Source organism: Telopea speciosissima, chromosome 10 (genome assembly GCF_018873765.1).
Source record: "Telopea speciosissima isolate NSW1024214 ecotype Mountain lineage chromosome 10, Tspe_v1, whole genome shotgun sequence".
Lineage (NCBI taxonomy): Eukaryota > Viridiplantae > Streptophyta > Magnoliopsida > Proteales > Proteaceae > Telopea > Telopea speciosissima.
In genome coordinates, this window is record NC_057925.1 from 22,544,337 (window position 1) to 22,616,425 (window position 72,089).

Below are 72,089 nucleotides of genomic sequence, written 5' to 3' on the forward strand. Positions count from 1 at the left end.
TTCAGCCACCCGCATTTTTTGAACTAAATTCTAAGGCAATGCAGCCAGAAAGGTGGATTAGCTCCTTAGAAAAGGCATTCGATGTACTTGAGTGTACGGATGCGCAAAAACTGATATGTGTTGGATATCAACTGTAAAACGAGGTGGAAGCATGGTGGAAGGCAACCAAGCCTAATTTAGAAGCAGTTCATTCTAATCCCACCTGGGAGCAATTCAAAGAAGTCTTCTTCAAGAATTATTTCCCTGAGAGCTTTAGAGACAAGAAGGAATCCGAGTTCTCTGCTCTCGTGCAAGGATCTAAGACCGTGCTAGATTACCAGCAGCAGTTTGAAGATTTATTCCATTTTGCCCCGGAACATATGAAGGGGGAAGCTAGTAAAACAAAGAAGTTTGAAAAAGGACTCAAACCAGAGATCGGGTCTATTCTATCGGTCCTAGACATCCAAGACTACGCTCAAATGGTCAACAAGGCAAAAACTATGGAGGACAGACTGAAAGAGAAAGAAAAGGCTACAGCGTCGCCCGGCTTGGGCAAGAGGCCAAGCACCTATCAAAATTTTGGATGGCCGAACAAGGTTTTCCGAGAGACTAGCTCGAGCCCCAGCCCGACTCAGTGTCGTCAGCCAGATGTGGGCCAAACCCCTTTTCGCCCCACATAGAACCAGCCTACCTAGCCCACTGCAAGCCAAGCGACAAGTGCAGCTCCACCAGTCTAACCTGCAATGAGCCAAGCGAGCCCGGCCTCTTCTCCAGCTGCGTTGTCCAACAAATGCTACATGTGCCACAAAGTAGGACACATGGCCAGGGAATGCATGCACCGCGGATACAACACATACCCACCAATTCAGCCCCACGCTTGACCCTTCAACCACGAGACAATCGGACGCGAGGAAAAGTGTTCGCATTGACCAATGAAGAAGCGGAGGCAAATCCCGAGGTGATGACGGGTAAGTCTGCCTAACACTGCTAAATCATAGGAATCAACCTATGGATGCAAGAAAACTTAATTGCATCCTTATTCTATACAAACCCTAGGTACCCTGATTGTCTCGTCTGCTCCTGTGCGAGTGTTATTCGACTTGGGTGCATCCCACTCTTTTGTTTCCAACACTTTTACGAGTAGGATGACCATCTAACCAAGGGACATTGGGCACGATTTAGTAGTTAGCATACCAACTGGCAGTGTCGTGAGCCTGAAGGAAGTGTACGACCCCTGTCTGGTGGAAATTTACGGGAAGAACTTAATTGCCCGTCTGATCATGTTCGACATGAAGGACTTTGACGTGATACTAGGAATGGATTGGCTATCCGCCTATGGAGCAAATGTCATGTGTGTGGAGAAGAAGATCATATTCAAGCTGGGTGACGGTTCGGTTTTCACTTACCAAAGTGAACCGATGAAAAAGTCCAAAAGGATAATTTTATCCGCCCTCCAAGCGCTAAAGTTTTTGAATGAAGGATGTCAGGGCTATTTGGCCACAGTAATGGACACCGAGGCAAGGATAAAACCTTTGGAAGAGCTTGATGTCATTAGAGAATTTCTTGACGTCTTCCCAGAAGTTCTGACCCAGCTACCGCTGGATTGTGAAATAGAGTTTGCAATCGATCTGATTCCTGGTGCTGCACCGGTATCCAAGGCACCATACCGAATGGTACCTATAGAGTTAAAATAATTGCAGGTCCAATTACAAGATTTATTGAAGAAGGGATTCATACGGCCAAGTGTGTCTCCCTGGGGAGCACCCGTGTTATTCGTGAAGAAGAAGGATGGTAGCATGCGACTATGCATCGATTATCGAGAACTGAATAAACTTACAATCAAGAATCGATACCCATTGCCACGCATCGATGACCTATTTGATCAATTGCAAGGAGCAAGAGTCTTCTCTAAGATCGATCTTAGGTCCGGATACCACCAATTGAAGATCAAGGGCAGCGACATTCATAAGACGGCGTTTAGAACTCGATACGGACATTATGAATTCGTAGTGCTGTCGTTCGGGTTAGCCAACGCCCCAGCTGCATTCATGGACATGATGAATAGGGTGTTCCACGACGTGTTGGTCAAGTTCGTCATTGTATTCATCGACGAGATTCTGTTTTATTCAAAAAGTGAAGAGGAGCATGCCCAACACCTTGAGTTCGTGTTGCAGCAATTGCGGGAGCGCTAGCTATTTGCCAAATTCAGCAAGTGTGAATTCTGGCTCCACCAGATAGGATTCTTGGGACATATCGTCACCAAGGATGGCATCATGGTAGACCCAAACAAGGTAAAGGCGGTTCTCGAGTGGGAGACCCCGAAGAATGCCACTGAGATCCGTAGCTTCTTGGGTTTAGCCGGGTATTACCACAGATTTATCAAAAATTTCTCGCGCATCTCAGCACCCATGACAAAGCTAACCAAAAAGAGTGCAAAGTTTGAGTGGACCGATGCCTGCGAGAAAAGCTTCCAAAAGCTAAGGAATCGATTGGTGATAACACCGGTACTGACCATTCCAGATGGCACCGGAGGCATGGTGGTATACACCGACGCATCCCGCACAGGATTGGGCGGTGTGTTAATGTAGAAAGGTAAAGTGGTCGCCTATGCCTCTAGGCAGTTGAAGGAACGCGAGAAGATCTACCCCACTCATGACCTAGAGTTGGCTGCGGTGGTTTTCGCGTTAAAGATTTGGCGACATTATCTCTACGGTGAAAAGAGAGAGATCTTCAGCGACCACAAGAGCCCGAAGTATTTCTTCACCCAAAAGGAGTTAAACATGAGACAGAGAAGGTGGTTAGAATTGGTAAAAGATTACGACTGTGAGATTCAATACCACCCTGGAAAGGCCAATGTAGTGGCAGATGCATTAAGCAGGAAATCCCAAACCGCATCCCTCGCTTCCTTGGTTGTTAGTGAACAGCTAATAGAAGAAGCTCAGAAATTTGATCGAGGGGACAGCTATGCAACTAGCAGCTATGGACATACAGCCATCGATCTGGGAAGAGATAATTAAGAAGCAGCCCAGAGACCCCGATCTAGCCAAGATAATCTAGGAAGTGAAGCATGGTGTTCACAGGGACCCAGACTTCTCGTTGGCCCACGACGGGGCATTGAAATTCAGAGATAGATTGTGTGTGCCTGGTGACTATGATGTGCAGGACCGAATTCTTAGAGAAGCACATAATTCACCGGATTAGAATGAAGCAGATCGTAGCACTATACGTGTTCGAATGCCTCACCTGTCAGCAAATAAAGGTGGAGAGACACAGACTGTTCAGATTGTTGCAACCACTCCCTATTCCCGAATGGAAATGGGAAAGAATCACCATGGATTTCGTGACCAATCTACCCAACACCAGGAAAGGGATGAATGCAATATGGGTGATAGTTGACGGACTGACAAAGGCGGCTCACTTTATCCCCATCAAGATAAACTACTCGATGGAAAGGCTCACCCAATTATACATTGAAAATTTAATCCGCCTGTATGGCATGTCCGTCAGCATCGTGTCCGACAGAGACCCTCGATTCACCTCAAGATTTTGGAAGAGTCTGCAACAGGCACTGGGATCCCAGCTAAATCTCAGCTCAACTTTCCATCCTCAGACGGACGGACAGTCCGAAAGAACTATTCAAACTCTAGAGGACATGCTCAGAGCCTATATATTAGAAATCAAAGGCAGTTGGGATGCCCACATACCCTTGGTGGAATTTGCATACAACAACAGCTACCACTCCACCATTGGCATGGCACCGTACGAAGCTTTATATGGACTGAAGTACCACACACCGTTTTATTGGGACAAAGTCGGAGAATGGAAGTATCTTGGGCTTGAAAGGATATAGGCAACTTGTGAGAAGGTGGATGTGATCAGAGAAAAGATTAAAGCGGCCCAATCCAGACAAAAGAGTTATGTCGACAATCGGAGGAAGAATATTGAATTTGGAGGCGGAGAGAAGGTATTTCTCCAAGTTTCTCCAACGAAGGGGTTGCTATGCTTTAGTAAAAAGGGCAGGCTGAGCCCAAGATATATTGGTCCATATGAAATCCTCAACAGAGTGGGACCCATAGCATATCGACTGGGACTACTACCATCATTTTAGGGCATCCATGATGTTTTTCATGTGTCGATGTTATGGAAGTACATCAACAATCCAGCACATGTGCTCTCAGTTGAACCCGAACAACTAGATGCGGATATGACCTACGAGGAGCAGCCAACGGAGATATTAGACAGAAAGGAACATAATCTTTGTAACCGCACGGTCGCATTCGTTAAGGTTCGGCGGGGAAACTGTCCCATGGAAGAAGCATCGTGGGAACTCGAAGAGGAAATGCGAGAGAAATATCCCCAACTCTTCGAACTACTAGGTAACTCAATTTTGAGGATGAAATTTTTGTAAGGTAGGGAGAAATGTCAAACCTGCCCCAGACTGACTTGGATTTTGAATGAAGGACAGGAACCTGTGACCAATCACTCAAACACTCTCTGGAGCATCACTCCTGTGGTTGAATTCAGTGAAGAACCCCCGAGGATGTCCTCCTATATGCCTGTTAGAAGATGGGTTGCAGACCCATGCAACTGTACTACTCACAGTCTAATGTACAACTCCAGCTCCAGGTACTCTCTCTTCTACCCAAATATGTGGCCCATACCTGTTCAAATGTGTGTCAGAACTTGGAAGGGGTGTTGGTGCAATGCCCAAGCCATAGGCCAAGCACCTGTGCAAGCCCAAGGCCAAAACAGTAAAGCTGTATTCTCTGGGCGATTGGCCTAAAGGCCCAGAGAATCGCCCAGAGTGGCTGAAACTACTTATTTGAACTCCATACACCAGGGGACCACCCATACAGACCATGAACACCCTCTAGGGTTAGATGGGAATTTTAAGAACCATTACCCACCCCAGGAGCCATGTGGACCCCACCAGTGCAGCCAGAATGGCTAAGAATGCACTTAAAAATGCATTCTTGAGGAATGGAACCTAAGGCCAAACAGGCCTTAGTCAGCCTAGCACTATAAATAGGAGGGGACAACTCCTATATTTCATTCCCTACTGTTGTAGCTGAAATAGAAAGAGAGAAAGAGAAGGAGAAGGAAGAAGAAGAGAAGGAATGGGAAGAGAAAAGAAGGAAGGACAAACCTATACTGTTCTTGGCACTGAACCAGCTTGCATACAAGCTCCAGGTAATAACCTCAACCATTGTATGTTGTTGTTCCCTATATTTGATCTCAGATCTCTGCTCTGATTGTAGTATCTCTGACATGTAATGCTCAGAACACCACTGGGATGTCTTGGGAAGCTCTAGATCTAGCATGCATAACCATTGCATGCAAGATCTGGTCATTAAATGATATGATATGTTGTTGTTTCTGCAACTGAGACTGAAGTCAGTCTCTGTGCTTGACTGCACTATATATTTGCACCCAGAACAGGCAGTCTGGTCTGGGATCTCTGCATGCAATGTGATCCTTGCATACCTTAGCATAGGATCAGTGATATATCATGTAAATACACGTAATATAAGCCCTGCATGTAGCCAAAGCTGGATCCATGAGCCTGAACTCAGCCTGGACAGTTGTTCTATGTGCTGTCAGAGCTCCCCCTACTTCCAAATGGGAAAACCAAACCCAAATCCAATTAGACCAATGAATTCTACCTTAACTATGGTCTATGAAGATCCCCTTATCATCCCTGCTGCAAAATCCAAGAAAATGAGCTCCAACCCATGTTAAACAGGCTCTGGGTGATGCACTGGGCAATTGCCCAAACGTCCAGTGAAACGCCCAGAGATATCAATTGGGCTCAGATTGTGTTCTACCTTTTTGGACCCTCACCAGTGGACCTAGGGCAGTGTGATGGGGTGGTAAATGACCAAAATACCTCTCTCCACTTATCCTTGCTGTCATCCATACCCTGGGTGCTCAAGTGGGCCCCACAGGGTCAGGTAACCATGCCCAGGATTGGTTTCAGCTGGGCTATTGACCTTGGCATTAGTTTGGGTGGTTGTTTGGGCCATGCATAGGCAGGTTATGCTATTAAAATACCAAGTTGGGTGAATCTCATATCTCTGGATGATGCACCAAGAGATAGACCCGAAGGCCCAGTGCAAGACCCAGAGAATTCTAAGTAACACCTGTGTAAATACAAAGTCAGTGTAGTTAAGCCTAGACCAACTCCAGGACATTAATGTAATTTTAAACATTATTTGACACACTTGTATGATCCAATAAATTAGGTTTTGATTCTGTACTCGAGGTGCACAGTCAAATACCAACCGGGACCGAGACGATAGCTGAACCAGTAGGACTAGAACAAGGTGAGTGAAATTACACCGTGTGTGTAAATGTAACATGGCTAACAAGTCAAGGAAATTACAATGATACTACTTACTATGTTTACTCATTTCAAATACTGCATATTCTGGTAAGGAATGTTTGACTGGTGAATACTGTGAATGAACAATGAATGCTTGTATGTGAATTGCTAGACTAGATGCCGTAGCCGGCTTGGAAATGAGGCATGTGGTAGCCCATAGAATAGGATGCGGTTGTGTCAAACCCGCCCCTGACTGGCTGGGGATTTGAATGAAGGACAGGAACCCCTAACATGGTATCCAAGCACACTGTGGAGTGTCACTCCAGTGATTGAATTTAATGGAGAAGCCCCGAGGATGTTCTCCTACATACCTGTCAAAAGATGGATTGTAGACCTTTGTAGTTGTATAGCCCACTACATAATGTACAGCCTGAGGAAGGTACCATCCCTTGATTCTAGGGCCCTTGGACTTAATCCTAGTTCTAGGCCAAACTAATGATGACCCTCATCACCATAAATGTTCTAGATAAAGCATTTTTAGACTCAAACATCAACTTACATGATTGAATTGATGATGAGAACCCAATTCCATGCATACATCTTAAATCCCAACATAAATGACAAATTCTGCTACTTTGTAGATTGACCTTCTCTTAGTTAAAATGATATAACTCCACCACCCAAATTCCATTTATGTTGGTTCCAATTTTTTTAGAACCTAGACTCATAGGGCTGCATTTTGTTAGAAGACACCATTACCTAGTTATGTCTCTAAGTTAGTTAAAAGTTCAGCTCAAGTTGCTGTCAAAATTGGATCCTGCTGTCTTGACAGGTTGACCTTTGCGTAATAAAAATAACATAACTTCATAATAAAATCTTCATTTCCTTTGATTCTAGTTTTTCTAGAAACTAGATTCATAGAGCTTCATTTTCTTAGAAGGAACCATGATCCAATTATATCTCTAAATGAACTGAAATTTCATTTCAATCCAAACAATTCTGCAAATGAAATCTCTGGGTGATAGAACTGGGCGATGCACACATCACCCAGAGACATTATCCAAAGTGGGAAAATGTAGTAACTTTATCTACAGATGTGCGGGGACCACCCATACCGGCCATGGACACCCTCCATAGGTTGAAGGGAGTCTGGGGAACCACCTTACACCCTTGGACCCCTGTGGACCCCACCAGAGTGCCCAGAATGACTGAGAATCAGTCTAAAAATGCATTTTGAAAAGAGACCTAAGTAGCCAAACAGGCCTCAATAGGGGGTTGTCCTATAAATAGACGACCCCAGCTTAGTTTTAGAACTCTAGTTGCTGCTGAAACCGTGGGAGAGAAAAGAAGAGAGAAAAGAGAGAAAGAGAAGGAAAGAGGGAAGAAAGGAAGGAGAAGAAGAAGAGAAGGAAGAGGAAGGAAGTAGGATCAGCTTGGCAGCCCTGATCCCAGTATACCCAAGCCATTCTCAGGTATAAATACTTACCCTAATATGCTGCTGCTGCTGTTCTCTGTTTCCTCATATGGATCAATGCTTTATGGAGGTAGATTTAGCCAAGGGAAGCCCAGAACAGCTGGGGACTGCCTTGTGCTGCCTCAAATCTAACATGCAAACCTATTGCATGTAAGATCTGAGCATTTTTCATGTAATAAACCTACTGCTACTGTTCATCTCCTTAGATCCATGTTGTTTGGATGATTTTTGGCCATGGGCAGCCCAGAACAGCTGGGGGCTGCCATGAGCTGCCTCAGATCCAACATGCAAACATGATGCATGGAGGATCTGAGGGTTATTTAAATGTTTTTACTGCTGTTTTGTTACTAAGACTGAAATCAGTCCCTGTGCCAGGCTGTACTATCTTATTTCACTTAGATCTGGCAGTTTGGGCTTAGATCTGTGCATACAGGCTAGCCTTTGCCTGGATATTGGTAGGGACAGCCTACTACCATGATTATACATGTAAATCTGCCCTTACATGCAGCCCAATCCACACCCAAAAGCTGGAACACAGCTGGGTTACTATTCACTGGGCTGTCTGGGCAGCTCCTGGCTACCAAGTGGTGGGCCCAGGCCAAGATCCGAGTGAACCAGTGTAAACCACTTCCCATGGGGTCCATAATGACCTAACATGCATGTAGGGTCGATCAAGGCACTGCCTATAGTGCAAAACCCAAGAAAATGAGCCTGTTCACGTTCTAAGCATTCACTGGGCGATGTACTGGGCGATGCACACATCACCCAGAGACATTATCCAGAGAATTAAAATGGCTATTTTTGCAGATCTGACTTTGGGGCTTCCATCAATGGACTATAAACAATGTAAGGAGGGGGAAAGTGACCAAAATACCCCTCCTCACATCTGTCCACAATTATGTATACCTTGGGTACCCAAGTGGGCCCCACAGGGGTTGAAAACCCTGCCTGTGTTGATCCTGCAGCACTGCTAAGTTGGGATCAGTGTTGTGAGGTTATTCGGACCTAGAACCATGTACTACTGTGGTAAATGACCATTCTGCCTCTAAGTCACAATCTCTGGATGATGCATCGGGACGTAGGCCTAAAGCCTAGTGCAAGGCCCAGAGAATTCCATGTGATCTTGGATTGAGCACCGAGTCAGACCAATGAGCCTAGACCAACACTAGGTTATCCAAAACAGTTTTGAATAATTAAAATAACACATTCTGATTTATTACTTTAGGATTTGATTTTCGTGCTCGAGGTGCACAGCCAGATACTGGCCGAAACTAAAAAAATAACTGAACCGGTAGGATCAAACCAAGGTGAGTAAAATTACACCATGAGTGTAGGTGTAACATGATTGATGGGTCATGACAGCAACAAAAATAATATTTACTGTCTTTTATTATTTTAAATTATTTTATATTCTCATTTAAATTCTGAATCTTATCTGATGGACATTGGAAATAGATGATAATGCTTATATGTGGAATTGCTAGATTAGATGTCGTAGCCGGCTTGGAAATGAGGCTTGTGGTAGCCTATAGAATGGGATGCGATTGACACCACCCGACTCATACGATGCCATATAGACGTGGGGTTAGAGTTTCATCACCCGTGCTATGCACCCTTGCCAACAGGGGTTAAGGTGTTGGATGCCTGTGAGGACTACCGTATAACCTCGGGCAAATACGTCGGGAAGCCTCGACAACATTGCTAGGATGCCTCGGCTACATTGCTGGGATGCCTCAAGCAATATGCTTGGGAAGCACCGAAAGGGTGAATTTCGGCTTTATGCCACAATATAATCTAAAAAACCACAAAAAGAAAATACAAGAAGAGGTTACCTCACAGGATTAATCACAGAGGGCCAGTCGGGCTGATCTTGGGAAGGGATGCTAGAGCCGGCTGGTTTTCTCTGACAACTCAATGGGTGTATCGCGGGAAGGGGTAACCAAGCCCGCACCAGGGATACATGTATTAGGGATTGTAGTAGCACTAACCTGCCTTAGTTGTGATGTTAGGTGGCTAATAAATAAAATGAACTGCACCTCATGTAGGACTCATTTGGTTGTGCATGCATGGTTTATATTTCATTCACGGGCTCAGTGGAGCTCACACTCTTGTATATTCTCTTTTAGTTGATTTTGCAGGTACGGGTTTGCCAATGGGCAAGGAAACTGTTGATGGAATCGTAGATCTTCCTCATCTCGTTGCTTAGCGACGATTTTGTTATCATTTAAGTTTCTTTCTTTCAAGAAGTGTATTACCAAGATAATGTACTTATTGAACATAAATGGATATGTATATGGTATAACATAGGTATTTGGGATTGTCGATGATATAAATCATCTGTGGGTAGTTCGATCTTCCGTTGCACTCTGATATCATTTTATTATCTTTTAACCTCATTGTGTGGTTTGTGACATGTAAGTACTACTTCTTGATTCTTGGGGATTGACGGATGTCGTAGGATATCCGAGTCACTTGCCTAAATCCTCCCAGGGGGTGGTTTGGGGTGTGACAGGTTGACACCACCCGACTCATACTATGCCATATAGATGCATTGGGCTAGAGTATCATCACCTGTGCTACACACCCTTGCCAACAGGGGTTAAGGTGTTGGATGCCTGTGAGAGTGACCATATGAAAGAGAGAAAGAAAAAGAAAAGAAATGGAAATGTTATGCACTAAAAAGGTGGTTATGGGGCTATAAGCTAGAAAAACAATTATGATATGTGAAAAAGGATGGATGCCTCATAGGCTAATCCTAGAGTGCTGGTCAGGCTGACCTTGGTGACTGATGCGGGAGCTGATCGGTCCTCTCCGACAACTCAATGGGTGTATCGCAGGAAGGGGTTAAAAGCCCGCACCAAGGATACATGTATTGGGGATTGTAGTAGCACTTACCCACCTTAGTTGTGATATTAGGTGGCTAATAAGTAAGATGAACTGCACCTCATGTAGGACTCATATGGTTGTGCTTGCATGTGCATACATGGTGATATTTCATTCACGGGCTCGATGGAGCTCACACTCTGTTGTATATGTTTTTGTTAGATGATCCTGTAGGTAGATGTCATTGTGGCTTATCTCCCGGAGACGGGCTATGGTTGTTATGACGATATTGGTATGGACCCGGACAGAGGTCATACCGCTGGTGCGGGTATTTTCAGTGATAGTTGAGGAAGACCCGTGAGGGGTGCTGCTAACTCTATTTTGACTGTGGGACTCCTTTTTGTTTTTGTTAAAGTTTCCTTTTTTGTACAGCTTTGTTTTGGGGCTCGGGATTCCTTGCCCTGTTTATATTCTTTTGGGAGCTGTGTTGAATAGAGTTGGGGGCTACTGATGTTTAGAAAGAGAAAATCTAAAAACAATGTTGTTGTATATATTCACCTTCCTTTGTTTTCTTTCAAGTTTAATGTAGAAATAGCTTTCTGCAGCACTCTGTGTTTTACATCTTGTATTATTGTGGAAGTGTGTCTGTGAATGGACTAACAGCTTCGAGATCCTTGGGGTTTGGTGGATTGCTACAGTGCAATTCGGGGCACCTACCTAATCCTCCCAGGGGTGGTTTGGGGTGTGACAATCAGCACATTGCATTCTTGTCCTTTCGATTCAAATGCACACGTCCTTTTCGCACTACAAATACCGTAAGATAACAATGATTTTCGAAAATTTTTCCTCTATCTTTGGGTAATAAGAAAAACTCCTAGGCTATGCAAATCAAACACTTTGATAATACTATCTTCGGGTGAACACACCTGCCTTTTCGTAAAAAGATCAATAGTCTTCGAAAACCCCATCACCTTTGGACTATTGGAACCCCCTAGACTACTATCTTTTCGAGTCTGTGTACATGTCAACTCGTCAATTTTGGTAACATCGCCTTTGAGCATATGTTACCTATTCCGCCGCTATGGTACAACCACAAAAGGATTGAATGTACCACTTTGGTGGATTTGATTCTACCCTCTCATAATTTCCTAACCTTATTTGCAGCAATATATGTGGAAGGAAACACATTAAACACCTATAATGTGTTATGACATGCACGTTTATCGTCAAAAGAAGCAGTGGATAACCCAAAAAAGTCCAAAATATGTTCAGAGTGGCATAATCGTCACTAATAGGTCCATGTAGGTATGAAATGTGCTGAAACAAGGTACCACTCTGTAGATCTTGAAAAAATGAAAACAACAAGACAAATCGCAGCTCAAACCGAGCCTCCACGCACCCTCACGCACCACCTAAAGATGGTTCATGAAACCACTCATGACCCGATCTTATCACTGTCAATAATTATTTATTTATTTAAATAGGCAAAACAATTGTTTAAACAATACACCATTGTTAGAAGTGAACAACTACAACTAGTCATGATTGCTTTTTAAACCTTGAGTCATTATGACTCTATAATATATTTTTTTAATAATAAGGTTGCATAATATCTTCCATAAATAGTATCATTACACTGCACCTTCCTTATTTTAATATAAGTCAAAACAATTACTTGGTATTCAATTTAGTAATAGTATCATGATTTGACACATCAAATACGAAAACAATTATTTCCATCATGACCTTTTTCAAAACAAAATGTTTTTTTAATTAAATACAATGAGAATCAGAAGGGAATATTCTCTCTCCATCATCCCCAAAATCGTAAAACAATACAAAACCCATCTTTAGGGTTTCTACAACTTAACATTCTTCTAGTGGCCGCCAAATCAAGTAGTCGATGCCTCTCAAAAACGTTGGCGAAGCTAGAGCAAAGTCTGGAGATGAGAACTCCGATAACAATTGACGATAAGACTTAATGGCGTTGAAGATTGAATAAAAATTACATGAAGCAGCTGATGATTTTCAGCAAAACAAAACTGCAACATTGGATGGTGAACCAGGTCATCGTCGGCCAATCCACCACCCAAAATACCGTCCTCAGCCCACGGCGACTGCCAAGTAGCCATAATTTGGCCGAAAAAACTCTGTTCAGCTTGACCCAAAAAACCCCAAAATTGACTCTGTTTGATTTTTTTTTTAAAACCTTGCTGACAAGTGGATCTCACTCGTCGCTTCGGTCGGTGCGTGGTGGCGTGTCCGGCCATCAGCAGTGACGATCCACCTACCGGATGGATCGTCTCTCCGAGCTCTATAGTTCCATATAAAAAGTTCTAAATTTCGACAGTCCAAAATTCTGATAAAGATCCAAATCCGAATCGCACACTACCCGTTTTCAAAATTGTCAAACAAAATTCGATTCAAATCAATTTTAAATATATTTTATGATCTATTAACACACGATTCTAAGTCCATATAGTCTGCTTTGATACCAATTGTTAGAACTAAAAGGGTTTTCATCAAAATCCTGTGCCAAAACTATGTATGAACCTCTCGAACACAGTGGAATAAATAAACAAAAAGATATAAGAGATGTGTACCTTGCACCTACGTATCTTAACGAAGAACGATTGTGAATCCATGACCAAACTTGAATAGCCGCGATGAGAATCTTCTATCACCCCCAAATCTCCCGTAGAGCTCTCTTTCTTGTGGAGGAAAAAGAAAAGAGAAAAGAGAAAAGTAACTCCTAGGACTCTTATCAAAAGTATTTATAATACTCCTAAACCCTAACCCACTTCCACAATGGGCCGGTCTAGACCATCTCAAGAATAACAAGTAGCTAGTCACGTCAGCTCATGTATTTAGATTCTCATCAATGACTGACCCGATAATTAATCAAGCCCACGACTTTCGAAAATATCTAACACTACAAGGCTCGATTACCTAACCGGTTCGTAACTGTGTGGGGCCTTAGATTGGTGGTGACCATTTAGGCCTAATTAAAGCTGACGTGGCTAACCGATTGACACCTAATTTTAGGGTTGAGTGATTCACCTTGGGCTATTTCATTGTTTCATTTTTTTTTCCTTTAAATTATTTTTTATTAGAAATTAAGAGAAACAATTCCCACAAACGGTGTGGTTATCCCGCCACAGTCTCTTTCCTTTCGACATTCTCTCCACTCCCTGACATGTTGCCATTCCTATTGACAAACTGTGTTGCACCCTTGCTCGGATTTTTATCCTCTCAAGTGCAGTGCACCTACGTGGCACATCAGATGGTGCACCACACAAGGAGAGTGATGGATTTTTATCCTCTCCAGTGTTGTGCACCACCCAATATGCCACGTAGCTGCACTGGGCAATGCACCACACTTGAGATGATTTGCCCCCATTGATTGGGTGTGAGGTTCCATCCCATGCAGCCGGTGTGCAATCTCTTGCCCATTTACTGAAAATAGAAATTATTAAGTAAATAAGCAAGAGCATATGGGAATGGCTCCAATTTAATTAAACAGATTATTATTCTTTTCAGGCCAGGAAAGGATAATGAGTCAGAAAGGAGCTGTAGTGCAAGCCCATAGTCATTTTGCCACTGCACAAGGACATTTTTTATATTAAAGAAGGTACCTCTAAGAAATGGTGGAGATCTACTGCAAGTATAGGATTGTTTCGGTCATTTTTCATTATTGAAGAGAGAGAAGGATTGCTACCCACATGGAGGGGACCCACACTACCACAGGGTTTCACGATTTTTAAAGGCCCATAGCTGTCCATTATTTTTAGAGGGTGCACACACACCCTCCACGATTTTTCTAGAGGACTTAATGGGCATTTTACTAATTGGTTGAATGGAAATCCTAGTCATCACCCTTGCTCGCACTCTCTCCTCCAACTTTCCAAGGGCATTTTTTGAATTATACTTTGGATAGATTTCTTTTGAAAGATATTCTCTCATCTATGGAAGGTTGAAAAGTCAAAGATGCCTTGATCTCATTGCTTGGAGAAGATATCTACAAAGACAAGGAAGCACAAGTTAGAACTAGAAAGTTACTTTTGTAAAAAATGTGCGTCTGTTTGTTACAAACAGATGTTGTAACCGGACTTTTTTAATCCTTGTAAACCTAAGGTGTCGGTCATCTAGAATGTCCAAACATGTAAATTTTTTAAAAGTATTGCTCCTCCCACGTCACACCGTCCTAGTTCCCATGTCTTGAACATGGTGGCTTTGCCTCAAGAGTCGAGACCTCACCCACTGATTTGCTTCGAATTTTGATCAGGCGAAACGATTTCCAGTGAAAATTCTGTCTTGGCCTCCTTCGATATATGTAATTTGGAAGACACTTCAAGGGAGAAAGGATTCTTGAGTTTCTGTATATTCCCACATCTTTCCCCAATCTCAGTCTCTCTTTCCAATCTCTCCCCTTGTCTCTCTGGGCGGTGTATAACTGTGCACGACGATTGTTCCGGCGAACTTCTGTGTGTGAATTCCTCTTTGTTCTTGAAAGGGTTCTTCTTGTTAGTTGTAAGTTTCTGACCATCAATCGCTTTGAAGATAGGAATAAGGGAAACAGACTCGTCCTCTTCATCGATGTTGCACAAGTCAAAAGCAAGAACGGAAGGGAATCTCTTAACGAGGGGAGGGGATGGTTGAAGAGGTGGATTTAGGAAATACAGAGCGGGGGGTGGTTTGGGGTCGCTGAAAGCATCGACGTCTGATAGAAAACATGTAGACGGATTCTTCTTCTTCAACATCTCACCTCATTCGAACAGACCTTAAATTAAGGACCCTCAAACATGCCGGCACCGTAGAAACATGCAGGCCCTTTCTACGGTGCCGGCGTCTTCTCGAGTAAAGCCCTACTTCCACTCCTACCGTTTCTTTTCTCGCTGTAGTGAGCTTGGTGAAATTACAGTTCATAGGGAAGAAATATCAATCACTCAAAGAGTCGTTGGAGGTTGAGAGTTTATAAGCATGTTTGCATATGTAAAGTGTTCTAAAATCCCAAATGCTAGACCAAAATCGGTGTAGAGGTAGTTTGTTTTAGCTACTACTGCTGTAAATTAACCTTTCTTCAATTTGGAGGGTTCGATTCTGCTTCTTTGTTAGATGCTGTCCCACCCTCCTCTAATTAAAAAAACAAATGACCTGCAACTCAAGACACGAGTTTGGTCAAACTATGGCAGATCATTCCTAAGAAGTTCTGCAGGTCATATTGTTGGAATATAATCCCTGTATATTCCAAGGGAAAAGGTGATCTTCTGAACGGCTGAAATGAGGGATTTTTAAAGTATATAGGGAATGGGCCTTGTAAGACCCGAGTTCAAAGCTACGCAGCAAGCATCTCGGTTGCAACCCCTCATCTCCCTCGCTGCCGACCCACCACCACCACTACCTTCGCAACCCAACCATCCACCTTCAACAGTTCAACTCCACGATTCAACATATAAAACCTGTCTCCCATTTTACAGGACTTTTGCAAAAACATCCACGACGCAGCCACGTTTGAATACAGATCGAATGAAAGAGAAGAAGACAAAGTTTAAGCCACCCGTTTTTTTGTGTGGCTTAAGCTCAAGTGGAGCCATTTAACCAGCTAAAGCCTGAGCCAGGCCAAAAGTAAAATAACCTGACTTATCCAAACTCCAAATAGCTAAATGAGGGGAGGGAAGGGTTAGAAAAGAGAGGTTACAAAATCTATTGTAACCATCTCGGTTATGAACAGATTAACCCTTATAAAAATAGAAGGTTTATGTAGCTAGGATTCTCTTCTCTTCTTCTTTCTATTTTTTCTCTTTTTTCTTGGGTTTCAAGGCATTGTAAAGGAGGAAGGAGAAGGGAATATTCCCTTATTTTGGGTTTCCTTCTCCAACTCTCTCTCCTCTCCACGATTTTTAGAGGGACAGAAGCCCCAAATTCGTTGGAAGCCTCCCTCCCTCTCTTCTCTTATTTCTCCTCCCCTCTCCCCTATATATACCCTATGGGTTTAGGCTTGTAAGTTGTTCAACTTTAGTTCAGTTTTTAGTGCAATTTTGAGTTTAATTAATTAGTGAAATTTCTTCTTCTCTTCTTCTAGTTTTTGGCTTTCTATGTTCTAGATTGATTTCATACTTTCAATTCCATGGTTGTAATGTTTTTTATTCATGCTTTAATTTTATGTCTTTAATATGGTTGTAATAATTCTAATTTAGTTTCAAGCTTTCTAGTCTAAGTTCCTAAGTTGATGACAAGACTTGGAGATTTAGAAGAGGAAGCCATGCAAGGTTTGTTCAAGTGTTCAAGTTCTTCAATTACATTCATGCAAGCAATTTCAGTTCGTGTCAAGCACATCCAGATTTTTACTCTGTGAACTCTTAAACTCATTCTCCCTCTCTTTTATCTCATTCTGTCTCTTCTATCTCATTCTTCTTCTTCTTCTTTTGTTTTTTTTATGTGGTTGTGGTGTGTGGCTACAATTTATCCCTTCTAATCCGTATTAGTTTGAAAGGTTAGATGGATCTGTGTTAGGACGCCAACTTAATTCATGCCAATTTAATTCGTTAGATGCTTGTAAGTTAGGATCTGTTAGTTTGTTAGTTTAATTAGTTTAATTTAATACTTTAATTTGGTTCACTTTGCATTACTTTGAAGTGAGTAAAATAGGGTGGCGTATATCTCCTTGAGTTTGACCCATAGCTACGATTGATCTGTACGTTTGTGGTTATTATTTTGTGCAAACAACAACCATGGAATTGAAATCATAAAATCAAACTAGAACTTAGAAAGCCAAAAATTTAGAAGAAAAAGAAAGAAATTTTACTAAGTAATTGAACAAGTTTACAAGAGAGAAGCTAGGGGTATTTATAGGGGAAAGAGAGGAGAAGGGAGAAGAGGGAGAGGGGTTCCACGGTTTTGGGAGCTCCTCTCCTTCTAAAGCCGTGGAGGGGAGAGAGTATGAGAGAGAGAAGTCCAAAAATAATAGAATATTCTCTTCTCCTTTCTCCTTTACATTTCTTGAATCCCAAGAAAAAAGAAAAAAAAAAGAAACTAAGAGAAATAAAAATCCTAGCTACATAAACCTTCTATTTTTCAAAAAATGACTTTCTAATTCTAAACTTGTGCTTCCTTTTCTTTGTAGGTGTCTTCTTCAAGCAATGAGATCAAGGCATCTTTGACTTTTCAACCTTCCAAGGATGAGAGTATTTTTCAAAAGAAATCTATCCGTAGTTAAATCCCAAAAGTGCCCTTAAAAAGTTGGAGGAGAGAGAAAGGGTGATGACTGATGACTAGGATTCCACTCAAAACAATTACTGCAATACCCATCATGTCCTCTAAAAATCGTGGAGCCTCGTGTGCTCCCTCTAAAAATCATGGAGGGCATGTGGGCCTTCAAAAATCATGAAATCTTGTGGCAATGTGGGTCCCCCCATGTGGGTAGCAGTTCTTCTCTCTCTTCAACACTAGAAAATTATCGAAACGGTCCTATACTTGTAATAGATCTCCACGATTGATTAAAAATACATTTTTTATGCAAAAAATATCCTTGGAAAGTGGTAGAATGGCTATGGGCTTGCATTACAGCTCATTTCTGACCCATTATCCTTTCTTGGGCTGAAAAGAATAATCGATTAAACGAATGCGTAACTAAATTCCGTCACGTCCATCTTGCTCAAAATTTAGTCCGAAACACAATCATGCAAAAACATGGGACAGCTTTACGTGTAAATTTGAAGATGTAGCCCCCAATAGTCCAGAATAGCAATAAATAACCCAAAAACCTGAAAAGCACAAGAAAGCACCGAGTAACTCTGTCCAATGTGGTAAAATGTATGATTTATGCCCTAAGATTTCACACATAAATGTGCTCATCAGTGCTGCCAGCCGTTGGGCTATGCTGCACACATCCCTAGGCGTGCATCGAGATGTGTGCGACACAGCTCAACCGCTGGATGCCCCTCAACAGCACCCTGGGCGCTGAGCTCCCTGGAGACAATCCTGATCCGTCATTCTATGAGAATATTTCGACCTAATATATGGAAGAGAACTTATGCAACTTGAGAAATGTGAGAGTTATCACTAGAGATATTTGGGAATTTTGTACTTCCATCTAATGAGGGCCAAGGTCTAGTTCTTGCGTTATATTTGAATTCCTCAAGTCATTTCCATGTTCACTCATAATCTGTATGGTAGAGCCAAAGCGGACCCACCATTCCTACAAGTTTGCATGTGAGTAGTGACTGATGAGAGTGCTCCCAGCCAATTGATAGGTTAAATATAGACACAGAATCCTTAAAGGTTATTATTAACCTACCCCAGATAAATGCCTAAATATTTTTAATCATACAATCTCAACCAAAAGGGAAATCTTTAGGCCAGAACACCAACCAAAATAATCATAATTTAACCATCCAACCTACAATATTAAGTTGGGCAGAAAACAACAACTCAGTCTTGTACCAACTAAATGGGGTCGGCTACATGGATTCTTACCCTCCAATCAGCTCTGTTTGAGGTCAATTAAGTTGGGCAGAAAATATACACAAAATGAAAAATGTGCAGGTTAGATGGTTGTTTCCATTCAGATCATATTAATCATGACCAAGGATAATCTTTTTGGTGGATTTTAAATACTCGGACAATATTGTTAATTCTACCCATCCCTATTAAGGGGAAAAAATCCACTACCAAACATGCCTGGCTTCCTGGCTCAGCTCTCCATTATATTTATTGCCTATGCCCAGTATCAATAATTATGTGCACATAATCAAAAGAGAAAGAAAAACCATTTCAAGCATAGGTCTCGCTGCATTGTTTCCAAATTTGCACTGGCTGCATTGATTGAAGTTACATGGCGCTCAAGTTGTGAATGAAATCTTATTACAATGTAATAATGAAAAATAAGTACAAGGATTTCCATACCAGAATGATGTATTAAAGAGGTAACGCTGCAAATGCATATTCAAAATGAACTACACGACAGGTAGAGTATCAGCAAGGGACAATCATTGCTTCTTCTCTTCTGCTTTTCTTGGCTGGAAAAGGAGGGAGATTAACATAAGAACATGAAAAGCTATAACAGCCAATCTGGGGAACATGCACTTTCTTTGGATGGAAAAGAGGAATATTAACATAAGAATATGGAAAGCAATAACAGACATTTTGGGCAACATGCAGAGCAGGACATATGATTCCACTATATGTCAATTATCTAAAAGAAAACACAAAAGAATAATATTTGAGGGAAGTGAAACTCGGTTGAACAGTCCGGCCTTGATAAGCTTGTCAAGGTTGCCCATCTTGTTGTGCCACGTGGAAGGAGGATATGGTAATTTTGACCTTTAGGTAGCTAGTACATGTCTTGGATTAGCCACGTGCCAAATTTCTGTCTAATTCAATCAAATACTGATGTAGATCGAGGAGGAAAGAGAGAAGAAGGATCAGAAATATCCCAGCTATTAAGCCTCCATTGAGCCCAGCCAACCCATTGAGTATCGAACCAGTCCTTGGGTTGGTCTTATTACAGCCATAATTGACAATTAATGAGTTCTTGCATGGGGACAGCTAGCTTCTACCTTCTAATTTTATTCAGTTGCTATTTTATTATTTGGTATTTGTCTTTTATGTAATAGATAATAGTAGGTAGTATAGTGGGCGAGACTTGATGCAATGATTAAGTTGAACTATTGCAACCTGTTGGTTGCGGGTTTAAAAATTGAAAATAGTCTCTCTTGCGAAGCAGGGGGTTAAGGAGGCATACATTTGCCTCTCCCAGACCCTGCAGTAGTAGGAGCCTCATCACTGGGACACTCTTTTTTATAATAGTAGGTAGTGTCTTACCATAGGAGTTTCTATATTGAGTTGTTATTAGACACTACTTAGGATCTTAAGTATCTTTTCTTTTATTTAAGATTTCTTACTGTACAAGGTTCCAACTATGCGCTGGACTCCTTTTTATTACTTTTCATTTTCTGTTTTGAATGCTACACACTCCTATTTAATTGTAAGGGCCTTGAGCCTATACCCACGATTTATTGATGAATGAAAAGCTTGGTTGTTTAGCCATGAATGCTGTAAGATGCAAAGTGAGGGTGAGAAGCCGACAATTCCCCAATAGTAGTAGGGAATAGCTCTCCCTGTTTGAGTGGGCTTGCTTCTCGGCTGTCAAAATCACTTTCAACCCGCCCTAGTAAGTAAGAATGAATGAAACCCGCCTATATGTTGGCTGGTTACGTTAGTGAGAGATTGCCCAAGTCCATAGGTGAGACTGTGATAGGCCTTGGTCGTATCCCCCCTTCTTCTTCCCCTTTTCCTTTTCTATCCTTCTTCTCCTTTTACCTATTTTGTTAACCTGCAACAAGGATTTCACAATGAGGTTTTGACCCATCAAGTTTCCTTTAGTATTGTTTCTGTTTGATCAATAGAAGGCAGTTCCATAGGTACTGAGAACTCAATCCAATCCTGCGGCACTGCTGTGTTGTTATTCTGCTGCAGTAATCTTCAAGTTCCTCCAACTCAAGTTCTGGCCATCAACTTCAGCTCAAAATTTGGGAATGCAATACCCTTCCGACCCTTTCCTTCAATAGTGGCTTCAGCCAAATCCCTTGGCTGGTTTGACTTGTGGATGTAAGTTTCTTTCACTTCCTAGTTTCTATTTTCTACCTTGGACTCTTGTGCTTCATTGAGCCATCAGTTGTTGCTGATTTTCTGAAGTCTTATAGAATATCACAGCTTATTCCTTCAATAGGAACTTTGGCCCCATCAGAGGTTCCATCAGCTGCTACTGCTAGGTTGTGGTTCTTAACCTTTAGTTGCCAATTTTGGGTTTGAGTTTGTAACCACTGATCCGTCCATCAGATTACTCAGATATTTTGAGGGTTCTTCATTGTAATTGAGACCTACTGTAGCTATCAATTTGAGGGGCTTCTACCCTAGGGTTTGACAGTTCTACCTAGTTACAAAATTTGACACCAAGCTGCCATGCACTGTAGGCCTGCCGTGGTTGTCAATCCAACCATTCATTGTTTGGGGGGGTATATTACTGTTGTCGAACCCCTTCTGTTGACCTAATTTTAGGTCTAATCCGACCACTATTACTGCTGTTATTAAGGGTCCCATACTGCTGACATCAGTACCTATTAGTCCTACTTGTGGGTTGGGCGTTTGTTTACTATTTAGTGAACCTTGCTCTATCAAATACCCTCCTGTACATTGGAATGCTTATGATACTCCGACCACTACTTTGCACTCTCTCATTGTCCTGATTTCATACCTCTATTTTTCCACTTGGCAAACTCCTTTTGGGATGAAATTTCACATGTAAACAAGGGACCTTAAGGTCTACCTGTCCATAAAATCTGAGTCCCATTGGATCTGCCAATTGGCACATATTTGGGCTGCCTTGATAAGCTGATCAAGGCAGGTCTGTTCTGAAAAGTAGTGCCTTCAAGGGAAATGAAATTCTCCAAGTCCTTAGCTGTACACCTGGCACACATGCAAAAAAAATGATCCTAACCTTAGGTTTGATCCAAGAGATTTGCTAATTCAGATAAAAAACCAACCAATAAATAGATGGGATAGATGGTTATGATTATGACCTAGAAAGCCCTCAGTGGATCCAGAATCCCATGCATCCACAGCTTGTCTGGACAGGAAAGCAAAAGGGACTATCTCATCTTTATCCTTGAAATAGTAGTTCTAAGATGGAGCCCATAATTGGCACTTTTTTTTTTTGGGGGGGGGGGGGGGAGGGGAGGGGGTGTGTGTGTGTGGTTGTTGTGAATACTGACGGGTTGCAAACAGGTAACAAATAGACATATTAGAATGCAACAAACCATCCAACACTTGATAAGATCTGAACAGACAGTGTACAGCAGTTTCACCTAATAATTAAAAATAATTATCACGATGAAAGTCACATAGAACTCATCATGGCCTACACCAGTCACTCCTATTAGACTTAAAACGAGTAAAAGATCTTATAGGATGTTTAACGGTCTCTATGTGTTCTGATATGGCGAAACCATGCAAAAGAAATATCCAATCCTAGGAGATGTATCTAGAGCCAAAAACGAATGGGTGATATGTAACTAATTCACCTAAATGCTTCATGTATCCTACAGATTAAGGGTTAATTACTGAGCTAACTGAATAGATTCCTGCTCCTACTTCCAATGACCAATAGGATGCTCTCCATTTCCAAAATATCATCAGAAATCTTCTCATACCCTTCTGAAAGTCCAGTTTGTTCAATTTGTACTTGTATAGAAAACAACCGCTGAAATAAAGATAGCTTGAACAGAAGCAATCTATCAGGACATGGCTAGTGTCCTGTTTGGCTAAGAACTTGGATCCATGATGCCTTGCAGCTGTGTGATTAGGGAGTATGAATGCCAAACACATATATTAAGTCATCAGACCATGTGACCTTGGAAAACTGCTGAAAATGCAGTTATCGGTACACTTTATACATTTATACTACAATAGTACAATAGAATGAAATTATTGTATGCACTTCTTTCGCAAACTTGCATTAAAGAAAGAAAGCTTATCAATTAGTAAATTATAGAACAGTTGATATATGGTGCAAGGGAAATTTGATATGACAATGTTGACAAGAAGGAATCTAGTAGGATGCTGGTCATGTTCAAAAAGAAATTTGGTGAAGATACCCCCAATTTGCATAACTTGGGTCTACTAATCCTAAGCACATTTACCAAGCAATCAAACTGGTGACCCTGGAAAACTCAAGACTCAACTTATCAGCATCGTTATACTAGAAAAGGTGGAATTCATGCAGCTGGTACCACTTTCCATCACTTTAAACCAGTGGACAAAAAGAGACAGGGCAGTGTTTGAAGAATAAAACTTAGGTCTTTGTTGGGTTTGCTGGGTTTATCTAAACCAGTTGAAGGTTTGGTTCAATGGACTAGATGGACTAATAGGGCAGGTAGAGAATTTGTTGGTATTGGGTCATGTTGGGTCCAAGATCATGTGTGCAAATGCTATATGAGTTGGCAAGCACTTTCCTTACTGGGGTAACCAAAGGCTCACTTGGAAAAGTGTGTGTAGTGGGTTTTCTTTACCATGAGAAGAAGAGAGTGAGTGGAGGTTTGCAAGGTTGAGTCTTCCAAGAGTTTGAATTAAACAGGGGAATCTAAGAGTTTGTGGAAAAAGAGAAGTTTCAGATTACATAGAACTCTTACTGTCAATTTATAAGAAATGCAAGTGAGTTTCTTACATACTAAGTTAGCAATATAAGAAAGTCCTCCAAGAAGCAGATTCATGAGTTCTATGCTGCCAGACTGTTAAAGAGAAACCTGTCAGAAGGAAGAACTACAGCAGCAGCTCACTCTCTGGAATGTATTTAATTGCTGAAATCTTTTTGAGTTCATTAATGGAGGTTTGAAGTTGAGAAGAAGCACTACTACTGTTACTGCCGTTACTCAGTTATTCATTGATGAATTAAAAAAATGAAGAGAAAAGGAGAAAGAGAGAGGGCCATGAATCCGAGAGCTTGTAAGAGGTTGCTGGTATGGTGTTTTGAAGAAGAGAAGCAATATCAGATTGGTTATATATTGCTGCTACTGTGAATATGCTGCTGCTATTGGGCTAAGGATTTGAATCGATATTTTGCTGTCTATCTTGTTTAAAAGGAGATAATACATCAGGTTATTTCTCAACAAATCTGTTAGGCTATGTTTGGTAACGGTCTCAAGAACATTCTTTGGCATTTTTTCTTTCTTTGAGAACGAAAAAAACGGAAAATCATGTTTGGCATTTGGGTTCGTTCTTTTGGTCTTTAAGAACGAACTGGATGAAAAAATGGTGAAAAAAACGTTCTTTACAGACCGTCTCAGACATGGTCTGACGTTCTTTAGACCAACTTAAAATCAAGTGAAGAACGTCAAAACTTGGAAAAAACCCATGGTTACCAGCTTCTCTGTTGTGGACTCGTGGGGGAGAGGAGAAGACCTGCAGATCGAGGAAGCTCGAGGAACTCTTTGGTGAGTTCGTCTCTCTGAAAATCTCTCTCTCTCGCTCTCTGTTTATTTCGAAGACGAGGGCATCTCTCTGCAACTCTCTCTCTCTCTCTCTCTGTTTATTTCAAAGACCTAATATTGATGAAATTGTTTAGGGCTATTGAATTTTTTTACTTCCTCTTCACATTTCTTCCTATCTATCTTCATGGTGATTGCTGACTCTGTAAGCCCAAGTCGTTGTGTTGCTTGGAAGGACCAGAAGGTGGGATTGGCATTGATCTCGGCAAGAACCCAAACAAGTAGCCTGAAATTTGAGACCTGGGCTAACTGTGAGGCTGGCAAAACCAGGATACACCTGATTGTGAATCTCCATAACTGTGATCGAAAGGGTTATCTCGGAAATCTTGAACAGTTCCATTATCCAAAGGTCTGATGTCCCTTTCTCTTCTAAAATCAACTTCATACCCTCCTTCCTTTTGGTGGCTTGAATATCTCATATATTTGTTGATTATTAGTATATAAATTTATGTTGCACTTGTCCCCCTTCAAACTTCTTGCATTCAGCTAGAAAGCATATTCAAGCTTAATCAACTGCAATATTGGATGTGGAGAGATTTTATGGACAATAACCCTTTTTGCAGTCTAGTGGAGCTTGTGTGGTGCATCTGATTTAGAAAACCCAACTGTGACCTTAATTTGGCCTTTCAAATCTGCCAATAGTGTGAATGAGGCCCTATGTGCAATGAAATCTGAAAGACTATCCTTTGGTCAGCATGCTAGTGAAAAAGGAGGATTAATGAACCCTGGTTAAGTTGGTTAATGGATTTTGGGCTTTTAGTTTCAATGGGTTGTGGTTATAATGAGCTGAGAAAAATTAGAAATCCAATAATGGAGTTTAGTCCTCAAGATTTGAGTGTTATTTCTGCTTATAATTTCTATTACTGTGTCAAAGGAGCCAAGTCAGCATAGTTATATGAGTTAAGCCTACATATGGGCCTGGATGATTGGATATTAAGTGACGTTTTTGGTTTTATGAAACTGATGAGGTTTAATTGGTTTATTGCAGAAGGCATACCTTAGGTTGCAGTTAGGTTGATCATTAGCTTTAATTAGTTTTTCTTTCCAATTGCTGCTGTCAAATTACCTGCCACTTTGAATACATGTGGAGCACATAAGGTTCAAAAAATTTCAGTCGCTTGATCTGCTTCAGTTTTCTCTTGAATAATTTTGCTATTCAGTTAGTTATTCATTATTTCTCTTGGTTCCTGATCAGTTCCTAATAGTTTTATTGAACCTATAGCTGCAATATATTGTGGATTTTTTTTTGGGTGGAAAAACCTCATTGTAGAAATCTATTTTTAATCTTTTCAATTCTGTCATAGTTTTCCATAAATAAAAGTCTTCTTTATTGAATTCCCATCTCAACTAATTGGGGTTATCAGTAGGCCTGTAAACGGATCGGATTCGGCTTAGATACGGATCGGATGTAATTGGATTCGGATATTTCCTGGTCGAATACGGGGATACCTCTAAACGGATTCGGATGGATTCGGATGCGGATCGAATTCGAATTTTCGACCATCCGTTTACACCTCTGCCTTGTGTAACCCGAACCTTCCTCCCCCTAGTGGATACAATTCACTCTCAATCCATAGTTTTAGATCATGATTCTCTTTCCCTCATATTCTAGATCCTGTTGAATCTTCAAAAACCCTCAAGATCGTTATTTAATTAATTTTCTATAATTAAGTATTCGGATTCGGATTTTTATCGGAGTATTCAGATTTTTTTCCGGATATCTCTAATCGAATACGGATGCCCCTAAACGAATACGGATGCGGATCGAATTCGGATTTTTGGTTATCCATTTACAGCCCTAGTTATCAGCACTTAAGTTAGTGTCCTTTCAAATTTCTTGATCCAATAGAAGCCAGTTGTGTAATAAAGATATATAAAACTCTACTCCCATTGCCACATGATGTGTTAGGATCTATGCCACTTGTGCTTGAAGTGAGGCTGGATTGGATAGAATCTGATAGGACACACGTAATTTCTCCTTATAAAACCTACTGCATTCAGCACATCCTTGTTAATCTCGTTTTCCGGGCAATCACTTAAATCTTCAGAATTGTGACTTGCATATGAAAAATAGATTTAGTCTCTCATGTGTGGCAATAAATGACTGGGATGCAGGTCGATAAGGGTTTTGTTGCTCAAGTGGCTGATGTTGTAGGTGGCAGAACAGCTCCTTTGAACAATGAGCAAAGAGAGGGAGCTGAAAAAACTGTTGTTGGTGCATTTAGTCATGTGAAGCACGTAAGAGGTGTACTTTCTTTGTGGAGGTAAAGTCTATTAGAAATTTGTTCTCCAATTGTTAGATGGTGACAGATTGCACCTTCTTATCCAGTTTTATGTTTCTCTATGCATCTTGCAGTGTTTTAATGCTTTAGGATGATTCTCTGTGACATCATGTAAATTTTTTCTGCTTGCTTATTCAATAGTAACATTTAATTGAGAGTTTGCTAGGCTCAGTATTTCAATCATTAAGCAGGTTTAATTGTCAGTTCAAACCATGGCTGCCAGGTTACCAGGACTCATCTATATAGTACTACGCTCCATCTGTATTGACAAAGGACACTAATTTTGATATTTGGTGGAGTTGAACAAATTACACTCACCCTGTTTCGTTTCACTTGGAAAACTTTACCTGCTGCAAATTTTCCAGGGAAAAAGTACTTGAAAACAGTAGACTAATGTAAATTTTTACATGGACATTAATTTGGCGGGTGAAACAGGCAGTGACAAAGTGAATTTTATAGGAAATTTTCAATTTCCAGGGGATTTGAGGAAAAAAACTGAGCCTAAGTAGAAGATTGGCTAAGACATTGCTTTTCAGGCTCCATTTCCTATCAATTTAGATGTTCATGTGTTGTACACAAAAACAAAGTGAAGTGGAAACACAGTAATTGAAGCAATGTGGCTTCAGCTAGATCACTACCCACACATCCTAATCAGCCCAATCTGATCCCTATACTTACAAACTTGATTCGGGGTCTACCACAATAATACACATTACATGGTTCAGATGACCCAATTGTAATTGGTCCAAGGATATTATCACTGTTGCCATCACTTCTGGACTGCATCTTCAAAACATCATGAATGTCAAGGTTTGTGGCAAGGTCTCATGGTTACTTGTAAATTCCAAGTTCTACTTGATGGGTCTTTAGCTCAAATTGGTGGAGCATTTGGAACATGGGCATGTTCCAAGGGGATGATGGTTCAAATCCACTAAGGCCCTTTTTATTCAACTGTTCATAACATAATCAGTTATGGCACTAATCTATACAAAAACCCAATTTTAATGGCATCTTTGAAATTTGACATATTTTTATAATTACTTTGGTTATGTTAATGAGATATTTTAATTTTATGCTAAGGTTTTTTTTTTGGATGAATCTTTTATGCTAAGGTTGATAAGAGAGAAAAGGATTTTATAAGTACTTTTTGGTATAATTTAGAAGGAAATGGCATTATTATAATTAATATCAAATTTGGAAGAACATGTTTTACCAAACGACATTTTGTTCTATTATTGTTCCGAAAACGTTCTTGAGACCGTTACCAAACGGCCATATTCATACACAAAACACCGTTCCAGATCAGAAACGCCAGAAAACGTTTCTGGTCAAGAACGGGTGTTCTTTACGAAGACAGTTACCAAACGTAGCCCAAGTACTCTCTACAGCTGTTCTTGTTGTTGATGCAAAGAGAAAGTAGGAAAAAAAAAGTTTTTCCCAAGCCCAACAGTCTTATCCTAAACTTCGGCCTGATATTGGCTTTAAATTGTCGGAGTACTCATTCAATTTAAATAAATTTCTAGATATTGAAAGATCACAGTACAGAGTATAACAGTACATATGCATGCACTCTGTACACGTTGTAAGATTAAAGTTGGATAACAGATAACTATGGTTTGAAGGGGGGGGGGGGGGGTTGGGGAGAGGAAATCATCAAACCTAGGTAATATTCTTTCAGATCCGCAGGGAAGACAATTTGGCAGTTTAAACAAGGCTCGAATTTGGAGTTAAAGTAGTAGTCGTTAAAATCCCAGAATCTATGTTTTGTACATCAGAAATATTTCTCATAGAATGGAGAATTCAACACTTAATAACAAAGTTATAGACCATCACATAGAGTGCCCATCAATTGTCAGACGAAATGCCCACCAAAGAAACAGCACCATAAACAGTATTAAAAGAAGCCAGGCACTAAATTACTGGAAAGAGAAGCATAAAAGAGAAGTAAATTACAGAGTAAACACGTCTATATACATACCTTGGTACCAGGTGCGCGTTGGTGGATCTCCTTTTCAGGGATAATGACAGGCCATTGCTCACCCGCGTCCCGGAACATTTGTTCGGTTTCAAGGTGCTGACCCTTCTCCAGAATCATAGTCCTGATGTTCTGGGCTGAGGTGGAAGTAGCATCGATCATCTCTTCGACGCCATTCACGAAGGTCACGGTGATCTGAGGAGGGTGATCGTCCGTTCGTCGCTTCACCAGAAGCTGACACGCTGGGTTCGACTCCTTTGCCTTCCGTGCGTTGCATTGTGCCAGGAACTCCATGCACGCTGCAGTTCGTGGGTCCAGTGCATTGAACTCGATCTTCACCTTCGACAGAAACTTCAACATCTTCGCTCTCGCTCAGGAAGAACAAAAACAATGAAGTAGAAGACTTTTGGTTTATAAGAGCCCGTTTGGTAATACTTCTGTTTCTTGCTTTTGGTGTTTTTCTGTGTTAATCTACCGTTTGGATGCACCGGTCTATTTTTCTGTGGTAGTGAAACAAATTGGCAAAAAAAACACAAAAAACAGGAAATATCGAAACATGTAAAACCTTGTTTCTTCACTTCTAAAACACTTCAAATGAAACAAATTTGGGAAAAGTGGTAGACTTGTGCCCGATCTTTTTGAAGACAAGAGAGCTCCATCGTCTTCTCTTCTCAAGCTCTCTCAAGCTCTCTCAAGCTCTCTGAACTCTCAAGCTCGTCAACAGTCGACTCCCTCCCCGATCTCCTCAGGTAGCGGCAGTCGGTGAGGTCCCTCACAGGTAAGTATACCCCCTACTTCACCCACTACCTTCACCCCATAGGTCCTCTCGGCTTTTTCACTTGTCTCTCTTACCCCAAACCCATTGTTGGATCTCCTTGTCTGAACCAAGTGCTCCCCAAACCCACCGCTGGACTCTCTCCCTAACCGGAATCCCATTGATTACCTTTACGGCTTTACCCATCGACTCTCTCTCTCTCTGTAAGGCCTCTTCGTTGGCTCTACTCAATGATTTCTTTTACCCATCGATTTCCTTTATCCTTCGACTGTCTCTCTTACCCTACCGCCTGAACTCAAACTCAGCACCAAACACCAACACGAATCCCTGATCTCTCCTCCACATACCCACCGATTTTAATTTATTTTATTTTATTTTCTCTGTTGTCTCCCTTTCTGATTTATCCGCACCCAACTCCTCCAGATTTTCTCTCCGCTACCCTAGCTTTCCTTCAATCATCGACTCTCTCTCTCTTTTTCCTCTGATCCCACTTAGATCGAACCCCCCTGCACTTGTTGTCGGCTTCCTGCTCCTCTAACCTAATTGATTTATTTTAACATGAGCTCATGCTTTGACATGGATCCCTTTCTCCTTTCTCTGTCTTATCTGATAGATTTTTGGATTATGTCCTGTTTCTTCATGTTTCTATCAACTATTTCTGATGTGCTTTGAAGATTCTATTGTTATTAATACCCACATTAGGCCCTAAAATTAATATAAATCTCAGCTCACATGGAGATTTATCGCATATAAATGCCCTACACTTGCGTGAGTCCTCCATTTATGTGTACATGGTTGTATTAGGACAGAATGGCCAACTATCTGGTTTTAATGGTAGTTCTAATATATTAGTACAGTTATTAGTCCTTCATTTATATGTGTACATGGTTGTATTAGGACAGAATGGCCTCTAATTATCAATTTTTTTATTCATAACCCTTCTTCTCAACTCAGTGGTACATGACTTTTAAATAGTTGGAGACTTGGCCATCTATATTGTATGTTGTGTATTGGGGTGGTGGATTTTTAAATTCTCAATCATTTGACATTTAGTGGAAGAAGGTTTTTTTTGACACCAGATGCTCTCTGCAATTAATAATGATAGAGAAACAAGTGAATCCAAGAAATGTAGTTGCTGTTTTCTGAAGTATTTTGACCCATTTAAGTGTTGCTACATGACAAAATTTATGCATTTTTCAAGTCTTTATATTTACCTAGCTCATAGTTCACTTGTGTATTAGGACAAAATGGTCTCTAGTTATCAATTTTCTGAAGTGTTTTAACCCTCTCTCTATGGTGACAGCTTCTGTTTCGGAGGGACCTGGGGCTTCAATGATCCTGTTCTTAATGCAATAAAATTATTGTTAGTCGCATAGAAATGCCCTACACCACAAGTGTCATTTTTTTTTAATGAGTAGTGTGTGTGATTGGAGGATTAGAAGAAGAAGAAGAAGAAGAAGGGTGAAGTCCAGAACAGTCCAAGATCCTTACCACAAGTATCTTTATATTGATATTATGATGCATCACAGTTCAATTTGAACCACTACATTTCTGGAGGAGACCACTTGCTTGTTCTTGCTTTTGTTCATATGTAGCTGTTACCCATCAAACCTGCAAGCTCCAGCCAAAGTGCTTATTTGAATCCATTATTACAATTGCTTCTATATGTCATTTACTGTACTTATCAAGTTTATTTTCTATTTTCAAAAGCAGCCTTATGTCCTAGTTTGCATATTTCTTTTATTACATCGCCAGCCTTGGCATTCACTTTAGTATTCTCTTTTTGGTATCTTTGATGAAAGCACCAATGTTACTTCCCTGCTTGGTATACCTCATTTTGTCACAATTGAGCAGTACATTGGTAGCCCTTGCTGCCCATACACACTCACACACCCCGAGCACTCACCCCTACCCCTTGCTGCCCATACACACACTCACACACCCGAGCACAACATGTAGAGATGTTCATTTATGATCTTAAAGAAAGCCATGGTCTCCTTAAGATGTAGTTGTAGAAGTAAATTGAATGCAATGAATAACAAGAATTGGGTTACTTGTAAACTTCAAACTCTATTTGTTGGGTTTTTAGCTCAAATTAGTAGAGCACTTGGAACAGGAGCATGTCTCAAACATGTTCTAAGGGGATGGTGGTTCGAATCCACCAAGATCCTTTTTGGATAGTCATACATGATCATGGTGGATGTATTCATCTTAATTTTAAGTAAGTTTAGTCAAGTAATGGCATTTCTATAATAATTCATTAATTTGGTAAAAGGTGTTTCAGAACATGTTTTACCAAACGAAATTGTGTTGTTTTTTTGTTCTAAAAATATTTCTGAAACAAGTTTACCAAACATCATTTTAGAGTCCAGAAACATGTTTTCAACACAGAAACAAAAAAAAATGATAAAGGTAAAAAATGCCTGTTTTGGAGGCTCATAATATAACCATTCGATGAGCATCTTATATCTGGCTTAACAATTCTAACTATAGGCTCACTCTGTCCTATAGAGTTGCCTTCCATTTTCATTGCAAATAGTTATACTTGAAAAAATAAGAGACACTTTTTCTTTTTTTCTTGGGTAGAAAAATAAGAGACACTTTTTCAAAAGCATGTGATACTGCTCTTCATCACCGAGTCCAAGAAACAACCCACCCAAACAAATCGTCTTCCAACCATGGTTCGTGATCTCAGTATCGGCTGGATCGGATCGGATCAGGATCGAATCGGCCGATATGGATCAGGATCGCCCAAACTCAGGCAAATATGACACTTTTGTCCATGTTTTCTTATAAAAAAAAAAGCTAAATTTTTTGCATTTTTACCCCTGTCCGTACAGCTGGATCGGATCGGTATTGGGATCAGTGTCAGCCGATACCGATTCGATCTAGCCAAAATCGGCCGATCCGATCCGATACCTCAAACCATGCTTCCAACGGACCCCAACTCCAGTTTTGATTCTTAGGGCTTAAGGTTTGGCATCTCTAATCCTCCCCTCCTGTTGTCAAATATGCATCTTTTGTTTCTCTGCAAAAAAATTTATGTTTAACATCTGTGTTGTCATTTTGATGGTTTAAGATGTCACACTAAGAGATTGGCTTATCCGAGTAATGGTCTAAGATGTCATTTGATATTTATTTTCCTTCCTTTACCTATACCAAATTATTGCTGAGGATGAGGGTGGACCTTGGTGCAACGGTAAGGTTGCTCCATTGTGACCAAGTGGTCATGGGTTCATGTCTCTGAAAAGCCTCTCGACAAAGCAGGGGTAACGTTGTGTAGTGTATTCCTAGATTTGTAGGAGACCAACTAGGAGCCAGTAAATCAGGATCTGTTATGAACAGGAGAATCGACTAGGTCAAAATGGGGTTTTTGGTGAAATTAGGGTAGGATTTGGTTATGGTTAGGGTTAGGGTTTGATATGTGGGTTATGTCAAGTTGATGTAGGGGAGTCTAGCAGTGATTGAGATATTTTGATGGAGGGAAGTATGTAAACTTGAATGGACAGCAAGGTTAGGTTTAGGGTTGCGGGTTTTGAAAAGAGGAAAGATGGATTTTTAGGATTTGGCTAAACAAAAGTTAGCCAAACTTGAATGGTTTTCTTAGGAGGGTATGAGGGATAATCGATCAGATTTGTAGACTATTCTGATAGTTGGTTTGGGCTAGGCAGAAATTAGGGTTTTGGGTTTTGAATTGAGATTGGGGGGGGGGGGGGGCTTAGGGTTTTAGTGGTTGGAATGGGCAGCAAGGGAGATCGAGTTCTTCTTATGGGCAGGGGGTGTTGTGGTTGAAGTTTGATGAATTTCTAATGGTTGGTTAGGTCTGGACAGAATTATGGTTGTTGGGAAATTGAAAACAAAAAGGGGAAAGCTAGGGTTGGGGATGTAGAGGATTAGAAGAAGAAGATTGGGGATGGGGATGATTCCAAACTTACTTGTAGTTGCAAACAAATATTGATAGCAACTTGTTGATGGAGTTGAATAAAAATTGAATCTTTGACTGAAACTATAAAGTAGAACTTGAATAAAAATCAGATCTTGAACTTTAATTTGAAAGAGATCTTCAAAGAACTTGAAGGAGAGCTTCAAAAGAATCACTCAGGTTTTATACCGCTAGGTGTCGATTGGATTAAACATCAATCCCACCAACGAACCACCCGGGTTTCTCATCGCAAGGTGTTAATCATATCAAACAGCAATTCCACCAGTCTTGATCAAACAAAAGGCAAAAATCTTCAATGGAGAAGAAAAGCAGCAAAAAACTTTTCATTAATATTAAAATTTGTGTTCAATACTTCCCCCTTTACAATCTTATAAAAGACTCAAAAATAGACTTCGACACTAAAGAGGAAAGGCCTAACCCAATCCTTAACATATTAGATAACCTAAACTGACTAGAGAATTAAAAAAAATAAAAGAAATAGACTCAAAACATGGTTGGACTTATAGAGTCCTAATCCAGCCCAACTTAAATAGTCACATGACCACTTAACCAAGTCACAGGATCACTTAAGTGATCACATGACTCCTAATTATATAAAAATAGAACTAAGTAAGAAATCCCTTATACAACCGAATTACCCATATTTTAGGCTCATAAAAGTGGTTTATTACATAGAAAACCCATGGGATTAAAGGCCCAACATGTATATAATCCAACCCTAGACTTATTCTTAATAAAACAAGCTTATTTTGGTGATGAATCTGCATCATTGCATTTCTAAACAAGACAAGTGGACTCTTCTCCAAATGATAACTTTGGCCAAGGCATTATTCTGTAAAGTAACTCTACTATGAAATTTCATATGGAGCATCTGGTGTGCTCCTAAAAGAAGTAGAGAAAAAAAAAAGAAGAAAAAAATATTAAATACACAACATGCTTGGAAATATGATAGTAATCTCATAGAGAGTGGATACAAATGAAAAGCATCTTTTTGAATAGGATGTGACAAGGTGAATTGCAAACAAAACTATTGATCTTTTCTCTATATACTCCACAGTGAGGTGCAAATGAGTTGCCAACTTGAAGGCAGAGTGAGTCATGTGATAAACTTATGTCACACCCCAAACCACCCCCTAGGAGGATTGGGCAAGTGACCCGGATTGTATAGCAACATCCGCCAAATCACCAGGATCCAGAAATAGTTAATATAACTCACAAACACACACACCCACAAGTAATGGACAGTTAAATACAGAGTGCAGCGGAAACTAAAGCTTATCATTAAAGATTTAAATATTTACATCACATTGTTTCTATTCCCATGTCACAACTTGTTTATACAGTCAATACCATTCTAACCACAGCTTTACAAGTATACAAAATGGGCAAGTAAACTGAAGCCCAAGTAAGCTATACAAAACAAGGGAGAGTTAGTAGATCCTATCTACCCAAAAGAATCCCTAAAGGTTAGAAAAGTATGTTGCCCATCCCTCAAGGATCATCCTCAAGGGTGGTCACCCGCACAAGAGGGATAACCTCCCTCGGGGTCCACACCCAAATAGTCATAATCACCATCAGTGTCTGCCTCAAAACGAGTCTCCCAGCCATCGAGATGTCTACCTGCAGTATCATCTAAAAAGAGAGTTTGCATGAGTGTGAGGTTCACCGAGCCGTGAATGAAATATAAACCATGCATGTACATGCAAGCACAACCATGAGTCTATATGCATGAGATTCATTTATTTTAGTTAATCCACCTAACAAAAAAACTAAGTCGGGTAGAGGTGCTACTACAATCCCCACTACATGTATCCCTGGTGCGGGCTTTTAATCCCTTCCCGCGATACACCCATTGAGTTGTTGGAGAAAAACTAGTCGGCTCCAGCATTCTCTCCATGGACAGCCCGACCAGCCCTCTAGGATTAGCCTGTGATACCATCCTCTTTTTGAAGGACGGGTACCCAACCGAAAAATACCCTCGGCTCTAGCATTCTCTCCATGGACAGCCCGACCAGCCCTCTAAGATTAGCCTTTGATACCTGATGAGCACAGTAATGTGTGAAATCTTAGGGTCATAAGCATGCATTTTACTCACATTTTACGGAGCTACTCGAGGTATTTTCTGTGTTTTCGGGTTTTGGATAATTTTAATAGAAGTGGAGTAATAAAGCTAAAGGAGCTGAAAAGAAGAAGATTCAATGAAGACAGGAGCTGAAGACCAGAGCAAGTCGATCCGAGTTAAGAGAACAAGAAGAAGAAGAAGAGAGTAAAATCAAGCATAGGGGCATAAGGGTAATTTTGGTAAATTGAGAATCTTTTGGAAAATAGCGGATATTGGGCTCATATCGTCTGGAATTCAAAACGGTGCAACTTTAATTCTCGGGCTGGTTCCATCCGGACTCGGGATACAAAGATATAGCCCAATAATGAATTTTAGTGAAGTTATTTATGATGAAGGAATAGAAAATAAAAAAATAAAAATAAAAAGAAAGAAATCTCTCACTCTCTCTCATATGATAACACGTTGTAGATTGAGAATTAAAATCTCTCTCTCTCATTCTCACATGGATTTTAGGGAGTTGGAATTGGAAGGTAATCAACCACGGTTTTAGTAGTTTCCAATTGGGAGTTCACTTCCTTTGTAAAAAAGAACGGTAGAGAGAACATCACACAGAGCACGATGGGCATATAAGAACAGCAAGCGCCCTCTTCTCGGGAGAGCTTTGTTTTTTGGGATTTTTATGTTTCTTCTATTGGTCTTCGTTCTTATTTCTCTTTCATGTAATGAACAGCAAGCTTCCAATTCGTTTTTCCCTTCAACTTTTTGGTTTTAATTGAAGTTTTAGATAACTCTCTCTTCCCATTCCCGATTCTCTCATCTTCCTTTTCTTTTGAGTTTTTTTTTAGATCTTATGTAATTAGGTTATCATATGTAATTTTATTTTTTAGAATCATTGTTAGGATAAATTTTATTTCCCCATCCCTTCGATCATATGTGTAATCTTCATTATACACTTTGGTAATTTGTTCTTCAATATTGGATGCGGCTTCAAGTGATGGGATTCAAGTGACGGAATCATCTTCATTGGAGTTATTCGAATCAGCTAAGTTCTTCTTCTTATAAATTTTAGTTTTAATAATTTCTATGTCTTTTTCTCCATCAATCCTTTCTTCCCTCTTCATTGCTTTCATGGCTAGCTAAACCTCTCCTTTTGGGAGTGGGTGAAACCATGAGAGAAGGAAGAATTGATGGCTAGCATTGTCTATGTGATTAATGGACATGATCAATATTGGACTTACGATGGATGACCGCCCACAGCTTGTATGTCATTCCAAGGGGAACTATATACATGTTCGTTAGCCGTATCCATTGTGACACCATTATGTTCATGTATTTTTTTTTTTGTTTACATTGTATGTTGTATAAGCACTGTTTTCATAGGATATGTTAGCCGTATATGAGCCGTGCCGCATATCTTATAGACTTAGGCCGTATGCATGCTTTGCCCTAATATGCTAGTCATTGATCCGCCCTAATTCTCATGGTGGAACTCATTCTCAAGTGACTTTCTTATTTTTAATTCATCCATTACCTTAGTGGTTGCCCTAGTTTCTATTTTTAATTTGTTATCTTTGGTAATTTAGTTGCTTCTATATTTGCTAGTTTTCATAATTGGTAGTTTCTATATATAGGTTGTTTCCATATTTGGTAAGTTGTACACTTCGCGTTAATTAAAAGTGGAAATTTATTCAAGGTTGACCTCCTCGTGTTCGACCCGTAGCTACGATTGACCCGTACGCTTGCGGTTTTATTTTAACTCAAACAAGTTTTTGGCGCCGTTGCCGGGGAGGTGACGCGTGTTTAGTTTCCAATTTTAATTGATTCGTAGTGTTTTCAATTCAAAAAAAAAAAAAAAAAAAAATATTTAAAAAAATCCAAAAGAAAAAAAAAGAGCTTTGTTCTTTAAATTTCGGATTGTGCCTTTTGTATGCTTGTTTGGGAGAGGAATTTTAAGAACTGGATAGAACGAGTTGAGATTCCAACTATGGGTGAGGAAGGAGAGAGGCAACCTATGACCCTTAGGGACCGCTTTTATCCCACACGGGCTGCACAACCCTCATGCATTCGCTTACCGCCGCCCAAGGAAACAATTATGAGCTTAAATCTAATTTCATTAGTATGTTGCCCCACTTTCATGGGGTAGCTAACGAAGATGCATATTTGTTTCTTAGGGAGTTTGAGGAGGTATGTGTGCTCATTAAGATGCAACAATTGACTGATGATGCGGTTAAGTTGAGATTCATCCCCTTTGCACTTAAGGATCAAGCTAAAAAGTGGCTCTATGGTTTGCCTAGAGACTCAATAACTACATGGGATCAATTTATAGTTGTCTTCCTAAAGAAGTTCTTTCCCTTGCATAAGACCAATAGGATTAGGAATGATATTCTCAGAGTTCAGACACATGGCCAAACGAATCCTTGTCTAAATTCATGGAGAGATTCAACAACCTTCTTCAAGAGTGTCCTCACCATGGCGTAGATACTTGGCATCGTGCCAAATCATCTATGAGGGTATAGATTATCAAACCAAGCAGTTGGTGGAATCCATGTGCCCAACTGGATTCACATCATTCACCGATGAAAATCAAGCTTGGGAGTTTTTGGTTGACTTAGCGGACAAGACCAGAGAGTGGGAATCCACTCAAGAAAATGAAAACTCCGGTGAGGGATTTTTGGTAGAGGGGCGTAGCCAAAGAGGCTCGTTGGACAGTCTTATTACAAGACTAGAAGCCATAATGACCAAGGGACCTACCCCGATAAATCAGGTTTATCGGACCGCCCCTTTGTGTCTTGGATACCAATCCTCATCACATGTGATGGATGAGTGCCCTAATCGGTCTAGTGGGCATGGAATCTATGAGAGTGTGCATGTAATGAACAATCCTTATAGTGGAACCTATGATCCTGGGTGGAGAAATCACCCTAACTTCTCATGGAACCAAGGCCCCAATCAAGTTGGTCCATCTACATTCCAACCTCCAATCCAAGGTCAGTTTGCTCCCATGCAGACTAACCCCGTATTTGTCTCCCCTCCCAATCATCTTCGACCGTACCACCAACCCTAATGATAAATCAAGCAACCACCTGAATTTCTGAAAAATAGTGATGAGTCTACCAGGATAAATTCCTTGAGAAGAGTATGGAGCTTCTCATGAGCACATTCATGACCAGCCAACATAACATAGAGAGGCAAATCTCTCAATGGCCAATACTCTCCATGAAAGGGAAAAGGATAAGATGCAAAGTCAGCCAGATCCGAACCCTACGACCTCATGTACCCCATCCACCTCACACTCACTGAACTCTATCCATCGAGTCCATACCACTCGAACCCTCTACTCAATGTAATGCCATATATGCTCGAGAAGTGGACGTGAGTACCAACAAGAGGTTCCAATTCAACCAACTCCTATAACTTCTGAGCCTCCTGTTGATATTGTGAATCTTCCTCATCCACCACCCATTGTAAGTGCCCCACATGACCCTCCCATAGTTGTGAATGACCAGCCCCCTGTCCAAGGTTCGTCTGATGAACCTATAGTGGTTAGTGAAGAGAAACATGAAGAGCCACCTGAGAAGACTTATGTCTCTAAGGCTCCATTTCCCAATAGGCTTAAAAGCAACAAGAAGGATGCAATAACTGAAAAAGTTTTAAATGTCTTAAAAAGTGTGCAAGTTAACATCCCTCTTTTAGATGCTATTTCCCAGGTACCTACTCTATGCAAAGGTCCTCAAGGACTTGTGTACTCAGAAAAGAAAAATCAATGTACCTAAGAAAGCCTTCTGACCGCCAATGTGAGCTCGGTTCTGTCACAACAGATAGTGGCTAAGTATAAGGATCCTGGTTGCCCAACTATCTCATGTATGATTGGTAACACTAGAATTAACCATGCCCTTCTTGATCTAGGAGCTAGTGTCAATTTATTGCCATATTCGAGTGTACCAACAATTAGGGTTAGGAGACCTTAAGCCTACATCCGTCACATTACAATTGGCGATAGATCGGTCAAGACTCCCAAGGAGTAATTGAGGATGTGTTATTAAAGGTTGGGGAATTTCTTTTTCCCGTGGATTTCATAGTCCTAGATACCCAACTGTGACCAATATCAAAGGTCAAATCCCAATTATCCTTGGTAGACCTTTCTTAGCTACTAGCAATGCTCCGATCAATTGTAGGAATGGTCCGATGAGACCGTCTTTTGGGAATGCATCTCGTGATTTTAATGTCTTTCGATTGGAAAAGCAACCATGCTTAGATGAAGACGTGCATCTAATTTTTGAACCACCTGATTTGGTTGCAACTACTCTTATTACAGGTATTAATCAATGTCTAAAGGACTTGCCTCAATCCAAGTATGGGGAGAGCCTTCTAAATTGTGGACCAAGCCACCACTGTTGAGCCGATGGTAATCTGTCTACTTCTCTTCCCAAGTCACCACCGAGTGGAACCGCCGAAAGGAACAAGAGGTGTTGTCCCAACAACACAATGGAGGCTCTGTAATATTTGATCCAGGTAAGGGTACACACTCTACAATCTCTAGCACATCTTTTAATTCCTCTCTCATGCCACTTTCTTCACCACATTCTTACGAGGTCATGGATTTCCATGCACCTCCTTATTTTGAGCCACCATGATCATATCCGGTACGCCCCCTCTTCTTTGTCCTTATTTTTTTTTTTTTTTCATGCATTGAGGACACTGCATCATTTAAGTATGGGGGGATTTCATTGAATTGTAGTCTTTACTTTGGTTTGAGAGCGAGTGTATAGCCTCTTTAGTTTACTTTTCTCGAAAGACTTTGAGAGCATCCAAAATACCCTACACTTTGAAGTAATAGAAAATTCGCACCGAGGAGGGAATTGAAATATACCGATCAAAGGGATTTTAAATTCTTTGAAAGTACACTGTCTACTAAGAGAGCTGATTTTGTTAGTCATCCTGTTTACACGAGTTTTGGCTAGGTGTTAAGGTTGAACCATGATATACTTGCATGATATAGCTAATTGCCAAGAAAAAAAAATTTATTTACTCTTTGATCCAGTCTTGGCTTGTAGCCTATTTGGTTTGAGTAAGTAAGCCCGAGGGGTGTTTTACACCTAATTCCTTAAAGCTGTCTCGGTTTGAGAGTAATTGGCCTAAAGCTCGCTACAAGAGCCACCTAGAAAGCTTAAGAAGTCAAGACATTGCACGGATTGGAGTAATGTGTGTTGGAAAAAGAAAAAAAAAAGAAGTTTGAACTCATACTGCATCAATGTCTAAAGCCACAATGTGGCAATCAAATGATATATGCACGAGAATCTATTCCAACACTACTTAGTAACTTGGGTGTACGGTGCAAGCCTTGCATGTCATTCAAGCCAATTGTAGTGGAGGGACATTTGAGTTCAATACTTAGAAAAATATGGCAAGTAAAATCAAAATGAAATTGAAATTGTGTATGTGTTTAAAGGTTCTACCAAGGTTCCGAGCTGAAATCTTTTGTAGCCTAGATGACCTACTCGATCTAATCTCAAGGAAAAACAAGTGTGACTCACCCTACCCCAAACCTCTCTAAGTTAGATGTATGACAGTTCTCCAACTCAGAGTGGGATAATAAAGTTCAAGTGTGGGGGAACATCTAGAAAATCTCAAAGTAAATTATCTTGGGGCTGCATTCTTTATCTTGGCCATAGTATGGATTTACAAATTGAATTTTGTGTGTATATTCACTGCAAACACTCACGAGACACAACTCGTCCACTAGGGGTAACCTAGGGGTTTAAAGGCTTGTTGCACGTGCTAAGTGCAACCGTGATTCCTACGAAAGTGAGTTAGGTTCTTTTTGTATTCTAGGTTAGTTTGTCTTTTTGCTTTACTCGAGGACGAGCAAAGTCTAAGTGTGGGGGAATCTGATGAGCACAGTAATGTGTGAAATCTTAGGGTCATAAGCATGCATTTTACTCACATTTTACGGAGCTACTCGAGGTATTTTCTGTGTTTTCGGGTTTTGGATAATTTTAATAGAAGTGGAGTAATAAAGCTAAAGGAGCTGAAAAGAAGAAGATTCAATGAAGACAGGAGTGAAGACCGAGCAAGTCGATCCGAGTTAAGAGAACAAGAAGAAGAAGAAGAGAGTAAAATCAAGCATAGGGGCATAAGGGTAATTTTGGTAAATTGAGAATCTTTTGGAAAATAGCGGATATTGGGCTCATATCGTCCTGGAATTCAAAACGGTGCAACTTTAATTCTCGGGCTGGTTCCATCTCGGACTCGTGGATACAAAGATATAGCCCAATAATGAATTTTAGTGAAGTTATTTATGATGAAGGAATAGAAAATAAAAAATAAAAATAAAAAGAAAGAAATCTCTCACTCTCTCTCATATGATAACACGTTGTAGATTGAGAATTAAAATCTCTCTCTCTCATTCTCACATGGATTTTAGGGAGTTGGAATTGGAAGGTAATCAACCACGGTTTTAGTAGTTTCCAATTGGGAGTTCACTTCCTTTGTAAAAAAGAACGGTAGAGAGGACATCACGAGCACGATGGGCATATAAGAACAGCAAGCGCCCTCTTCTCGGGAGAGCTTTGTTTTTTGGGATTTTTATGTTTCTTCTATTGGTCTTCGTTCTTATTTCTCTTTCATGTAATGAACAAGCAAGCTTCCAATTCGTTTTTCCTTCAACTTTTTGGTTTTAATTGAAGTTTTAGATAACTCTCTCTTCCCATTCCCGATTCTCTCATCTTCCTTTTCTTTTGATTTTTTTTTAGATCTTATGTAATTAGGTTATCATATGTAATTTTATTTTTTAGAATCATTGTTAGGATAAATTTTATTTCCCATCCCTTCGATCATATGTGTAATCTTCATTATACACTTTGGTAATTTGTTCTTCAATATTGGATGCGGCTTCAAGTGATGGGATTCAAGTGACGGAATCATCTTCATTGGAGTTATTCGAATCAGCTAAGTTCTTCTTCTTATAAATTTTAGTTTTAATAATTTCTATGTCTTTTTCTCCATCAATCCTTTCTTCCCTCTTCATTGCTTTCATGGCTAGCTAAACCTCTCCTTTTGGGAGTGGGTGAAACCATGAGAGAAGGAAGAATTGATGGCTAGCATTGTCTATGTGATTAATGGACATGATCAATATTGGACTTACTATGGATGACCGCCCACAGCTTGTATGTCATTCCAAGGGGAACTATATACATGTTCGTTAGCCGTATCCATTGTGACACCATTATGTTCATGTATTTTTTTTGTTTACATTGTATGTTGTATAAGCACTGTTTTCATAGGATATGTTAGCCGTATATGAGCCGTGCCGCATATCTTATAGACTTAGGCCGTATGCATGCTTTGCCCTAATATGCTAGTCATTGATCTGCCCTAATTCTCATGGTGGAACTCATTCTCAAGTGACTTTCTTATTTTTAATTCATCCATTACCTTAGTGGTTGCCCTAGTTTCTATTTTTAATTTGTTATCTTTGGTAATTTAGTTGCTTCTATATTTGCTAGTTTTCATAATTGGTAGTTTCTATATATAGGTTGTTTCCATATTTGGTAAGTTGTACACTTCGCGTTAATTAAAAGTGGAAATTTATTCAAGGTTGACCTCCTCGTGTTCGACCCGTAGCTACGATTGACCCGTACGCTTGCGGTTTTATTTTAACTCAAACAATACCATCCTCCTTTTAAAGGATGGGTACCCAACCGAAAAATACCCCCGGGTATTAGTTCTCTCACAGACATCCAACACCTTAACCCTTGTTGGAAAGGGTTCGTAGCACGGGTGATGATACCCTAACCATATGCATTCTATTTAATATAGTACAAGCCGGGTGGTGCCCCGCATACCATTCTATGGGCCACCACCAGCCTCATTTCCAAGCCGGCTACAACGTCTAGACTAGCAATCATAAGCAAGCATTCCATCAACGGTTCTCAATATATTCCAATAAAAAATAAGGGTTAATAAAGAAAGCAAAGTAAATCATTCTTCTTATCATAACCAACAACTATGTTGCACCTACACGTATGGTGTAATTCCACTCACCTTGACAAATTCATGTTTGTTCTTCTGATTATCGGGTCCCGGTTAGGCTTTGATACAACTCTTCGTACCTAGGGCTATAACCTATGTTAATGGGATCACTAGAATATGGTAAATACTGTTTAACGGAGTTTGGGGTCCTAGGGTTACTCTGGGGTTTGGTTGGAATCAAGTCCAAGTATAAAACAGTGTTGACAATGTTGACAGGAACTCTAGACCTTCCACTGGACCTTTGAAACATCTAGAGTGGAACGTCCAGAGGGAAAAATACAGCAACAATGGGGGATTCTTCTTGGGTTTCCCTTGTTTCATACTCCTACAGCATTAGGGGGCAATGGAAATGGTTTCCCCCATGGCTGGCTGATGGTTTGGTCTCATGGTCCCAACTTGGATTATGGCCATTGGTTCTCCCAAGGTAAGGACAGCAGCAAGACTACAAAGGCCAATGGTTTATAATGGGTTTTGGGTCCTAAAGGCCTTTTGGGGCATTAGTTTAAGTCCCATGAAGTTTGGGTTAAAGTTTGGCCACAAAACCACCACTGGACGTTTCACTGGACCTTTGAAACATCTAGTGTGAAACGTCCAGTGCCTGTTTAACACGGGATTTTTGGATATCTATAGGGATTTCTCTGCAGAATTCATCCCAATTCGACTTAGGATGATGCTCAAAGGTTAGTAATGCATGTATTTAGGTCTTCATGGTGGGCTTACATGATTCCACTCATGGGTTCACATCAAGGGTGATGGTTTTGGTTTAAGCATCCATTGTTCATTCTTTATGAGATTATAATCTGCTAGGAAATTCTCTGTGAGATTATAATCTGCTTCCTAGCACTCTTAATCATATAAATCAATGTGATATTAGTTAATTTATCCCATTACAGTGCTAATCCTATGCAATAGAGTAGGAAAATGCACATGCATGTAAGGATCCATGGTTATAAGCTTTAAATCATGGTTTATATGCATAGCTTGGCATAATAATAAGCCATATTCATGGCTGGAACTATTATCAGTATAATTCTGGGTGTACAAAGATGTAAATGGAGGGTAAGATCATAGAATTCAAAGCATGCATGTGATGGATCATGATCCTAACATCAAGCCTAGAGGAAACAAGCTAGAAACAAGATGGATCATGGAATCATGGTTCATTTATGAAATTTCTCATGAGAATCAGAATTGCAGGACATGGTGGGGGGTTAGGAACAATTCTAATGGGGAGTATACCTTCAGAAATCTTCAGCTATGAACAAAGCCCAAGCTCCCTTCTCTCTTCTTTCCTTCTTCTCTTCTCTTTCTTTCTTTTCTTTCTTTCCTCTCCTTCCACAATTTGAACAGTATGGATAGTTTCTAAGGCTGAGTCTTCTATTTATAGGTCTTAGGCTACTAAGGCCTGTTTGGCTAGGGGTTGTTTTGGGAAAACACATTCTTTTCCTAACTTTTATGTGTGTGAGGATGGGTAGGTGGGTCCCACATGGTTTCATGGCTGAGGGATAGTTCCTACAAGTCATTAAGAATGTGGTGAGGGGATCCCCAATGCAAGACACTGGGCTCCCACAAGTTTGGAGTGAAAAGTACTTGATTCAGCAACACTAGACCTTTCACTGGATGTTTGGAATGTCCAGTGAATCATCCAGAGAATTCTCCTTTGCTATTTTTGCTTTAATTCTTCCCAAAGGCCAAGGCCTTCGCATGGGCACCTCCCCCACATGTCTACTAAGTCATTATAAGTATGAATATGTGCATGGCCTCCAGGAATGTAACAAGGAGTTATTACCTGGAGTTGTACATCTGGTGATGCATGATGCAGTTGCATGGTGCTGGGATTCTCCTCCATGTTGGTATGTAGGATGTCATCAATGGGGGCACCTCACTATACTCAACTACTGGGTTGATGCATCATAGAGTACTGGTGTATGTGACCTCAGCCTCCTGACCTATGAGCAAGGTTTCACTCAGATTGGGGCAGGTTTAGCAACTTATACTCTGGAGATATTTGAAACACCATCTCTTACCATATAGATGTAAATAGATATTTGATATTGGGGACCAACTTCTACAGACATAGAATCAATGCTGGTACCAAACTCTATCTCATGGCTCATGTGCATAAACCCAGGGCAGATGAGGTCAAAGAAACCTGTTTTCTTTGAGTAACATGTAGTGTATCCTAATCCAGAATCAAGGACACAAGTAACACAAATATTAGATAGACAATTGATTGCAGAGCAAATTTGCCTCATCATGTGCTGTTAGTTAAAACAGAGTGCCACCCAAGAACAACATGCCCTAATAACTCAGCTGCCTTCATGTACAGTCAAGAAATTGAGTACATAATGTATTCAAATAAATCCAAACAAGAATTTGCAAACTAGAAAGGAAGTCATATAAGTGACTAGACGACATTGTTGAATTATATTGATTTGAGACTGAGTACATATCAATCTCTAAGTAGAGGCTGAATGTTGGAATCATCCATATCCAAAGTTCTGGCCATATTGCCTTGAATGGCAAGAGGAGTAATAGAGAGCGGGGAATCAAAGGAAGAGAAACTTTCTTCATCCCTTATGATGAATACACAGTTTATACTAGAGGCTGACTATTATCCATTCTGAAGATACAAAGCATTAACCTCTAGAAAATATCAAAGGTTGCTGAACAGATGTAGCAAGTGTAGAGATATAGGCTGTAAAACTATGATGGGACAATTATTTATTCCATACTAAACATGACCATGAAACCTTGAAGGAAGTATCTTATTCTAAATTGGAAATAAGAGTTTTTTTATCATCAATGTTTATGTTTAAATCCCCCCTCCTTGAGATGCATGTTTAGAATTTATAATGAAGCACTAGCATTCATATTAAGTTTGCTCTGCACACTTCACAATCAATAACCAACATGTATTTTACAAAGAGTAGAAGTCCTACTCTAACCTATCCTTGCTTACAATACAAACCATTACATGTTAACACAAAATTAAAATACAGAGAGATGGTCTGTGCACATAAATTTATTAGCACATACAGATAATTATTTTGAATAATTAACAGTAAAATCAAACTTTAGACTGATGAATTAATTTTGAACCAATTAGGATGCTACTTATGTCCGCCCTACATGAGCAAACTTCTCAAAATACACATAGTCAAACAGAAAATCATATTACTGAAACCAGATTTAAACTAGTTGCAAGAGCAAATTCCTACCTAATCACAATACACCTTAATGAGTTCATGACTAATAATGTAGAGTTACAAAATTACCTTTGTAAATACTATTTATCTTTATTCCCTGTGATTTTCAGATGTTGGTAAGAACATCCTAACTACATACTTGCTCGATGGGTGGGGTAGTTGAAACCCAATATAAAGATGTACCCAGTGCACGAGGAACCTGCCATTATGGGTCTGGGGAGAGTAATAATATACACAGTGATGTAGATTCATCACCAAAATAAGCTTGTTTTATTAAGAACTAGGGTTGGGTTATATATGTGTTGGGCCTTTGATCCCATAGGTTTTCTATATAATAGGCCACTTTTATGGGCCTAAAATATGGGTAATTAGGTTGCATATGGGATTCCTTAGTTTTATTTTTATGTAATTAGCAGTCATGTGATCACTTAAGTGATCATGTGACCTGGTTAAGTGGTCATGTGACTTTTTAAGTTGGGCTGGATTAGGACTTTATAAGTCCAGCCATGTTTTGAGTCTGTTTTCTATGTTATTTCACTTTTTTAGTCAGTTTAGGTTTCCTAATAGATTAAGGATTGAGTTAGGCCTTTTCTCTTTAGTGTGAGAGTCTACTTTCCCTTCTTTTATATAAGGTTGTAAGGGCAAGTATTGAACACGAATTTTGATATAATGAAAAGCTTTTTCCTACTCTTCTTCTTCATTAAAGATTTTTGTCTTGTGTTTGATCAAGGCTGGTGGGATCAATGATTGATCCAATTGACACCTTGCGGTGGGAAGTTCGGGTGGTTCGTTGGTGGGATTGGTGTTTGATCCAAATGATACCTTGCAATGTGAAGCCCGGGTGGTTCTTTTAAAGCTCTCCTTCAAGTTCAAGTTCAAGAACTGATTTTTATTCAAGTTCCTCCATCAACAAGCTGCTACCAATAATTTCTTCCATTTCAAGTAAGTTGGAAGCATGCCCATCCCCATCCTTCTTCTTCTAATCCTCTAAACCATCAAAACCTAAACCATCAAAACCTATTTTTAACCTAACAGATTCACTTGTTCATAACAGATCCTGGTTTACTAACTTTTAGTTGGTCTCTTACCAATCCAGGTCTACATTATGTAAACGGATCGAATACGGATCAGATGTGATCAGATCTAGATATTCCCTAATCGGATACAGAAGTAAATTGAATTCGGATTTTTGACTATCTATTTAAATCCCTAACTTGTGTAACCTGGACCTTCCTCCCCCGAAAATGAATACGAATGCAAATCAAATTTGGATTGTCGAATATTTGTTTACATACCTAGTCTTATTCAGTCCTAGAGTATTAACTTCTTTTAGAACAAAATGAAAAGAGGTATAATTGAAGGAGGAGTTTAGCAAGGGCTGAATAAGAGCTTTGAACATTTCACAGTTTTGCTACCTCAGAATCTAAAGGTGGATAATTCTGCAGTACTCCTTTTAGGTAAGGAAAATATGCTGGTGACACTGCAATGGATCACAAGTCAGACTTGGAGTTCTAACAAAAAGAACTAAAAGTCAAGGGTCATAGATATTAAATATCATACATCAATCAAATGGTGCTTTGTCACATAAAAATAAGCAAACAATTAATAAACAATACTCACTCTTAACTGATGCAAATCGAACGCATGAGAGCTCATCCTTCAATTCTCCATCTGTAAAAGCAGTAGCATGTCATTCATAGTAAAAAGATTTCTTTAGAAGTGATTTCAAAGATGCTTGAACCTTAAACCTGAAAGCCTTACATAAGTCACATATTACATATAACACTTCACCACCATGTTGCAATTTTTTCTCTCATAAAACTTAAATCTAAACAGAAATACCATTTATATAGATAAGATGAGTGCAACGGAGATGAGGATGTTGAGGAGGATTTGTGGCAAGATCAAGAGAGATAGAGTAAGGAATGATTGTATTAGAAACAAATTGGGAGTTGCACCAATCCAGGACAAGCTTCGTGAGAGCCGCTTGAGGTGGTATGGTCATGTCCAACGGAGACCTACGGATGCATCAGTAAGGAAGAGTGACCAGATTCAGTTTGACGAAGCTAAAAGAGGTAGGGGCATGCCTAAGATGACTATTGGAGAAGTGGTAAGAAACGATATGCATGTGGTAGGGCTAGATCCTAGTATGACCGCAGATAGAATTGTTTGGAGGACTAGGACCCGTGTAGCTGACCCCTTGTAGGGGAATGTTCCTGGGATGCTGTTTTGACATTTCTCCTTTACTTATTTTCTATTCTTCTTCCTTTTACTTCTTGTACTTCTTTTTACTTCTATTATTTCTTTTACTGTCATAGCCTCTTCGGATCCATGTAGCCGACCCCATTTAGTTGGGATAAGGTTATGGTTGTTGTTGTTGTTGTTGTAATTGCTACTAACCCATTTAACCATTTAAACTGGTAGTTAGAATGTTTGAACTGCCAACAACTAGGCCTGAACAACTTGCTAGCTGTTCTATTTTCAAAACCAATTAATGTTTGAAACATTCAATTTATCAATAGGAAGAGAATAATTATCAAGTTCTTTTTCACCAAAAAGATGCACAGTGTGTAGAGACTCTTTTTCTCTAGAAAGATGCATAGAATGCAGGGAATGAGAAGAAAATAGAATAACCAACTAATGTTCACTCACAGGTACCTTCAGAAGTAGAAATTGATAAAGTTGTCTAAGTATTTGAAAGAAATTGACCTTGGTCGACAAATCTGTAGATCTGAATAGAAAAAATATTTGCCTTAGCTGCATTGGCCAATAACAGTAACTTAATAGCCTCATAATTTTCTTGCCTAAGAATTAATAAACCAGTAAAGCCAAATCATCCATGACAGAAAATGTAGGTTTTAAATTCTTTAGCAGAAGTGTTGTCTTGCATTCAAATATTGAATCACATGAAATTTCCATATTAAAGTTTGATTTGTCACTTTTCCAAACCCTTCACAAAGATAAGAAAAAAAAAAATTTGTGATGCGTTCTCAAAGATAAGAATTCACTCATGTCTAATGCATAATCATTGATTGAGGTAGATCCAACAATTGAATTCGTCAATTCTTTGAAATCAACTTACAATGTTGGGGCACATAAAATCACCTGTTGGTTGGCTCAAAAACTACAATCTTAGGGAAGGTAAATCAGCCCTTAAGCATCACAGAGATAACGATGAAACTATCCGTTATAAGCGTATAACCGCTCCACTATTATGTAAGTAACATGGCCTTTCTTGCAAAGCTAAGTTCCCTATTAATGCTGAATTTATCTTAGCTGAAGTGAGTTAATTCATAGCAAATTCTAAATAAAGTTGCTTCCTGCATTGAATTTTGCTTCAAATCAGTACCAAAATATGTCAAGTAGAGACTGACATCTAAAAAATCAAAAAAATTATTTATGAATACACTGGAGAAACTATGAATCGTAGCAATATGGAAAAATGTATCCTGAGTAATGGGAAGGTGAGAAATCAATGTTGCTTATGTTAAATAATGACAATTGAAATTTAAATATTAGTAACTTGTTTTGCCAGCTTGGTGTTAAATTTAATCATATGAAACGAGTTATAATAAACTGGAAGGCTGCAAGGGTTTCCTAATCATTTTTGGCCATGTTGTTTCCTTTAGGCCCGAGGAGGATAAAACTTCCAATATCCTGTGGTTCATGATAATACAATCCTTCCAATAGGCATGATCAACTTTGAGGAAGATAATAATTTTCAATTCTTACTTCTCAACAATTAGTTAATTGACACTTCTAGCCATATCATTATGGTTCTGAAGATCATAACACAGACATAATTAATCCCTTATTTGAACAATAACCAAAAAAAAAAAAAAAATAGAAATATCTCCAGAGTTACAAAACATACATCAAGAGAAGAACAGAATGGCTTCACAGATAACATATAATTATAAGGCCCCCTTTTAGACCTTGGATTTCCAATATTAATAGGAATGTGGAGGAAATCCTCTATCTTATCCTGGGCTCTTCTACTCTTCATAGCCATGTGGTGCTCCTTCTCCCTCTATGAGGCCCCCTTGGAGACTGTCATGGTGTTCTTTGATGCTACAGTGTCTCCAAACCAAAAGCCTTGCTTGCACACACACACACACACAAATTGGGGTCGGCTACACGGATCCTTGCCCTCCAATCAGCTTTATTCGATGTCATACTAGAAACAAGACCTAAACTACGCATGTCCTTACTCATCACTTCTCCTAGAGTCATTTTAGGCCTGCCCCTAGCTCTTTTAGACCTTCAATCTGAATGAAGTCACTCCTCTGAACTGGAGCATCCGACGGACTCGGTCAAACATGGCCATACCACCTCAAGTGACTTTCTTGAAGCTTATTTTGAATCAGGGGTACTCCCAAACCCGCTCTAATATGGTCATTCCTTATTTTATCCTTCTTGGTTTTGCTGCTCATCCATCTCAACATCCTCATGTCCACTACACTTAGCTTATCTATATGACACTTCTTAACGTCCCAACACTTCGCCCTATACATCATAATCAATCTTATGACTGTCGTGTAATCTTTTATTGTAAGCTTTAAAGGAATCCGTTGATCACATAACACTCTAGATGCACCTCTCCACTTCAGCCATCCTACTTTAATCATCTGAGAGACATCATCTTCTATATCACCAACCTTACTGATGATTGATCCAAGATACCTAAGGGCGTATTTGGTTCAGTGAACCAATTGGTGCTGCACCAATAGATTCATGATTTCGAATTAAAAAAACTGTTTGGTTCAAAATGTTGGTGAACTGATCCGGGTTCATGAATCTACATGATTCACCTTTTTCCATGTAAAGGTGAATTATTTTTGGGTCCACCTATTTGATTCAAGAAAAATTAACCCTAGTATAAATACGCCTGTTATTTTATGCATCTATCTTGATTCCTACCCATCGAGCTGAAGAACGAAAGCCTTGACTCGCTGTTCGTCGTTGTCAAAGGGAGAAGAAGGCTGAAGAATGAAAGCCTCAACTCGCTGTTCGTTGTTGCCGATGGGAGAAGAAGGCGAAGGGAGAAGAAGGTCGTCGTTGCCGAAGGGAGAAGAAGGCAAAGGGAGAAGAAGGCCGTGGAACCGCAACTGGAACCTGCAACTGGAGAAGAAGGCGAAGGGAACTTGCAATTGGAACCTACAACTAAGGTAGATCCAGATTCATTCAGATCTCTCTCTCTTATTATCTCTCTCTATCTCTCTCTGCAAGAGGAGAAAGATCACTAGGGTTTAAACAATGTAGATTTGAGTTTCGATTTTTGGGATTACAGGTCAGATCGGGTTTCATTTTTCATACCTGAAATCAAGGGTAAGTGTACATACCTGAAACATTTAGATATTCTTCTTATTTTCCTTCCTTTGCTGCAGAGAAATTTTTGTTTTTTTTTTGGTAAATTGCTCCTAGGAGTTCATTTTTCCTCTCTCTCTCTCTCTCTCTCTCTCGGTAAATAAGACAACACAATGGAATGAACGGAAAGGACCCTTTTCTGCTCCTCTCCTTGGATCTTTCCTGTTGTTTTATATTGACAAGAAGCATAAAAAGTTCTTTTTATGAACTCACTTCCTCCCTTCTTCTTTTTTCCAAGATAATAGTAAAGAGAGAGAGAGAGAGAGAGAGGCAGTCTTTTTCATTAAATGGGTTCTATTTTCTTTAAAATCCTTGAGCTCTGCAATATATCTTCATGGACATTGAATGAATGGTGCAAAAAACAAGGATTCATGACACCCTAGAAGAGGGTGTTAAAGGGTTTTAAAGTGTGTGAGTTGATATCTTATTTAGTTATTGATGGCACTTTTCTTCTCTGTAAGTAATATGAGCAGCATTTTACCTCAAAAAAAAAAAAAAAGTACTATGAACAGCATTGAATGAATGAAAATGTCAATTGGTGGTAGGGGCCCGGGGGAAATAAGCAGAGAAGAACCCAGAAAAGTATATCCCAGTAAAGCAAAAGAAGTGTAAAGTCATTAGAGCAGAATCTTTAATACCGAATCACATGTTTTGTCCTAGCACAACAGAAAGTCTTTAAGCTAGTGGAACTTCATGTCTGAAATGATTTCTTGAGAGGGAGAAAGAAAGAGAGAGAGAGAGAGGGTGGGCCATTAGTTAGAGAGACCCAGGGCACTAGGATTGGAGATATAAAAGCAAATGCATTACTATTCAGCATCTAGTATTGTCTAGTAGTCCGACAGTATTATTATTGTCTAGTATTGTCTAGTTGTCACTTTCTTCTCATAGAAGCTTCTTTGAAAATTCTTGTAGTAAAAAGGACTGCTGCACACATCAGTCTTTGTAAAGTGAACTAAATAGATGTGAACTAATAGTTTTCTTTACTTATTGTCCATTCTTTAGCCTTGTTCTTTTTTCTAGTTCTTTATTTCTTAACTAATAATTTTGTAGCCTTGTTCTGTCTCTACATACACTAATGACTAATAGCTATCAGTGTGTGTAAGATTGAGCAGTGTGAAGTCAATTTCCCTTCAATACATGGACTTCAATTTTCTATTTAAAGCAGTGAAGACCCTTTTTTTTAGCATACAATGAATATTATTGTCCTTCTCATTAAGAATACCTATAGCTGGCATTTACTTGATCAGTTATTTTTGTCTAGCAGTTGCTTCCTTCATAAAGTTGATGTGGATAAATTTTGATCATGTATCTTTGTTTTATTTAAGTGTGAAATTGAAGAAATAGAATGCTCTGTGGAAGATGGATTATTTTAGGTTTTCTATTTATTTACTTTTATTTTCTTAGCTCAGAGGGTTAGATTACGAGTTGGGAATAGTATATGGTGGTGGTGTTACAGAGGTTGGGTTTTCGGAGTCACTAATTGGGATATTTGTGAATATGCAGATCCGCGAATAGATGGATAATGAGCAATGGAACGATGAGGCTTACCAGAAATGCAGGAAAATAATTGTCTTAGCTGCTATAGCAGCTGACAAATATTGTAAGTTGTACCTCAGTAAGGACCCATATCACGGCGAAGCTCTCCGTGTTCTAGTTGAGATAGAGAGAATTATTGGTGTATCCGACACCACTTGTCGACCTCTAATTAGGATGAGTAGGAGGGCATTTTTTAGTTTAGCTGAAATGGTTAGGCATAGGGATTTTCTCTATGATAGCAGATCTGTGACAGTGGAGGAACAACTAGTCATTTTTTTACACACAATTGGCCACAATGCCAAGAACCGAGTCGTCTTACACCAATTTGGTCATTCGGGTGAGACTATTAGTAGGTATTTCAACCGTGTTTTGTGTGCAATACTTCAACTGCATACAGAACTATTGAAACCTCCAAGATCTACAACTCAGCCCAAAAAATACTAACGGTACTTCAACAACTGCATTGGAGCCATAGATGGTTCGCATATCCCTGCATGGGTATCAGTTGATCAACATCGAAGATTTCATGATAGGAAGGGGAATATATCACAGAATATCTTAGCTGTCTGTGACTTCGACATGAGGTATACATATATACTTTCAGGATGGGAAGGTTCTGCATCAGATTCTCGAATACTAGATGATGCCAACCACAAGGAAGGAGAAGAAAAGATAGTTGTAACTCGAGTTAAGTACTATCTTGTTGATGCTGGGTTTGCTAACCAAGTGGGCTTCTTGAGACCATACCACAATGTTCGTTATCATTTGAAAGAGTGGTGTAACTCCGAACATGCACCAGCTAATGCGAAGGAATTATTTAACTTGAGGCATTCTAAAATGAGAAATGTAATTAAACGTTCATTCTCTCTATTGAAGTCCAGATTCAAGATACTGAAAAATCAACCAGAATACCCTTTCAAGACCCAATCCTAGATTGTGATAACATGTGTTTTGCTACACAATCATATTCTCACTAAAAATACTGTTGAAGAAGAGGAGTGGCTTGCACAAGAAGAACTGGAAAATTCAGCCAATAATGAGAATGAGAATCCTGAACAAATGGCAATTGATGACGAGGTTGATGAAGATTACAACAATGTTGACATGAATCAATTCAGAGACGAGATGGCAGGTAAAATGTGGGATGAGTGGGTCGAAGGTTACAGTGAGGAGGAAGAAGAAGAAGAAGAAGAAGAATCCGATTAGATTTTATTTATGTGCTTTGTAAACATTTGGGTTGTTATGTAATTTGATAGTACAATGGGTTTGTTGAAACAATTGGTTTGTTATGTAATTTAATGGTACAATGGGTTTGATATGTAATTTTATGGTACAATGGGCATGTGGTTCTTATGTCATTACATTGTATGTGGTACCTTATTTCATTTGTGGTATGTGCTTCTCAGTTATGGTACAATTTTATGTATGTGGGCATGTGGTTCTCATGACCAGTATTATGTGTAGTTCTTTTGTTATTTACTTTTATTTGTGGCTATTTGAGTTAAAATAAAACCGCAAGCGTACGGATCAATCGTAGTTATGGGTCGAACACGAGGAGATATACGCCACTCTATTTAACTAACTTAAAAGTAATGCAAAGTGAACCAAGTTAAAGTGTTAAATTAAACTAACGAAAATCAATGCATCCTAACTCATAAGCATCTAACAAAATTAAGGGATTAAATCGGCGTCCTAACACATGAGCATCTAACCTATCAAACTAAAGTGAATTGAAAGGAATAAAAATGAAGCCACACATATTAATCAGATAAAAAGAAATAAGGGATTAAAAATGCATCCATAAACTACAACCATATAAAATTAAAATAAAAGAAATAGAGGAGGAAGAAGAAGAAGATAGAGAGAGATAGAGGAGCTGGAGAATGAGATTGAGAGTTTAGATAGTAAAACCTGAATGTAATTGAAAAGCTTGAATACTTGCATAAACTTACCATGGCCTCCTCTTCTAAATCTTCAAGTCTTGTCATCAACTTAAGAACTTAGACTAGAAGGCTTAAAACCTAAACTAGAATTAAAAAATTACAATCCAATTGAAGACTTAAATTGAAATCAAAGCATAAACTAAACCTATTATAACCATTAACTAAAAATCATAAAAGCAAATTAGAACCTAGAAAAGCCAAAAATCATAAATTAGAAGGAGAAGAAGAAAAGAAATTTCACTACGTGAATGAGCCATTTTTACAAGAGAGGTAGGGGATATTTATAGGTGGAAGAGAGGAGAAGAGAGAAGATGGAAGTGTAGGAGAAATATTCCCTAAGAAAAGAGAATATTCTCTTCTCTTTCCTCTTTTACAATGCCTTGAATCCTAAAAAAAAAGAAAGAAAAAAAAAAGAAAGAAGAAGAGAAGATTGTTTACATAGACCTTCTATTTCTAGAAAAATAAACTTCCAATTCTAACAAGTGCTTCCTTTTCTTTGTAGATATCTTCTCCAAGCAATAAAATCAAAGCATCTTTGATTTTTCAACCTTCCATAGGTGAGAAAATATAAATCTATCCCAAGTAGAATTTCAGAAGTGCCCTTGAGAAGTTGGAGGAGAGAGAGAGTAAGGGTGATGACTAGGATTCCTTCAAGAATAAATAAAATACCCATTCTGTCCTTTAGAAAACGTGGAGCATGGGGTGCTTATATAGGCCTCACCATTGTGTTTCTTGCGAAAAATCACCCAAAATAGACCCAAATTTCGTCCAATTCGGAGTTGGGGAGCCCAAGATATCTCAAGTTAAAGTTGGACTGTCCAGAGCCTTCCAAATGGAATCTTTTGGGTACAGTAAAGTAACTTCTGATAATTTGTTAAGGCCCTTGGAATCCGAACTTCGACTTCACTTTATCCCCGTTTGACTGTCAATAATTATAAATAAACCCCTGTACACCATTTTCGCACGTCGTTACGAAAATGGCCATAACTTCTTCGTTTCAACTCGGAATCAAGTGTCGTTTGAACCGTTGCGAAGCTGACTCGATGGGCTATGCATCCATACTATTAACACCTCAAAAAATCCTAAAAACATCTCCTTAGCATCATCTCCTCCATTTTCACAATAATTCACCTAAACCCTGAAAAGCACAAGAAAGCACTGAGTAACTCTATCCAATGTGGTAAAATATATGCTTTATGCCCTAAGATTTCACACATAAATGTGCTCATCAGATTCCCCCACACTTGAATGTTACTTGTCCTCAAGTAAAGCAAAAGATAAACTAACCTAGATTGCAAAAAAAAAATCCTAACTCACTTTCGTAGGAATCACGGTTGCCCTTAGCATGTGCAACAAGCCTTTCAACCCCTAGGTTACCCCTAGTGGACGAGTTGTGTCTCGTGGGTGTTTACAGTGAATATACACCCAAAATTCAATAAATAAATAAAAAATGATGTAAATTTTTCTCATGGCATAAGTAAGATAGGGCATACAATCTCAAAGAAATACTCAACTAAAGATTAAGGAGCCAAAGGTTCCCCCACACTTGAATTTTATCACCCCACATCAATTCAAGTAACAAGCATGCATCAAGGTCAAGGGATCTCCTCATATTTTATGAACACTACTCACCTTCAAGTAAACCACTCATAGTACTGATGGAACCAAAGACTTAGGCATTGAGTATTTTTTACCATACTTTCTTTTCCAGGCATTAAGGCAAAAGCTTTTTTTTTTTTTTTTTCCTCAGCAACAAACTCTTTTTCTACTCTATTACTGTTCTCTGAATGACATGGTGGAGCATACACTAGACACCTAAATACTTGGTAGCTTTGCTTTTTGCATGTATCCATAAGACATTGAGACAATGATGCAAGAGTTTTTTTTTTTTTTTTTTTTTTTTTTTAAGTTTCCTTCCAAGGAATTCGATCAAGTCACTCTGCTTCATGAGGCACAGTGCCCTGTCTAGTCCCAAGGAATTCCACTTTTCTTTTTGTTTCTCTCTTTTTTTTTCTTTTTTTTTCATTCACTTTCACTTTCATGCCTTGCCACAAACAAATTGGTCTCAACTACTAGCCAAAAGATCAAAGGGGTCCATAAACACATAGAGGAATCTAACCATCACATGAAGTAGCACTCATATTTTCAAACTCAATTCCCATCACCGGATACAAACCAACTACCATCTTTGAAAAGGGATTTTCTTATTATTTTGCATGTTAGGGTAGCTAATTCCCTCTCACTCTCGCTTTACAAATCGAAGAGACTTATGCACATAACCAAAAACTATCGTCACAATCAAAATTCACAAAATTCACAATTAAAGTCCAACACACCCCCCCACACTTAATTTATGCAGTGTCCTCAATGCATGCAGAAAAGAAAGAATAAGGACAAGGGAGGGGATAAATACTAGGATATCAGGGGTCAAGGTAAAGAGGCTCATGGAGATCCATGACCTCTTCTTCAACTGGAGTAGGCATCTCTATGTACAGCTTCAATCTTTGACCATTGACCTTGAAAGTAGCTCCTGTATTTGGATTGAGGACTTCAACAGCCCCATGAGGATAAACTTTTTGAACAATATAGGGGCCATCCCATCTAGAACGCAGCTTACCTGGAAAGATATGCAAACAAGAATTGTACAACAAAAATTTCTGGCCTACCTCAAAAGATTTTCTCAAAATGTGCCTATCATGGAAAGCCTTGGTTTTTTCCTTGTAAATCCGGGCATTCTCATATGCCTCATTCCTAAGCTCTTCCAACTCAGATAGTTGGAGTTTCCTATGGGCACCTGCAGTGGGTAGGTCAAAGTTAAGCTTCTTGATAGCCCAAAAGGCCTTGTGCTCAATCTCTATAGGTAAGTGACATGCCTTTCCATACACCAGACGGTACGGAGATTGACCAAGATCGGTCTTGAAGGCTATCTTCTGGGCCCACAATGCATCTACCAACCGGTTAGACCAATCCTTACGGTTCGGGTTGATGATTTTCTTAAGAATTTGCTTGATCTGCCTATTTGAAACCTCAACCTGGCCATTGGTCTGGGGATGGTAGGGTGTGGCCAACTTATGGACGACACCATACTTTTTCATGAGGGCCTCAAGAGGCCGATTACAAAAATACTTGCCCCAATCACTAATGATAGCCCGAGAAGTACCAAAACGGGAGAAGATGTTCTCCTTAAAAAATTTCACAACCACCTTGTGGTCATTGGTCTTACAAGCAACTGTTTTAATCCATTTGAACACATAGTCCACAGCAAGTAATATGTACAAGTTACCAAAAGAGTTAGGGAAATGCCCCATGAAATCAATAACCCATACATCAAACACCTCAACCACCAGAACTGGGTTGAGGGGCATCATATTTCTCTTAGTAAGACGTCCTAAGGATTGGCATGAAGAACATGCCCTGCAATAAGTAAAAGCGTCTTTAAACAGACTAGACCAATAAAATCTACACTGTAAAACTTTGGCCGCAGTCTTATTAGGCCCAAAATGGCCCCCACAAGCCTAATCATGGCAAAAAGATAAGACAGATTGTTGCTCATGATCAGGGACACATCTCTGGATTACTTGATCCGGGCAGGTCTTAAAAAGATAAGGATCATCCCAAAAGAAATACTTAACTTATGAAAAGAAATGATTCTTATCTTGGGTGGACCAATGTGCAGGTGTCACACCCATAACCAGATAATTAACAATGTCAGCAAACCAAGGTTCACTAGACATTGCCATCAGATACTCATCAGGAAAATTCTCGTTGACTAGAGAATCAACAGTCAAGGAATTAGGCAGCCGGGATAGATGGTTTGCAACCAAATTTTCACACCCTTTCTTATCCCTAATTTTAAGATCAAATTCTTATAACAAAAAGACCCACCTAATGAGGTGAGCCTTGGCATCTTTCTTCTGCACAAGATATTTGATAGCTCCATGGTCAGTATAAACAATCACATGTGATCCAACCAAGAAGGGCCTAAACTTCTCTAAAGCAAACACAACAGCTAAAAATTCTTTCTTAGTGGTGGTATAATTAAGCTGTGCATCATTAAGAGTCCTACTTGCATAATAAATCACATGGGGAATTTGTTGATTCTTTGCCCAAGAACAGCCCCTATAGCAAAATCAGAGGCATCACACATAAGCTCAAATGAAACTGTCCAAGTTGGAGCTTGAATAATGGGGGCTGAGGTCAAAGCTCTTTTCAATTGCTCAAAACTATCATGACACTCAGAAGAGAAATCAAATGGACAGTCCTTTGCCAAAAGAGAAGTGAGAGGTCTAGCTATCTGGCTAAAGTCTTTGATGAATCTCCTGTAAAAACCTGGATGGCCAAGAAAAGATCTAATGTCCTTCACACTCTTGGGTGGTTCTAAATTGGCAATAAGGTCCACCTTAGATCTATCAACCTTGATCCCTTCTTTGGATACAATGTGATCAAGAACTATGCCTTGCTTTACCATGAAGTGGCACTTCTCCCAATTCAGGACCAAGTTCTTTTCTATGCATCTTTTAAGAACCAAAGAGAGATGATGCAAGCAATTAGAAAAAGTAGAGCCATGAATAGAAAAATCATCCATAAACACCTCTAGGAAGTGCTCTACCATATCAGAAAAGATACTCATCATGCACCTTTGGAATGTAGCAGGGGCATTGCAAAGCCCAAAAGGCATACGCCGATAAACAAAGGTTCCATAAGGGCATATGAAAGTGGTCTTGTGTTGGTCCTCTAGAGCAATAGGAATTTGGTTATAGCCTGCATAACCATCAAGAAAACAATAATATTCATGGCCAGCTAGTCTCTCTAACATCTGATCAATAAAAGGCAAGGGGAAGTGGTCCTTCCAAGTTGCCGCATTCAATTTCCTATAGTCAATGCACACTCTCCATCCCGTTTGGATACGGGTTCGAATCAACTCATTATTGGCATTCTCAACTATAGTGACTCCTCCTTTCTTAGGCACAACCTGCACAGGACTCACCCATTGGCTATCAGAAACAGGATAAATGATGCCATGATCCAAGTATTTTAGAATCTCTTTATTGATTGCCTCTTTCATCACAGGATTAGCCCTCCTTTGGGGTTCCCTAGAAGGTTTAGAACTCTTCATCAGATGTATATGATGTTGAATAATAGAGGGGCTAATACCTTTGATGTCAGACATGGTCCAATCTATGGCTTCTTTATAGTCCTTTAGAAGCTTAATCAACTCTTCTTCCTGAATAGAAGTCAAATCAAAAGCAATAATAATAGGAAGAGTATGATCATGTCCTAAGAAGGCATACTTGAGATTGGAGGGCAATGCCTTTAACTCTAATGTGGGGGGCTCAATAATAGAGGATTTGAGAATGGAAGTGGATAGGGGTCCAAGGGACTCCAAAGGTGGTTGGATGCTCCAGACCTCAGATAAGGGGGTATCATCAACACCCTCCAATTCCTGCATATATTTTTGAAATCCCGAATCAAAATCAATCTCAAAGAACGTATCAATATCATCAGGAAATCCTTGAAGCATATACACATCGTCATCCATATCAGACTGCTTGCCCAACCTAAACACATTGAAGTCAACAGAAGTATTGCCAAAAGATAATTTCATGAGACCATTCCTGCAATTGATTAAAGCATTACTGGTAGCTAGGAATGGTCTACCCAATATGATTGGGATTTGGTCCATGAAGTTGGCAGTGGGTTGGGTATCTAAAATAATAAAATCCACAGGAAAAATAAATTCCCCAACCTTCAATAGGACATCCTCAATCATTCTCTTAGGAATTTTAATCGACCGATCTGTAAGTTGAAGAGTAATTTTGGTCAGTTTCAATTCTCCCAATCCTAGTTGTTGGTAGACATGAAAGGGTAAGAGGTTCACACTTGCACCAAGGTCCAATAAGGCATGATCAATAGTGGTATGGCCTATAGTGCAAAAGATGGTGGGGCTTCCAAGATCCTTATGCTTGGCTGCTACTGGCTGTGAGATTAAAGAACTAATGTTAGCAGCCAAGAATGCCTTTTTGGGCACATTGGTGGTCCACTTTTGGGTTCATAAGTCTTTGAGGACTTTAGCATAAGTGGGGATCTGGGCAATAGCAACTAACAAGGGGATATTCACCTGAACCTGTTTGAACACATCCAATATCTTCTCCACAGAAGGAGACTTCTTGCTAACCAACCTATTTGGGAAAGGGACAGGTGGGGTATAAATTTTTTCAGGGTTGGTCTTTTTAACTTCCTCAATAGAATCCTCTTTGGTTTCCTCAACCAAATCATCTGGTATATCTTTAGGTTCATCAGATGAACCTGGAACAGTAGGCACTTCAATGGCCTCTTCAGAAGGAGGAGAGTCAATAGGAGTATGAGATGATAAAGATTGAGGTGCACTAGCCTATTGATACTCACGACCACTCCTTAAAGTATAAACAATATTTACCTATCTGGAGGGCCCTTGGTGTTGTTGGCCTTGTGCAACATTGGTTGGAGGAGCTTGGGTACCTTGCTGAATATGAACCTGATGCCTAGGATTTGGCTCAGGTTGGCTAGGTAACTTCCCTATTTTCCTCTCATGCAGGATTGTGACAAGCTGGGTGAGTTATTTTTCCATGTTATTGTGGCTTGTCATGAGAAGAGCTATCGTGTTGTCCATCTCATTCAGTCTTGTTGCCTCTCCTGTATTAGTAAACCCTGGGGGTTGCTGATAAGGTACAAGGAGAGGAGGCCTAGCAGAATTAATAGAAGGTCCTAGATGAGGATGAGGGGGAAAGGGGTTAGGAGACATTCCTTGGCTTTGTGGTGCATAGTTGGGCCTTTGGGCACCAAGCTGGCCTTGATGGTTAAAGTTGGATGGGCCTGCTTGGTTCCCTTGATTCCAGGAGAAATTGGGGTGATTTCTCCATCCTGGATTGTAAGTATTACTATATGAGTTATTTTGGTAGAGAGCACTTACATTCTCAGTGCTGGAATTACCCACCAAGGTATTGGGGCATTCCTCAGAAAGGTGTCCAGGGGTTTGGCACCAACTGCATACCGACAAATGGTTGACCTGGTTGATCGGATTAACTGGTATAGACTCTTTAAGAACTATGGACTCCAACCATTTTATGAGGCTGTCAAGTTTGGCCTCCTTGGCTGGCATACCCTCAATGAGATACCCCTTAGTAGTCCTTTCAGCCTCTTGGGAAGATTCTCATTCCCTAGTCTTATCAGCCAAGTTGGTTAAGAATGTCCATGCATCATTCTCCTCAGAAAAAGAAGTAAAGCCTGCTGGACACATGGACTCTATAAGTTGCTTGGTCTGATAATCAATCCCCTCATAAATAATTTGGCATAGCTGCCACAAGTCAAAACCATGGTGAGGGCATTCTAAGAGGAGGTCCTTGAATCTTTCCATGAATTTAGAAAATGACTCATGTGATTTCTGCCTGAACTGGAGGATGTCACTTTTAAGCTTATTGGTCTTGTGAAGAGGGAAGAATTTTCTCAAAAAGACGATGGTAAACTCATCCCATGTATTAATGGAGTTTGTTGGCAGTCCATAGAGCCATTTCTTGGCCTGGTCTTTTAGGGCAAAGGGTAACATGCTGATGAAGTTGGTTTTGAGTTCATAGTTATTCCCTGTAACAGCAGACAGACTAATGCATGAGGGCTGCACAACCCTGGTGGGGTAAAACCTATCCTTAAGAGTCTTGGGTTGTTGGTCACCCATGGTCAAAGGTGGTAGAGAAGGTGATCTTCTAATAAGACGATTATTTGAATCACGAGTTCACACCTTAGCCACCTAAACAGATATGAGGTCTCCTTTAGAAAAATTAAAGAAAAATAAAACACTTAAAAAAAACTAGAAACAAGAGGGAGCCCAAGGTAGATAGTGCATCTCTATCCCTCAAAAAGTGAAACAATGGTTCAAAAGCTGTAAGGATGCCATATAGGTTGTCAGCAAGGGAATCCGTATGGTCTTCTATAGCCACCTACGTGCGACTCCAATATGGATTCTGATGTAGAGTGGAGGTCTGCTATACGATTATGTTTCCAACACTCTCACTATGTCGCTTTCCTGTTATCAATAGTGGTTACCTCCAAAGATAAGTCATATATCAATCCACCCAACCAATTCAAGATGTAGCGTCATAGGTAACTTAATCCTATGAGGGACACCAAAAGATGGAGGGTTAAAGCATATGAAGGACTTTAGATTGGGCGCATACTATTTGAAACAGAAGAGAAACAAGAAGAGGTTTTCAAAAACTGATTTTTTTTTTTTTCAGAAAAAGAAGAAAAAATAATAAACTAAAACACTTCGAACTACTTAAAAATCAAAAAAATAAAATGGACTATAATCTGCTCGGCAACGGCACCAAAAACTTGTTTGAGTTAAAATAAAACCGCAAGCGTACGGGTCAATCGTAGCTACGGGTCGAACATGAGGAGATATACGCCATTCTATTTAACTAACTTAAAAGTAATGCAAAGTGAACCAAGTTAAAGTGTTAAATTAAACTAATTAAACTAACGAAAATCAATGCATCCTAACTCATAGGCATCTAACAAAATTAAGGGATTAAATCGGCGTCCTAACACATGAGCATCTAACCTATCAAACTAAAATGAATTGAAAGGAATAAAAATGAAGCCACACATATTAATCACATAAAAAGAAATAAGGGAATAAAAATGCATCCATAAACTACAACCATATAAAATTAAAATAAAAGAAATAGAGGCGGAAGAAGAAGCAGATAGAGAGAGATAGAGGAGATGGAGAATGAGATTGAGAGTTTAGATAGTAAAACCTGGATGTGCTTGCATGAATGTAATTGAAAAGCTTGAATACTTGCATGAACTTACCATGGCCTCCTCTTCCAAATCTTCAAGTCTTGTCATCAACTTCAGAACTTAGACTAGAAGGCTTAAAACCTAAACTAGAATTAAGAAATTACAACCCAATTGAAGACTTAAATTGAAATCAAAACATAAACTAAACCTATTATAACCATTAACTAAAAATCATAAAAGCAAACTAGAACTTAGAAAAGCCAAAAATCACAAATTAGAAGGAGAATAAGAGAAGAAATTTCACTAAGTGAGTGAGCCAATTTTACAAGAGAGGTAGGGGTATTTATAGGTGAAAGAGAGGACAAGAGAGAAGATGGAAGTGTAGGAGAAATATTCCCTAAGAAAAGAGAATATTCTCTTCTCTTTCCTCTTTTACAATGCCTTGAATCCTAAGAAAAAAAAAAAAAAAAAAAAAAAAGAAAGAAGAAGAAGAGAAGATTGTTTACATAGATCTTCTATTTCTAGAAAAATAAACTTCCAATTCTAACAAGTGCTTCCTTTTCTTTGTTGATATCTTCTTCAAGCAATAAAATCTAAGCATCTTTGATTTTTCAACCTTCCATAGATGAGAAAATATAAATCTATCCCAAGTAGAATTCCAGAAGTGCCCTTGAGAAGTTGGAGGAGAGAGAGAGTAAGGGTGATGACTAGGATTCCTTCAAGAATAAATAAAATACCCATTCTGTCCTTCAGAAAACGTGGAGTATGGGGTGCTTATATAGGCCTCACCATTGTGTTCCTTGCGAAAAATCACCCAAAATAGACCCAAATTTCGTCCAATTCGGAATTGGGGAGCCAAAGATATCTCAAGTTGAAGTTGGACTGTCCAGAGCCTTCCAAATGGAATCTTTTGAGTACAGTAAAGTAACTTCTGATAATTTTGTTAAGGCCCCTGGAATCCAAACTTCGGCTACACTTTGTCCCCGTCCGACTGTCAATAATTATAAATAAACCCCTGTACACCATTTTCGCGCGTCGTTACGAAAACGACCATAACTTCTTCGTTTCAACTCGGAATCAAGTGTCGTTTGAACCGTTGTGAAGCTGACTCGATGGGCTATGCATCCATACTATTAACACCTCAAAAAAGCTTAAAAACATCTCCTTAGCATCATCTTCTCTATTTTCACAATAATTCACCTAAACCCTGAAAAACACAAGAAAGCACCGAGTAACTCTGTCCAATGTGGTAAAATGTATGCTTTATGCCCTAAGATTTCACACATAAATGTGCTCATCAGTGGCCAAACTAAATCATAAATGTTTGGCTGGAATAGGATAAAAGTCCTAGCTGTTGGGCCAAACAGTAGAGTTCGGATCTGAAACTTGTCATGTTGCTAATCCAAGAGGGAACCTTCCCATGTAGCAGTTAGTATGACCATTCTCTCCATGTGGCTCAAAAAGGCTAGACCATGTAGAGATGCCCCCTACATGATTTTTACTAGAAACATTCACCCAATACTAATCATACTTATCATGTAATCATCAAATTTCTCTTTCTTCCATGCATCCAACATTCTCCTAACCATTTCGACTTCCTAATTATCCTACCCTTTTTTTCATTTATTTACATATTTACATAATCCAATGCTTGTCTCTCCTAAAGAAATAAATGATCCAATGCTTCAACTGCAGTTTCTATTGGAGCATTTTGGAGCATTCTAAAATGTGTATGTGTTTTTTATTTTCCAATGATGGAATTCTTGATTTCTACTTTATGATGCTTGAAGCTTGCTCAATCCTTGCGTCATTTATGTAACCTTATTCTTTTTCCTTCTTGTTTTTTTTTTAAGAAATCCAGCATAATTTATCCAGCATAGTAGTGAGATGAATAGAAAATAGAATTTGAATACAAAGACTACATTAGTTCATTTGTCATATGCCCATTATTGCTGAAGAAAAGGGAATTGATAAGGATCTGACATATCTCATCTTTGTCCTTGGATTCAAAGATGTTTTTCAGATGAAATCTTATTGATCTCAGTTGGTCATTTAATTTCTCTAATGTTTATTGATTTTTGTGTTACAAACTTAGGATGTTACTGTGTGACTGTTTCAATGTGATATTCCCAGGCTGACACTGAGAGGGGAGGGGGTGAATCAGTGTTCGATAAAAATCTTCCCAAATTTGTCTTGACAAACCACACAACTGTCCCTGTAAACACCACCGACCGGAGTACTCCGTGATTACTGGCTACAGTTCACATACACCCCCAACCTCCAACCGAAAATGGTCTGGCCTACCTAGGGTGTATGCCCATCTTGCAAAACAAAGGGACTCCAAATCCACAACACAATGCACACAGATATACATGGTTCAGCTTAAGCCTACATCCACGGGGTAATACCCAACCCTGGGCTTCGTGTATTACCCAACAATCAACACAAATTACAATTTGACTGCAACAACAGTCCAGGAGCCCCTACTCCTGCTTCCAACAATGCCCCAACACTATTAAGGGCTAAAACCCCCCCCCTTACAATAGCAACAACTATGTAAGTAATTTTCACAAACACCTGTTGAGCATCAACTCAACAAGGCTTACAACTTGAGAAAATACAACAAAAACTACCATTCCCAAAATCTCATCACATGTAGCTAATGAAGTTCATCCCAATAAGCTCATAAGCTACTTACAATATAAGGGAAATGGTTTAGAGATTACCAAAGTGGACTAAGCCACTTGAAGTACTCCACCAATGCTCTTGGAAGGCTAAACTTTGAACAACCGATGCATAAACGCCGTCAATCTGACTTCCAAGTGAAGAAGAGCATCAAACTTCAATCAAGATCACCATTAAAATCAAGTTCAAGCTTCTTCAACTCCTCACCCTAGCTCTCTCAAGATTTTCCCACGTTTTCCCTAATACTTGAGTCTTTTCTTCAAGTACTTTTGATGCAGGGACGTAGAGGGTATTTTGCTGAGAATTTTGATAGGTGGTTCACCCAAAACGAATATCGGACGGCCAAGATATGAAGCTTCAAAGATGGGCCAATGATAAAATTCCATTTGAAATCTTTTATGCACGTGTACCAAGCTTTGGCTAAGCATGGAATTAAAGGACCATGGAGGTGCACAGATTGTATTAAATGTGGACCGTCAGATTGGAGCAAGACAAAGAGGTGCATTGATAACCGTAGATATGGTGTCAGAAGGGTCATTAGTCTTGTCACTATCACCAAGGCATGAACCAATGGATGCTCAAAGATTAGAATCTCAAGAGCATACGTAGAACGCATCCCAAGCTTGTAGAGCTTTACAAAAAGTCAAGCTTCATAAAGTAGATGCCACGTTTCGGATTCCTAGAGGTTGGAATCAACTCATATCTTTTCACTTTATCCAACAACCAATAGGATTCCATTATATAGGATCTCCATAAAGGTAACAAAGCATTCATTTAATGCTTAGCTTTGTAACTTTCAAACAATTGCACATAACCCCTTCTCAGCTTTATGTCATTAATGAATAAATCCTTAGCTTCCACTATCTATGTCACTATAGACCAAACTCTTGAAAAATTATAAATCAAACCCCTGAGACACAAAGTCACCAACCGAGAGCACATTTGAAAACTTAGCCAAAAATTTGGCTAAGTATGGGAGACTTTTATGGTATACTTTGCAAAGTGTAGCAAATACTCCAATTTTCATCTCCTATTGTCTGCACCAATACCAAGCCACATCACTTCCACCTTATCATTGTCTGACCACTTGGCTACCACCTCAGTCATGTTGGACACTCTTTGTGGGGGTCCATAGTATGTGGATCCCATCTCAATTTTCTCTCTCCACTTTCTCTCTCCTCAAAATAAGGAGGAATAGGCACATAAACACATGCCAACACACTACCATCACCTCAATGAGTACTGTCACTTGCTTATTAGTTATGCCAAATTATCATTTTGCCCCTGAGAGATGTAAGGGGACTAAAATGCCCCTGACCACTTCCAAACACTTCCAAGAAAAACATCTCCTAATTAGTTTGCACTTGGTTGCCAATAATGACAACACCTTACAACTACTGCCAATGGACCAACAATCTCCCCCTTTGGAATTGTTGGCAACAACCATAAGTGCAGTCTCTCTCCCCCTTTGACAACAAATACAAAGGATAATGGAACTCCCCCTTCATGAGAGCTCTCCTTGCATAGACTCAATTATAGGAGTGCCCACCGTATCTTCCTATCCTATGGAGAGTTGGTGTTCTATGCACACACTTCCTCCCCCTGCACCAATACCACCTTAGGTGGCCCATTAGTAAACACCCCAAGCTTGTCTCTAAGCCTCTCAAAGTTGTCTTTTGGGAGTGGCTTGATGAAGATGTCAGCTACTTGGTCAGTTGTAGACACAAATTCCAATCTCACTGCATTCGATGTGACTTTTTCTTTCAAGAAATGATATCTAATATCAATATGCTTGGTTCTTGAATGTTGCACAGGGTTTTTGGAAATGTTGATGGCACTCATATTGTCACACATAATAGTCACAGGTCCATCACTTGAAAGACCAAAATCTGAAATCTGCCTTTGCATCCACAATACTTGTATACAACTAGCTGCTGCTGCAATATACTCGGCCTCAGCTGTAGAAAGTGAAACAGATTCTTGCTTTTTACTATGCCATGCCACCTAACTTTTTCCCAAAAAGAATGCACCACCACTAGTGCTTTTTCTGTGATCTATACTCCCAGCCCAATCTGCTTCTGAAAATGCTGTAAGAGAGAAATTCTCAGTTTTTGGGTACCACAACCCATATTCCATTGTGCCTCTAATGTACCTGAAAATCCTCTTAACTGCCAATAGATGTGTCTCCTTAGGATTGGACTGAAACCTTGCAACCAAACAAACTGACTACATTATATCAGGTCATGATGCTGTCAGATACAGTAAACTCCCAATCATTGACCTGTATTTTGTTTGATCCATTGAAGCTAACTCATCATTTAAACTCAGCTTACAACCAACAACCATGGGATTACTTACTGGTTTGCTATCCTCCATCATAAATTTTCTTAACATCTCCTTGACATACTTTGTTTGGGAGATGAAGATGCCATTCTTCTTTTGATTTACTTGCAAACCCAAAAAGTAAGATAATTCCCCCACCATGGACATTTCAAACTCCTTCATCTTCTCTGCAAACTGTTGACATAGCTCATCACACTGACCCCCGAAGATGATGTCATCCACATTTACCACAACCACCAACTGGTCACTGTCCTCTGTCATCACATACAAGTTACTGTCAACCTTGCCTTTCCTCAGTCCCAATTGATGCAGATATGTGTCTAACCTAGAGTACCATGCCCTTGGAGCCTGTTTCAAACTATAGAGTGCCTTCTTCAATTTACGCACCTTGTTTGGGTCATCTCCAAGTTGGAATCCATCTGGTTGCTCAATGTAAACTTCTTCTTCAAGATTACCATTCAAAAATGCTGACTTGACATCCATCTGATATACTTTGAAGCCCTTGTACACTGCCAATGCCAAAAACATCCTGATTGACTCCATCTTTGCAACAGGTGCAAATGTTTCATCAAAGTCTATCCCTTCCACCTGGGTATAGCCTTTGCAAACCAATCTGGCTTTGTTTCTCACAACCACTCCGTCTTCATTCAACTTGTTTCTGAAGACCCATTTTGTGCCTATCACATTTTTTCCAACTGGCCTAGGAATCAACTCCCATGTGTTGTTCTTTTCAATTTGGTCTAGCTCTTCATGCATGGCTTTTACCCAATGTTCATCTCTCCAAGCTTCTTGAACATTTTTGGGTTCTACTTGTGATAGTAAAGAAAAAGCTACAGTTCTTGCTTTTCTTATAGTTTTCATTCCTTCATCAATATCTCCAATGATTTGGTGTGAGGGATGTATTTTTAGCCATTTATTGTCTTTAGGTCTACCATCCTTGTGAACTTCTGCTTCTGATTCTTGAATTTTTGAGTCTGTATCATCTTTCTTTTCTACCTCTGCCTTAACTGTTCCATCAACATCAATGGGCTCTTCAAAATCTGGTTCTAACTGTACTGGCTTTGAGTTTGGTAGAGTCTCATCTACTTTCACAACTGAACTCTCAATCACTTTGCATAGTCTTTTGTTGTAACACCTGTATGCCTTACTTTTTGAAGAGTAACCCAAGAAAAGTCCTTCATCTGCCCTGTCATCAAATTTTCCTAAGTTGTCATCCTTCCTTTTGATGTAACACTTGGAACCGAACACTTTAAAATACTTAACTGTAGCTTTTCTCCCAACCCACAGTTCATATGGGGTTTTATTCTCATGAGGTCTCAAAGAACATCTGTTTTGAATATAGACAGAGGTGAAAACTGCTTCTTTCCAAAATTTTCTTGCAACATTGTTCTCAACTAGCATAGACCTTGCCATCTCTTGAACTGTTCTGTTCTTCCTCTCTACTATCCCATTTTGTTGAGGGGTTTTGGCTGCAGAATGTTGGATTCTAATTCCATTCTCATTGCAAAAGGCAAAAAATAAATTCCAGGTAAACTCCTTACCTTGATCTGACCTTAAGCATTTAATAGTTTTTCCAGTTTCATTCCCAACCATCTTCTTGAACACTTTAAAAGCATCCAGGGCCTCGGTCTTATCCTTGAGAAATGTAACCCATGTCATCCTTGAGTACTCATCAATAAACAGAATGAAGTATCTCTCACCTCCAGTAGCTTGGATTCTCATAGGACCACACAAATCTGTGTGAATTAGGTCTAAAGGTTTACTTGAGTGGTGCTCTTTGGGCTTGTAGATTGCCCTGGTTTGCTTACCTTTTTGACATGAACTACACACATGATTTTTAGGAATTTTAATCCTTGGTAGGTCTCTAACTGCTTTACTTTTGCTGATTTAGGCCAAATTCTTGAAATTTAGATGCCCAAGTCTTCGATGCCATAACCAATGTTCATCTTTTTGGTTCAATAAGCAACTGCTTTCAAAACCTTCATTAAGCACATACAAGTTCCCAGATGTCCTTGTACCTCTTGCCATTGTCTTTCCCCTAGTTGCCTTCTTGATTACAAAACCCTCTTTTGTGAATATCACCTCATTTTCATCATCACAAATTTGACTCACACTAAGTAGGTTGTGTTTGAGTCCACTCACATACAAAACATTGTCTGACTTGATTTTGCTTTGATTTAAGTTGACTGGACCCTTTCCTTCAATTTTTGCACCATCATTATTGCCAAATCTCACTAAGCCACTGTCAACTTGTTGAAGACTTAGGAATCTTGCTTTGTCACCTGTCATATGTGAGGAACTTCCACTATCCAAGATCAAAGGAGATGACTTACTGTGTGCTTTAAAAGCTGTTTGTACTACTAGAGATTTGTTGTTTTCTCTCCTCATTTTTTCAACCCAAATAGCTTTTTCGGCCACACTAATAGGCTTTGGCATTGGTTTCCCTCCTTTCTTCTTACCATCAACTTTTCTTCTTTGTTGTTGCTCTTGTTGGGGAAATCTTGCAATCCTTCTATTAGCTTG

General features: G+C 39.6%; 1 protein-coding gene and 1 non-coding gene across 3 annotated transcripts; one reads left to right on the forward strand and one right to left on the reverse strand.

Annotated features, from left to right (window-relative positions):
* Positions 1–19,346: 19,346 nt before the first annotated feature.
* LOC122641548 lies at positions 19,347–52,376 on the reverse strand. 2 transcript variants are annotated; one of them, XM_043834818.1, is made up of 4 exons: positions 52,352–52,376; positions 51,156–51,164; positions 28,901–29,261; positions 19,347–19,615 (listed from the first exon to the last, which is right to left on the reverse strand). In XM_043834818.1, exons 3-4 carry the CDS (start codon positions 29,255–29,257, stop codon positions 19,586–19,588), a joined length of 387 nt encoding a protein of 128 aa, XP_043690753.1. In that variant the 5' UTR covers positions 29,258–29,261; positions 51,156–51,164; positions 52,352–52,376; the 3' UTR covers positions 19,347–19,585. The 2 variants fall into 2 exon arrangements, with proteins under 2 accessions (XP_043690753.1, XP_043690754.1); XM_043834819.1 differs by lacking the exons at positions 51,156–51,164; positions 52,352–52,376 and having other exon boundaries at positions 28,901–29,277.
* A 10,733-nt stretch (positions 52,377–63,109) lies between these two features.
* On the forward strand, positions 63,110–63,216 carry LOC122644403. The gene has a single exon (XR_006330334.1). It is a non-coding gene; the product is annotated as a small nucleolar RNA R71 (small nucleolar RNA).
* Positions 63,217–72,089: the final 8,873 nt, after the last annotated feature.

Bases quoted from the DNA above. Each gene is read 5' to 3' on its own strand.
- LOC122641548 (XM_043834818.1), bottom strand. From the start codon at position 29,257: ATGTTGAAGTTTCTGTCGAAGGTGAAGATCGAGTTCAATGCACTGGAC. The intron at 19,616-28,900 runs GTATGTATATAG...CTCCTTTTCCAG, and splicing joins AACGCGCACCTGGTACCAAG to CCAAGAAAAGCAGAAGAGAA.